Source organism: Barbatula barbatula (assembly GCF_947034865.1).
Source record: "Barbatula barbatula genome assembly, chromosome: 16".
NCBI classification, from domain to species: Eukaryota; Metazoa; Chordata; class Actinopteri; order Cypriniformes; family Nemacheilidae; genus Barbatula; species Barbatula barbatula.
Window position 1 is genome coordinate 8214878 of NC_136779.1, and position 60948 is coordinate 8275825.

Genomic DNA, 60948 nt, shown 5'->3' on the forward strand with positions numbered 1-60948 from the left:
AATTTCTGTAGTGTGCCGTTCTGCTTCATTTTTTGTAATATACTGTAAATGTATACAGTCGTGGAAAGGATTAAGAGAACACTCCAAATATTCATTTAATAAGCATTCTAGATGCAGTATTGCCATTCCAGTCCGTTGAATTTCAATAAAATCAAGCCTCCGGAGTGACAAAGTCATCTAACAGCAATATGAAAGACTGACAGCACGACAAGACCCATGAAAACTGTGAAAGAAATCGAGGTTATCACCAGTGTTGGGTTAATTACTCTGAAAAAGTATGAATTACTAGTTACTAATTACATATCAATAGTGTAATAAGATTAATTATTACAAATGACTCTCCAAAAAGTATTTAATTACTTATTACTATAGTTACTTTCTATATCCTATATCAACCTTGATTAGAATTTATTCAAGGATAGACATGAAATGGCTTATTTAATTCATTCAAATAAATAATAAATGACTACATAAATTATTCTTATAAACTGACCAAAGTATACAAATGTGAGAATAAAGCAAACATACTAAAGTTAGACTTATAATTTTGATATCATTTCCACTATTGAGTATATAACACAGTATTTAGTTCAATTAAATTACAGGAAAATAAGAGTTATCCCTAACTTTACCTTTTCAAGGGAAACGTTATTAAATTACTGTAACTAATTACTTAGTAACTAGTTACACCCAACACTGGTTATCACATTTTCTTAAAAAATAAAAGCAAATAGAAGCAATATTTTTATTTGAACTTTGTGAAAAAGTTAGTTTTTTGAAGAGTGAACAAAAGAACCTAAACACAAATTGTAAATTCTAAAAAACAAGAAAGTGTTTAATTCACAATAAAATAGTCAAAAATAGAATTCTAACAGCAGTAAGACACTGATATGCTAAAGTTTTGTTTAGTGCTACCTGTTTGTGAGCTTGCATGTAGAGACTAGCCTTGTATAAAGATGTGTCGACGTTCATAAATGACGTTTCAATTCTGTGGAAATCTCCAGAGTTTTCTGTGGAATTCTGCGGGTGCAGATAGCACATCAGAGAAATTTTCGTCATTCACCGACTAAATCTCCTTTTTTTACAATTAAATAATTGTAGTTCCAGGCATCTATCTGTCTGGAATTGTTCAAGTCTCCCTCTCTTAAACACGACCGGGGAGAGACAGGATGATCAAATACCAATAGTCATTCTCTTATAGGCAGAAGTTAGGGACAGTTCAGCCAAAATCTAAATTCTCTCATTATTTACTCACTCTTGAGTTGTTCCAAATTTGCATAAATGTCTTTGTTCTGATGAACATAGAGGAAGATTTGGAAGAATGCTTGTTAACAAACAGTTCTTGACTACCATTATAGGAAAAATAACAATGGTAGTCAAACGTTCCTCAGAACTGTTTGCTTTCCTACATTCTTCAAAATATCTATAGTTTGTGTTCAATAGAACAAAGAAACTTAAAAAGCAATATTTCCTACTCTCTAAACAAATGTCAGTGATGAGATGTCATAGTTGTTGCCCAAATATTGCCTAAAGCTTTGTTTCCAAGAAAAAGAGTTGCATTTGTCCCAAAACATGGTTACCGACAAGAGTCTGCTGTAAAGCATGAGGCAATGGAAAATGAATTCTGTCATACCTGGTTGCTAGTTCTTTGTAAACCCCCCTGCAATTTGTTTTGAGCAAACATAAATTATAAATCGTGTAAACTGAGCATATTCATTGGGAATCTTGGCAAATACAATTTTAAAAACCATATCCACTGAGTGATACTGTATACTATAATGATGTCCGTTCACCTTTCTGAACTGAGCTTTGGAATAATAGGTTCAGAAAAATATAAACTAAGAATGAGCCCAGGAATTGTCACGAACGCTTGTGAAGAACTGGGTTGCAACAGAGATTAACAACAGGATCTTTATTGAGATGTACATTTAGAGGCCGTGAAGTGAATAGCTGATCTGTTAGCATGGGTTCCTCTTGACAATCGTGTGAAGAACCCTGCTTGACTTTTAGCCTCTGGCTCGAAGCTGACCCACACACGGTGTGTGATTTAAAAGCTATCTGAACTCTTACCTGCGGAGTCTGCCAGCTGCCAGCATGAGAAGAATTATCGCTGCCAGACATGCTTCATTCCTTAAATAGGCCATTTATAAAAAGTAAAATGTGTGAATACCATGAAAAAGGTCAATCATCTATTGAACATTTTATTTTATTATTTTCATTAAATGATTCCATATGTATTTTTGCGTTTATTGGACAGTCAACAAACAACTGAAGGAAAGGGCAAGAGGAATGAGAAACTTTATTTAAAGTGTCCCGTAACATTTAACATTACCCGCAAGGCTACAGCTCCAACACTTATTAGATGGCGAATGTTAAGGTACTTAACACAAAGACGAAAGCCTGGATCTTTTAAATAACAGTAATGTCCTCTATCATACTGTACTAGCAAAAATGACCTCTTTTGTTACTCTCATACACATGCACTCCCACACTCACGTGGGCTCCACATCACACGTGTTAATCTCACATGATGACCGTACTCACTCTTCTCCATGGCTGGTTGAGCAATATTGGTGGGGCCAGCGGCTTGAACTGTACGCCTGCGAGGCCAGGCCGCCCGCTAAACGAATTAGGGGATGAAACATTGGAGCTCAAGGGGTGTCCTAGTCTACAACAAAGGCACCAACATCAGCATGTGATCTGCCAGAGGCCGGGCAGGGGAGTGAGAGATCACCCGCCCACACTCAAAACTGCTTTACTATTAGAAAACAAACAGTAGGTGGTGAGAGAAAAACCCTGTGTGTGGGTAGGCAGGGTGCTGATGGAGGGCTTAAGAGATTTGGATTTGCTGAGAAGTGATTGTAGTTTCAAACATACTGAAACCAGATTGCAGTACACAAATGTTGATCATCCTTTAGGCTAAACATATTTGTGCGTTCGAAAAGCTGTGATTAAAAATCAGGCTTTTCAATAAAATAGTCTCTTCATTTAAACAGTTATGTAAAACCATTAGAATTTTGTTTTTTTAAAAATGTAAATGAACTTGTTTTCTTTGCAGTATTCAAGATCAAAAAAGTTTATTCTTTGGATAATTTCAATTTTCTGCAAATAAATGCCAAAGAAACCAATATTCAAAGGCAGCAGCTATTTGCAGTAAGTGTAAATATCAATAGATGCACAAAGTTTAAATAGCAGTAGGTTCTGTTTACACTAAGTGAAAATAACAACATTTCTCAGCGATATGCTATTTACACTAACCGAAAATAGCTGTATTTTCTTTGGAAGAAGCTGAAATAGTAGTAAGATGCTTATAAATTATGGCAGATAACGTTATTATTTGCACCTCAGTATTGTTGTGCATTAAACATTATGCAATAATAACAGTGTAAATTATTAAATTTTTAAAATAATTATTAACGTTGATGTCTATCTTCCGTTATCCCTCGGTTTTTCCGGCAAATGATGGTGACGAACAAGGCATTTTTCTTTTTGTTCCAAACGGATGTCTCCTTTTCTACGCAAGAGCTTTCGTCACCATCATTTCTTTCAAGAAGAAAGTAATATTCAGCCAGTCAAACATGTGAAACTTTTTGTTTGCCTGTGAAATAAGAACCCCAGTCTTCAGTCCCAAAGCTGTCATGATTCTCGAGTGGTGAGACAAGGACAGAGGACCCAGGTGCAAACAGCGGTTAACATATATTTAATAAATAATAAAACAAAGATCCACGTGGGGGTAACATAACAAAACAAGGGTACAATAACAAGACAGGACTAAAACTAACTACACTTAAACAAGACTACAATAAACTTTAAACATGAACTACAAATAACTAAACTAACAGGACACATGAACTCACCTCACGAACCACAATAAACCCGCACAAGACACAAGGGCATTAAATAAGGGACCAAATCAAGAGGGAAACAGGTGAAGGGCATTAATTAATAAAGAGGGTAACGAGAGGATGGGAACAAAGACGAGACCAAAGAGAGTGTATGTAAGACAACACTAATTGCCTCTCTCCACATTAAACATGAGGTTCTGTCATGATCCTGCCACTACACTAAGAGAAACATGACATGATGCAGCAGAATCATGACAAAAGCTATACAGTCTTTACACCTTATGCTACTGGAGTCACTATTTCTTGTAATGGCATCGTTCTTATACTTATCTCTATTCCAATCACACATTGGTGGGCGGAGCTGAACATGGAATGTTCTGACATAAAACACTCCTTGGCATTTTTAAGTCTTTGAAACATTCATAGAGGATTTTATGGTGTATGCCATGTCATCTGGAATGCATGTTCAAATTACCCATGACAGCAACATAGTATCGGTCCAGATCTGGCCCACATCGGGTGTGGATACCAGATGTGGGCCGGGTCTGGGCCACCACAATATTGCTGTCTGAGGAAAGACATTATATTTTTTATTAGTACTGTTGGACTCTATAAGACAAACTGATTTAGACATTCTGCTGAGCCAGAGAATTCCTGTCATTATTTGTTTTCAAATGGTGTCACTCAATTGTGTACACTCTATCAGCATTGAGTGTACACAAAAACTGTGAGGGAAACTCATTGACCTTACAGTATGTTGCAGAGGAGCCATGAGCTGTATGAATGGTAAAATCTTAAGCAGACATGAAGATCTATACTAATACATTTTGCACTGCAAATAGCCCAGGGTTTTATAAAATCTCTGAGAAATTCCAAATTTTCCAAACACAAATACATCCGGAGAGAGAGAGAGATCAATGTTCAATCAATAAGAGGATCACCCTGTCCTCTTAGCAACCACAACATAGGAATACATAAATCAGCTGTTGGGTTTAGTAGTGGATCAGATTGTGTTGCATTAATCCCCTGCAGTCCGGTGATCCTGGTAAGAGATCACTAGACCAGAAACAACAAAACCATGAAACCATATAAACATGAAAGCTGTTTTTCCTACCTGAGCTTGTATGAAAACATCCCTTTGCCGTGCATTGGCATAAACAAATACATTTTCTACATTAAGGATTAAAATGGCTTCTTAAATTTTAAAGCAACGCAGACATAACAGTTCTAGACTAATACTGGTTAAGATCAAAGCAATATTCTGTCATTATTTACCCATCGTTGAATTAAGTGAAACCTTTGGCAAAATATTTTGGTGTTTACGTAAGCCAACAACATTTACATTTATTCATTTGGCAGACGCTTTTATCCAAAGCGACTCACAAGTAGTTTTATCACAAAGTAGTTTTATCACACCAACACAAGCACTGTTGGATCAGGGTGTTGTCTACACCCTCCAAAGACCGAACTCGTAGTGCAGTGGGGTCCCCAGTGAACCTTTTGAGTTGCGGTTTAGATTTATGACCCATGCTATATCTGGCCCTGGGACCCAATGGTTGTTGTGTTCTCTGCGATACCTCTCCCCAAGACGCATTCTCATCACAGCACCACTGGCAGGTTTATGAGCCTTTGGAAAATAGTGCTGGCTAGAGAGATCCCCGCCTCCTGACATCAACGGTTAAACTATAACTACACAGTTGCATCCCCCAGTGTGAAGGGACAGTTTTCTGTAGAATTGCATCTAGCCCCGTCAGGTTTTACAGCTTCAGTACAATATTAGATTTAGCAATATAGCTTGCAATGGTTTTGAGAGCTTAATAGACACAGCAGGCATCAATACTCACAAGCATTGCTTGTATCCCTCTCTGCCCTCTCTGTCAACCCTGCATGAAATACATAGCCAGGCACAAAGGCAATTAAAAGGTCCTGTGCAGCTCAGAGGTCACCCATGGTTACAGGCTCTCAGTTGCTGAGGTGACAAATAAGAACGTCTGAGCCATTTGATTGGCTGGCTATTCTACTGAAGGGGCTCCCCTTGCACCTTTGCTGTCTTTGTGATTGAGGCCAGCGCTACATCCCAGGATAGCAGCTTTTGGTGTTGTTTATTTTATAATTCAAAACAAAAGAGCTGCAACAGTATGTTAAGATTCTTTTGTCTTTAGATTTACAGATCTGAGCATGAAATATAGTACAGTTAAACACTGTAGGGAACCCCTCTGTGATGCATGCCAAATGTTTTGAAGCATGCACCTGCCATATTGTGATTCCCTCTAATCCCTTTATAATCTCAAAGGCTTTTTTAGGCTCCTGTCAACAACACAGAGCCAGATTATTTTGGATGTCAGACAGAGGATATGTTTAAACAAAACACACTGTTATTTTTATGTCTGGGATTTTCAAAGTGAAACCCCTTTTGACATGTTTTAATTAAAGGGTTGTTTTCAAAGGACAATTCTTCAATTTGACAGGATATTCTTTATTTTAGATGCCGTCTAAACTACTTTTTGCGATGCCATCTGCAGGACTGAAACACTTTCACGGAAGACTGGAGTGTGTTTCTAAAGATTTGTCTAAAGAAAATGGCCAATGTAACGATGAAGAGGACTAAAAAGATTTATGTGGCCACTCCATTTGTTGATACACACTGTTGGGTTAAATTAACCCAGAAAATGTTTGTTTATGACCCAACAGTGGTTGGAACAACCCAGCATAGGTAAATTTACTACCTAACGGTTGGATTCGTCCCTTTTGACCCATGCTGGGTTGAAAACCATGAGAGACTGGTATAGTCAAACTCAAAAATGACAAAAAAGTTAATATAATAATCTATTCAACTATATATTCCAAGCAATAGCTTTCTGTAAAGACTACATTTCAATTTAGTTACTATTTATTGAATATCAATACTCATCTTTCCTTCACAAATTGGATGGGTTTGGTTTACTCAATGACCTAATAATCCAGTGACAGCAGTTTGGTACTTTTCCCTTTCCCAGTCCTCATTTACTTTAATTATAAGGTAAAGCTTTTTTTGAAGAATGTCATGCAGTTCTGGAATGAGATAAGGGTGGGTACATTTTTTTTATTTGGTGAACAATTATTTTAATAGTCTGGGTGAGGCTGAGAGTGTGAGCAAGGAAATACGCCACAGGCCTGAAGGGACATGAACAATTTAAAATGTTTTGGAACCGCCCTTTATTACATTACTAACCCATTTTTAGTCAGATGCTATGGCTTGGCTTTTTATGTAAATCATCTTACCCTAATTATTTTCGTATACAAATGCGCAAGACTTTAATCCACTTTATTAACCATAAATATTTAGACAAGCATTATTCTGGCCACACCCCACAGACTACAGGCGGTATTCCTGTATTTGTTTGCAGCTGTGGAGGACAGGTTTTCTTCTCAATTAACCCGCTCAGCAGGGCTGCTTTACTCTCATCTTGCATTCTTAAGATAACATTGAGAAACCCAGTTAGGTGAAATGCAATCGTAATCTAGTCTGTCACGATATTTGGCTTTGTCTTGGAGTTCCACCAACGTGATACCCATAGTGAATTGACAGCCAATTGTCATGGATCAGAAACCTTGACAAGCATGTGTTTTCTGAGGTGGAGGCAGGGTGAACACCACAACGATCGACAAAATCTTTAACATTTATCTTGGTATCCGGTTTCAATACAGCTGATGCATATTGGACGCTAATAAATATCTTACAAAATTGGAAATGCAGACACTGTCTCTTTAAATTTAATACATGTTTACTATATAAAATACATTTTTTTTAAAGTAAAGGCAATTATCAGTTTATCATTGCGGTAAATGTATATATAGCCTTCTTGCAGGGCCAGGAGTCACATGGCCTTACCATGTTCAATGATCTCATAAATCAACGCCGTTTCAATCTTCACATTGAATTTCACTAAACCCAGAGTACCAATTAATCCAATCAGAGCAAAGCAGCTGCTTCGCTGGGTAGTTGAGAGCAGAGTAAATAGATTTGAGTCTAGGCACTGGTGGGGGGCTGGGAGATCTTTAAGCCATTTGCTTGTCAAACTCTATCTGAGGACTACACATAAAGACATTAAACACTGCGGGGCTATTTTATCAGTGTGAAAACTATCAGCCCCTATCCATTTTGCTTGACTGTGTTTTTACATAGGAAAACTTTTCTAAACATCTACTTAATGTTGTTTTATGTGTCAACCGCAAATGTGATGTTTTGTTGCTCCGTGTCTAATATCGGGTTCATGATGCATTATGCTAAAACACCATAGTTACATCGAAAACGTTCTTTCAGTATTGATGCATTTCCTGTGGGATGCTCTCCCCGAACACCAATGAGATCGTCATGAGCGGCTGTTCTATTAATAGTTTAACAGGGGTTATTTTCTGTTGTGTCACAGGGAATTGAAACCCTATAATCTATTATAATGGTGGTGGTAGAATAAAATATGATAATATAAAGTCTAGCACAGTTTCTTTAAATAGAGCTAATTACCTATAGCCTTAATCAGTTTTATAGCGCAGCATGTAAAATCGAAGATGTGCTCAATAGTAGTATAGTAGATCCACAGTTTGAAGCTTACGATTCCCATATTAATGAATTAAGTTTTGCTCAGACTGTCCACGCATCCTTTTTTTGTCCAGCATTTATCATTCATTTCAGCAACCGCCCCCCACCCCCCCCCCCCCCCAAAAAAATATGCTTTCTAAAGGATAAATTGTCTAAAAGACATCTATAATTTATTATCAATTCTACAGCATTACAAAAACTATTTACAAGCATTTAAAAACAAAAAGGTTGAAATTAAAACTCAGATCTTACAAATGTGAATAGAGAACCTAAGTAATTCTCCTAAGACTTCAGTTTCACAGCTACTATACTGTGAACATGTTTAATGGCCCATTTATTATACCGGCACTGACGGACAATTTAACGTATGAGAAAATAAATGACTTGCAAAGTCTCTTTCTTGCATAAAGAAACTACGAAAAAGGCAAGGACGCAGGCTTGATTCTTTTGATAATACAGCCTCAATGCTATCACATATTCCTTGATTACAAAGGGTAGCTGCAATTGTTAGGCATGGAAGTAAGCAGTTCAATACTGTGTGACACATACTGTATAGGTCAAATCTGTTTTCTCCCGACCACTGGGCCATCTGGAGCATTTCCTTCATTCAGGGATCCGCTGCAAAATCATACGACAATACAGGATCCACTGAGGAGCTTCACAGTAAAACAACCATGTCCTCCTTTGCTCATCTTTTCTTTTTGCTGTTCTTCAACATTTTCTTTCTTTTGATGATCATTTCGTACAGTTTTTCCAAACCCATTTGTAGCCCCTGCCCATCGACTGCGCTGCATCCCTCTACGTGGTGTAGGGTGGATGAGCTCAGTTCGTGCACAGCCAAAACCTTTGCCACGTCAGAAACACCCAGTGCAACTGGAACGTCCTGTTTATTGGCCAATATCAGCACTGGCACTCCTTGATTCTCTGACGTACGTGTGATCTTGTGTAATTCCACTTTAGCCTCCTCCATACGTTCCACCTCCGTGGAGTCCACAACAAAAACCATGCCGTCCGTGCGCCGTGTGTAGGATTTCCACAGTGGCCGAAGTTTTTCCTGACCACCTACGTCCCACACCTGGAAGGTCATGGCACGGCCGTTGCCGACCGGAACTTTGATCTTCTCAGTGTTAAATCCCTTTGTTGGGATAGTTTCGACAAATTCCTTAAGCTTCAGTCTGTAGAGAAGCGAAGTTTTACCAGCAGAGTCCAGACCAATGACCACAATGTGCAGGGACTGGAAGTTAGGCAGGAACGGAGTGTTGGGGGCAATCTCGGTTAACTGGTTTCCCATGGCAACTTGGTTTCTCACCCTCTTGTAAAGAGCAGCAGATTTGTCTATGTTGCTTTAATTGTTTGGCATTTGCACCTACTTCAAAGGTACTGCAGGCAGACGGAGGTGCTGTATAAATGGAGACACCGTGCTGAACCTAGTGAAAGAATAAAAACAAATGCTGATTATCACCACAGATATGGGAGCTATTTACAACTCTGCAAAGGGTTGTGACGATTCATCCACCAAGTGAGAAAATGTGAGGACGGAAAACAAAGACATTCAAAATCTACATCACACTTTATAAGGTCTTAGCAACTACTATAAAACATATTTACATTGATATATACTTAAAACAGGAAAAGTCTGTATTATATTCGTAATTTATTCAATGATAAATAGACAAGTTCTACCCTGTTTCCATTTGGTATCAAATCACATCTTTACAAAAAATAAAACTGTTTAATTGTAGGTAATATTTTCAGTGTGTAATGTACGTAGTGGCTGCTCTCTATGTCTATTTGATGCACATAATCCTCTTAAAGAGCCTTAACAGAAATAAACTTCTAAATAAGACGACTTTATCTTTGTTATCTTTGTTTTATCTGTTCTTTGAATGCAGACATCAACAATACATTTTTCTTGTAATCTGATTTCTGCAGGGAATCTTTCCTTATACCGAATAAAAAACATTTTAACACACCGCAATGTACTATACAGCCATGAAACATCAATAGCATATAAATCATGAAGGTAAAGTTTAATGCTACATTAAATTGCTAATAGAGACAAAAGTATAAAAACAGAATACTCAGATTAATAAAGTTTAAAACCGTATTAAAGACGGCACGGCGAGCTTGTCGCGCAAATGTATGGGACACCTTGAGATAGAAAACCGCAGTGCTCGGAGTCGATGCTATTTAATCTTTCTGAACATTTTCTTCACTTACCTAAAATGTGTTTATCTCGTCACGGGCAACTTCTCCATTTCTCACAGTAAAAACACCAACGTCCAGTTTATCCAAGCGACTAAAAACAATGATCATTTTCCAGAGTCTATCTCCCCTCCGATTCCAGCGACCCGAGAGAGATGAAAGTGGAGCTGAGTGAGCGCACAAGATCTCGAACGACAATCCCGCATGTGACGTCACCCACACGATACGACCCCGATTCTTTTCTCGCGACTCCCTCTAGCGTTTGATTGTTCAGCAGCTCGCACGCGGTGTCTCCAATGTCGTTTCGTACCGAAACAGCACCGCTCCGTGGCGACCCTGGGGCATCGAAACTGCCATGTTCCTGTACACGTCCAGTATTTTCATTTCCTATTTTAGACACCACTGTGGTCCCCTAAGAACACGGTCATTTATTTTGTGCAGCAATAAATAAAGTCATATTATTATGAACACAAATATAAAAGTTCATTAAAATGCCGGGCATGCAGGCATAATGTAAAGCATATATAAATTGTGTAATGCAATGTAAAATAGATAATACAAATAAAATGTACATATGTAATATATACATTTGATGTATTTAGTATTAATTGGTATTAATAAAATGCATTAATAATAAAAAACGACGAAGTGATGACCTTCTTGAGACCTTCTCTAGCTTCAAACCGAAAGTCAGTTCACAAACATTTTATATATTTTACTATAGAATAGTATACATATTATATATTAATAAGTGATATGACGTAACAGGCACTGCATGTAAAGTGTCTGACGACATTTTGGTGTTTGGATAAATAGTTGCTAGGAAACCATCTATCGGTCTAGGCATCAACACGTCCGAAAGGCAGAGTGCTGTCAGAAGAGGATACGATATTTTTCACAGGACCGCTAACTTGGTAAATGGTTTCTATTGCTTTTGTCAGTTTGAATGCACTTTTGTTGTGAGGTTAGTTGATTCGACTACCGTTTGTTGTTTAATGTTATTCTAGGACATAGTTTGTAATCTATTAGAGGTCTGACGCTGGTCCAAACTCGGGTTGTTCAGGAGTGTGAGCACGTTATAGGACTTAATGTCATTACTCAACTAAACTGTCACCTTATTATCACAAAAGTAATTGTGTAATTGAGGCGATCATACTGATAAATCTTCGTTGTCGTGTAATCTGTCAGCGTTTATGAGCTCGGAAATCACTTCAGTGTTTATTTCTTTCTGAGTGTCGTGACAAAGGAAACATCTCAGCATGTAGTTTTGAATTACGGTAATCAGGAAACAGTGTCACGTTTCTTCACGTTGACTTTGGTCATATAACTCCGTCTCTTTTACAGGTGGTGTACTATGTCAGCAATGCACTGGGAGGCCCGTCGACGTCAGCAAGTGCTGGATCGCAGATTATCTGCTAGACCCAAACAGGTGGGCTTGTTAACACCTGTACAGATATATATATATATATATATATATATATAACAGATGTATTTTTCATTCACATATATATATATAGTGAATCAATTAAGGCATAATCTTTCGTTGTACTGTAGGATGAGATGAAAGGCAAGAGCGTCACGCTCAGTGCATCTGCAGGATCCGAGTCTCTGGGTAATGCTTGCATAAAAGGTCACACATGTTCACTGTAACTTTGTGCACATTGTTGTACGAGACCTTTAGCAAAAACATGTATACAGAAGTAACCGAACATGTATACAGATTATTTGTTTTCCATAGAGGTTGACAAGAAATGCATTTGCAAGTGTCAACCTGCCAACGAGGAAACCTTGGCCAAGAGTAACGTGAGATACTCGGTGAGTACATCCCTCAACATTTCCATTGAAACATGTTTAACCTTTAGTACTGTAGATCAAACATGATTCAAACGATATAGCTGTTGGACCGAAGTCATTTTGTGCTCTTTTGTGTTATTTCACACATCACATTTGAATGAATACTTTATGGCGAATACTATTTTGTCCAACTGCTGTATACTCCAATGCATAATAGTGCAGTGAATAGTTTAAATAGTTTAGAAAGAGGACATCTAAATGAGGTGTGTGTTTCATTTGATCCAGTCCCTGCAGTACTCCCAGCAATGGTGAAGAGGAGGGCAAGACCACTGAGCAACTTCACAAATAAAGAGGGCCGGGTTGCATAAAGCACCTTAAGTTTTTTCTCTAAGAAAGATAGTTAAGGAGTGATTTCCCTTGTCCAAAGACAATAAGAGAATGGTATATTTAAGGGCACACTTAAGGGAAAAACTACACTTAAGGTGGTTTATGTAATGGGTCACTGTGTTTAATCATAAATCAACATAGATCTGTTTTACGCTTTGTAGTCCTAATTAAAATAGTTTGCATTAACAATTCCTTTATCTCAAAAAAATAAAAATTTTAATGTGATTAAAAAGTTTGTATAATGTATACACTAAATCACGAAATTTTCAGAATACATTCATAGTTCCAGTGACATTTACTGTATACAGTATGATCTCATATATTACTGTCAATATAAGTCAACACCCTACTTGAAGGCACAACCGCAGTAAATTGTGGAATAAATTGACAATCCCTGTTAAAGCAGGTAAACTTTTGTTTGATCTTTTTGGCATCTGCATTCATGGATAAACTTGGGCATTGTCTCAAAGCAGAGGGATGGTATGAGGAATGGTTGAATTAACTCCACAGTCAATATATTCATAGGCATCTGTAGACATCTGTTCTGAATGGGACAAGTAGGAGACGTTGATAGTCAATCTGTAGAACAAAAAGGGTTAATGATTATCTGAGAAAAGAATATAAAATTATGATTTTTTTAGGATTCCATTAGAGTTGTGTTTTAAACACCTTAAAATATAATACAGTCAAGTCAAAGTCTATGAGAACACCAAAAACATAAAACAATCTTCCTCTACTGCCAGTAACTGACTGCAATTTACTGTCCACTTCAGAAACAGCTTGTCTGGAATAGGATTCATTAGGTGTCACTATGCAGTAAGAAACATGACATCTTAATTAAAGGAATGTTTACATTTACTATTTAGGTTAAATACATTTCCTTTAAGATTTAACAGCAATCAAAGCTGACAACATCCTAACATTCAATGAGCTAAAGTAATATTAAAGATTGGCTTAGTAGGACTAGGATAATCCAAATATTTTGTTTGTGGGATGTTGCAGCATACTTTCTTGAGAAAAATGTGAATACTTACTGCAAATGCAAGAATAAGGTGTGAATCTGAATGGCATGTGATTTGCAGTAATTGCTGTTAAAGATATGGGAAGATTAATGGCATTACTGAAAGTTTCTATATACATTTAATACAATAAAAAGGGGACATTATGTCTATACTTAAAGTGCTGGGAAACAGAACACAATATTTAATTCACATATAGACACTACATATTGATTTAAGCAATAGCTTTACTTACTTAAGGCCTAGGTCATCAATAACAATGTCTGATACAACTGTGATCTGTGAAAGGTCAAATTAAGTTAAGCAATATTAATTGAGAATATTTTAAAACTAGAAACACAATTCATACAACAATGAGCTTAAATAACATTTACCGTCTTACGTGATCGAGGAGGCACTCCTGTAACATTTATGAACTTAGTCTTGCCAACCACCGTCTCTAAAATCAGTGCTTGCACATTAAGATCGTCTGCTTGAATGCTAACAAAGTTATGATTGGTGATGTTCAGTTTGTTCTAAAAACAGATAATATTAACAGAAGAATGCAAAGTTTAGAAATGTATGCTCCACAAAAAGCAAGTCTTAAAGTGTGATCAATGCTTAAGCACACTTACCGTGACCACCATTTTAACTGCACCTGGAGTGAAATAGACCATAGATGACTGTAATTCCACGGTTGACATGTCCACGCTCCGTGGAAACAGGAAAAAGAGGGTCAGCGAGCAGATCAGGAGGCAAAGTCCCACTGATATGCACACATACAGTTTCCTGTGGGGCATTACACCTAGTCATACACACATCTGACTGTAAAATAAACTGGCAATAGTTTAATTTTACGCTTTATGTGTAACAAAGCCTACTTTATTGATCCTTGTGAGAGAAGACATTGCATCAGCATACTTATCAGAGTGATACTCACGTGTGGTGAGGTTTCAGTCTTTGATCACTGCAAGGAATGACTGCCACGAGTTGATTCTCCTGACCTGGAGATGTCAAAGGTAAAAAAATAAGGATATAAGACGTTGTGTTGAAGATCCAAAGCTGCCAATGAAATATGCTAAAAATAGTTTGTCAGCAGTCAACGAAATTTGCCTCTTGGTATGCGTCCGGTGCCATGGCAGGTAGGGCATCGATCCGACTGTCCATCCCCGTTAACACTGCCATAATCTGGCAATTTAGAAAGCCTCCTTGTATCTCCAAATTTATTCTGGGTCATAATGGTGTTTTCAGAATGACGTTGGGCCTTATGTGACCAAATCCAATAAATCTGTTGTAGTTACAGGATTAAAGAGTAAATCAACATGTATACTTAAATGACAACGCTTGTATTATTCTAGCTAAACATTACTGTGATGAGCCAGTCTCCAAAACATCTGATGCACTGTAAAACTACAATAAAGGACTTATATGTCCCCAAAGAACAGTAAACTCCAAAACAATAAAAATCCAAAGAATTTAGAGCATAATAAAAATCTGAAGTTAAATAATTTGAATGACAAAACTGAACTGCTAAATGTTACTTCTGTATGTACAGTAACCACATGAAAACAAATATATATAAGATTCGTATCGATTCACCGATTGTACAAATATTTTTTAATAAATATAATAACGCGCAGCTAAGGAAAAGAACAGAAAATTGTGGGAGGGGGCCCTTGGAGAAAACTGGCCCCAGGGCACAGTTTGTTAGCCAGACGGGCACGTTGGGTGCTCTGCACTGGACTAATACAGGTAAAATAACCGCTCTTTTAATGTACTTTTATGAAGATTTTTTCATATGATGTGACAATGAGTGGAAGTGACTGTCCTTTAACATACAGCACTAATGAGTCGGGGTTAATAACTATTATGTAATTGTTTTAAATAATGTCTGACAGCAGAATACGTCAATGAGAATGGTTTTACTGGGCTCTCGGATGTATTAAAATACAATATGTGACAGTTCTAACAGTCGTACCAACACGAGTCTGACTCTGAGCACAAACGTGACACGATGACATCTTAAATATGCAGTACATCAAGAATCTATTGTGAATCGAATCGTTAACTATTTGCTGTCCTCAGTTCTTCAAAATGTCTTATTTTGTGTTCAACAGAACAAAAAAAGATCACATTTGTCTATTGGTATTCCAATTCCTACCATGGTATGTCAGTTGCTAACATTTTTCAAAATATCTTTCCTTGTATTTATCAGAACAAATAAATGTATACAGGTTTTGATCAACTCGGGGATGACTAATGACGACAGAATTTTCATTCTTGGGTATAGTATCGCTTTAAATATTTCTTTAGTACCTGTAGTACACCTGCAAAAAGCAAAAACAAAAATTCTAATGGTTTCCATTATGAACCATCAGCTGGCATACCGTTGAAACCATAACAAAATTCCTAATGTTGAACCAGGTTATGATACCAGTAGGATGAAATAGGTGTATCTGTTTTAATGCTTTCCATTCACCATAACATTCTAGTAATACAAGCCAACACATTACCAGTAGACACACACCATTATACGCATTGAAAAACCATTACAATTCCCAATTAACCATTAGTTTAAGACATTATAATTTCCTCGTTACCTCAGATATAGTACATCAGTTGTGGTGTCGACGGTGCAAACTTTAAAATCTGTAAAAATGCACAACAGATAAGGGAATGAACTCCCCAGACAGCATGAGGTGTCACGCGCGTATTTTATGATGTGAATACGAACGCTTTTGCGGACATTTAATTAACGTTAATTTCGTTTTGAGTCACAAGCAAACGGTTTAAAGGACCTAGCACAGTTTAAGAAGACTTTACACAACCATAACATGATGAAATATGACAACCTCACAACAACGCCATGACGATGAATGTTTTAAACCACATGACATGTAAAACAGTATCCTTCATCAAAACATTACCAAATGCGTTCGTGTCGAACGTAAACATGGCGTTCTCGGACCTACCGTGAACTCAGCGAAACATTTTGTCTTGATATTTTGTCTTAATTTTTCCTGTCGACCAGTGTCACTCGTGTTGTCAAAAAACACAGCACGCCACTTTCCTTGAAGACAAAATGAACTTTTCGTGCGCGCAGTCACTTCCCTCTTAGATCCTCAGCTGTGTGGTGTCGCCGCTCTGTGGTCATAGTGGATACTGCTTGATAACCCTCAAAGATCAGTTTTGATCTTGTATTAACTGTTTGGTGGGACGAAAGTTTTTTAATTGTAGGCCTATAGTTAAACATACAAATTTGCGAGCCCCCTTGTTTCTAAGTAATCATACGTAAGGTACAAGTAGGTGCATATGTTTATGTAAATAATATGCTCACGTTGCAACCATACTGGCTTTGGTATTCATTAAATGAAAGTCAAATGTCTTAGATATGTGCCCAGTTCCTGTCTATCTGACTACAGGAAAAACATTTTTAACCACAACTTTCATTGTTTCAGCAGTTCAGATGTGTGTACTTTTGTACTTCTGCTGTGTGTGCCAAACTGCACAAAACCAAGAGATTCATTGTGCTGCATAAGCAAATTCTTCAACACACTTTTTAACTGAAAGCTATCACTTCATTGGCAAACAATACAATCCAACAAATGGTAATATGGAATGTTTTTATTCACGGTGTTGGACACCAAAAGCCATGTTAATAAGCCTTCAGCTTACAGTAATACATTGGTAGCACATGAAAATAACAATATGACCAAAAACCTGTTCCTAGCAAACATTTGAACCAATCAATGACTGGTTTGGTTACGCGTGACTGAAGAAACTCATTGCACACATTCCTATAATGTAGTAGCCCAACCTTAAAGTGACATGAATTAGTGTCATCGAAAATAAGTTATACAAATATAGAGGTCACTGTGACAACAAATCAACACAGGCAATCCTAAAAGTATCCAAACAAACCGAAACCCTCGGGATATAGTCTCAAATAATGCTCTTCTTATCAAGCAGTACAAAAGATACCTGAAGCCTTTCTAAGAAGAGAAGTTTATACATGTTAGTAGGGCACATACACACAGATTGAAGATAGCATAAAGACTGCTAAAAACATATGCGGTTACCCCATTCATAACGCCTTATAAACATTAAACTAAAAGTATACAATCAAGTAATTGCATCATTGCAGCTATTATCAGCAGGCCCTTTTGAAGAGTCCAAACTATTTCTCTAACAAAGAACATCAGAAGCGTTTAACACCAGCCCACTCTTGCACAGAATGCTGCAAAATGATGAAATCATTTACAATTCTTATACTTCATGTTATACTCATTGAGGTCGCCACGGTGCTTCCTAGTGTCTTGAGATGTGCCATTCGCTGTCAGTCAACTGCACCAGCTCGTTGACAACATCGAGCAAATTGTAGTGATGCTTTCTTAGCAACCTCTGATTGAGCAGCTGATTACTGAAGCCCATCTCTTGTAATACCGCCATCAAGGAGGCATCCTCACAGTCTGGGTCAACGGCAGGCCGCTGAAAGAAAAGTTAACTATTGTGAGTATTATCAAAGTTCTTTATGTGCAAAGTTCAATGATGAGGAATACGTAGGAAAATCCAAAATTTACTACACAAATCATTGTACAGGGATTGTGTTTCTGTAGCTATAGTGGTTCGACTCTCAACAAACACAAACTACACTATAATTCACTTTAGATAACTTTTGAATGATGCTCAACATGTAGTTGCCATGAAGTTTCTCTTCATTTGAAAACGCACCTGAGATGTGCTCTGGCCTGTGAAGAGTGCTTTATACGCAGAAGCGGCCACAGAGAGTGCTCCCTTAACCAGACCCTCTGTCAGACCACTGTGATGCACCCTGCGGAAGAACAAAAGCATGTGTCGTAGGGGTTCTGTGGTAACAAAGGGTTTTTACTTGGCCACACTGTTAAATATAAGTTAAAGGGCGTGTCAAAAAGGGTTTTATTCTAACTGCACCTTGACAAAAGTGAAACAATGTCTGCAGAGCCACTTCCTCTGTGGTTGCAGACATACAAGATCATTTTCAACATTATTACTTTAATAATCAAATTGTGTTATATCTGTAATGTTTGAAAGTCCAAAAGGGACTCCTATGGTTTTACCTGAGTTCCTGGGAGCTGCAGGTCTCAAAGGCACTAACAGGGGCCTCTGAATGAGCCGATTTGCAAGCTGAGGTAAAGCAGACACATAATTTAGAAACATCACACAAAATATCACACATGATATGTCACCAGCGTCAAACCCAACACTTGACAAGCATCAAATGAGAGCAAAAATATAACAGTGACCTTCATCTTTTTGTCATAAGGAAATAAAATAAACAAAATACAGTTTTATAGTCAATAAGGAATGTTTATACAGTGCATCCGGGAATTATTCAAAGCGCTTCACTTGTTCTACATTTTGTCATGTTACAGCCTTATTCCAAAACGGATTGAATTCATTATTTTCCTAAAAAATTCTACAAACAATACCCCATAATGACAACGTGAAAGAGGTTTGTTTGAAATCTTTGCAAAAAACGAAAAAAGCACACGTACATAAGTATTCACAACCTTTGCCATGACACAAAAAATTTAGCTCAGGTGCATCCTGTTTCCACTGATCTTCCTTGAACTTGATTGGAGTCCACCTGTGGTAAATTCAGTTGATTGGACATGATTTGGAAAGGCACACACCTGTCTAGATAAGGTCCCACAGTTAACAGTGCATGCCAGAGCACAAACCAAGCCATGAAATCTAAGGAATCGTCTGTTGACCGCCGAGACAGGATTGTATCAACGCACAGATCTGGGGAAGGGTACAGAAAGATTTCTGCAGCATTGTTGAAGATCCCAATGAGCACAGTGGCCTCCATCATCCGTAAGTTTGGAACCATCAGGACTCTTCCTAGAGCTGCCCGCCCGGCCAAACTGAGTGATCGGGGAGAAGGGCTCAAGTCAGGGAGGTGACCAAGAACCCGATGGTCACCCTGACAGAGCTCCAGCATGTCTCTGTGGAGCGAGGAGAACCTTCCAGAAGAACCATCCTTGCAGCACACCGATCAATCAGAAACCAAATACTCTGGTCTGATGAAACAAAAATTGAACTCTTCGGCCTGAATGGCAAGCGTCATGTATGGAGGAAACCAGGCACCGCTCATTACTTGGCCAATACCATCCCTACAGTGAAGCGTGGTGGTGGTGGCAGCATCATGCTGTGGGGAAGTTTTTCAGCGGCAGGAACTGGGAGACTATGGGATATATACGAATGGGAGAAACCGCTCACAAATGGGTGTGACAAGCTTGTAGCATCATACTCGAGGCTTGAGGCTGTAATTGGTGTCAAAGGTGCTTCAACAAAGTATTGAGCAAAGGCTGTGACTACATATGCACATGTGCTTGCTTTATTTTTAATAAATGAGATTTCAAACAAACTTTTTTCACATTGTTATTATGGTGTATTGTTTGTAGAATTGAGGAAAATGAAGTGAATCCATTTTGGAATAAGGCTGTAACATGACAAAATGTGGAAAAAGTGAAGTGCTGTGAATACTTTCCGGATGCACTGTAGGTAGTTTGTATGATTGAGTTTAAAAGACTCTATATGACTGACAACGCACCATCTGAGTCTTCAGGCTTGCATGTGTTCTCTTCAGAGGTCCCTGGTTCAAGATCATGAGATCTTACCGATCTACAAAAGAATCATGAATATATTTAAACAAAGACACTACATTATCAAACACAAAAAATAGCAAGTTCTCTTTTTTACCTATGAGTTCGAAGGGATGGTGACAGGGTTATGGGTGGAGGCACCATCTCTGGAATTAGAGAGGGGGTCTCCAGTATTTCAGAGGTGCAGAGCATCTTATTTAGGCTGTTTTGAAGAGCTGGGGCAGGGGTGGTCTCCTCAATCTCTCCAAAACTTCTCTGGATTTGCTGTGCAGATGGTTCGGTGGTGGGAGGGGCTGCAGGCTGGGACATTGCTGAGCTATACATTGAATCTCCCAGGGGCCTGGAAGTATCGAAGCAGTCAGGCAGGATGACAATGTTGTCCTCTGATGAGGCAGAGGACACCTGGCTGCTCACCTCGTCCCACTCTCCTGCTTCTTCCTCTTTCTCGTGACCGTTTCCATGTGCCTTTTGCTCCACTTCCTCTTCGTTCTCTTCCTGTGCAGCTGGATCAGTGTATATGTTTTCATTTGAGCCAATCAAAGCCTCTGAAAAGACTGTGGTAGTAATCAAATGTTTGAATTAAAATACAATTTGTTTTAGCAAGACTAAGAACAATTGCAAGAGACATGCAGCATGGTGAAACATGAAAAACAAATATGGTGATTTCTACAAATATTGTGCATTACCTGGCATGACTGGTTCCTGTGTTATGATTGGCTTTGGTATAGGGGGTCTGTTTATGACTTGCAAAAGTTTATTGTTCTTCATCAGTAACAATCTATCCTGAGCACGAATAGTGTCACAAACTGTAAAATAAATAGCGACATAATTAAAATATTATAAAGACATATGACAGAACTTTTTAATGCAACAAACGGAAGCTCACGGTTAGTCCTGCTCAGGTTGGGGCGTGCCCTGCGCGAAGGCTTGCGTTCTGGCTCTTCCTCTAGGGTGAGCGAACGAATCACAGTCTCGCAGACAAACTGCGTACCGCTGATGTCTTCATCACCATCCTCATTGGCTGGGATGTCCAGATCATTTTGTCTCTGAGGCTGCGACACTAAAAAAATAGAAGTTCATCAAAACATTATCTATCAGCAAGCTTTACATAGACATAGAACTGTGATTTTACTGCAATATAAAATATTGAGAAATAATATATATGATTATTATATCAACTACTGATTGGTGAATCCTAATTCTAATGACTAGTCCTGATTATGTTTCAAGTCTAACCTTGAGTCTTCTTCCAGCCTGAACGTCCAGCTTTGACTTTGCTGAGTCCCGTCCCGTGCTTTCCCAGCGAGGATTCGCGATGAGTGGGAGGAGATACGCAGGGGGTCATATCTGGAAAAGTTACACAATTGGTTGTAAAACCAGGCTAGTCTAATATTATTCACATGACATTGAATAGACCCTGAGGGTCTGTTACATAATTCGACTGAAATGAGGCCTTACCGACTGGAGTGTTGGCTGGGACTTTCTCCAATTCTTGCACAATATTTATATCCAGCAGCTCAAAGGACAAAAGATCCTAAATAACGAGAATATAGGCATCAGCGAACAAACACATTACACAACAGTAAAGAGGACATATCGTCGTTCCCAGTTATACTCACCTGTGCTGTTAGTAAATCTACAGAGGGGATGTAGTATTCTCTCCTGCAACTGGTAGACACTTGAGCATCACAGTCTCTGGTGCCCGACCAGAACACCCCCTCTTTGCCCATTAAACAGACATCAGCCCTCTAAATAAATATTATGTTGTAACATTCCATTGATTGAAAATAAGGCAACACTTGAATGTCAATATTTGGGAACATTGGCCTCACCAGTGATTTACTGCAGTAGGAGCCAAGTTTCTGCCCTGAGCTTGGCACCACTACAATGCTACACCACACTCTCGGTCCGAACTGCACCCCGCAGTGTGCCAGGCGCCAATGAGAAGTGTAGGTGCCTTCCAGTAGGGGCGCCACAAATGTCACGCTCACCACACCGACCTGCCCCGGCTGCAGAAAGGGCACCGCAACCTCTTTCTGTTCTCTTGATCCCAGGGTCAGGTTCCCCCACATAAACTTTAACTACAAAGAGAAACTCACAATTAGACATGCAAACATTTTTCCTGTTAACAGAACATATTCCGTTTACAAAATGTCTGTTTGCTTTAAGTACCTTGGTATCCGAGGTCCAGCTGATGTTACCAGTGTTCTTCATCTTCCAGTACTTGATGAACTTGGTGCCCGGCTCCAGACAAGTGCCATCTGGTAGATTCTCATCCAGAAACAAGGCAGTCATTGTGGGCACCAAGGTGGAGCAGGAGACCTTGGGACCCCTGGTTTGAGTGCACAGAGGATCGTCAGAACAGCTTTGTTTTAGCGTCTGTCTTTTCCTTGTAGCTCATATCAAAAAAAGGTAAAAAAGGACGTAATACATAAAGGCAGCAGGTGTATTTGAGGTAGTTCCATCCACTTGCCAGCGATAACTCAACTATAACAGACAATGTGATAATCTTGATAATGATTGTTCTGGGCTGGGTAGGTAGGTCACCCAGCCCTCACCCCTCTCAGTGTGGCCCTTACTCTGGACTGGAAGTTTGAGGGTCTGGGCACAGGGTCGAAGCTGGGGCTGGTCCTGGGCCCAGAGGCAGGGCGGGAGCAGGAGCGGGGGCAAGGCCTGAGGTGCCGGTCCCGTTGGAGGCTCCACTCCACAGCAGACCTCTCTTCTCTAGCCTCAGCTTCTTCTTGATCTCCTTCACCTCTGCCTTCAACTGCCTCCTCTCAGCTTTTAGCCGCTGCCTCTCGGCTTTACGCACTGTCCGGTCACCCCGCCTCAGAAACCTGGATGAGACAAAATGAATGCAAATTAAATTGGGAACATATCTGAATACACTAGACTAAAAATAACCACAACAATGCTAGTCTTGTTTTCAGTTTTATATTTTTGGTTTTCACATTAAATTTATATAAAAAATTGCTATTTCAATATACTTCTTTATTTTCTATGTTGCTACATACGTTTAATTTCAGTTTTTAGTTTAGTACCCATTTATTTTTAGTTAATAATTTAAGTGCCTTAACGTAAACGTATTTACATTTTTTGCTGAGGCAACTCTTCGATTTTCATTTAGTTTAAGTTTCTCAAAATGTTCTTGATTTTTTTTTCATTTCAATTAACAAAAATGTTTTAAGAGTTTTAGTTGGCTGTGTTAGTAGAAGATATACAAGTAAGAATTTATTACGAAAAAAAAGTTTCAGCTTGCCTGGGTTCTGGAGTAACTCCACGTTCAGGGACCGACAACGGAGTCCTCGTCCTCTTAAGGTTGTGGCTGGGGTCGTGTTTATGACTACACGGCTCACATAAGATACAAGATGGGCAAACGCTGTATATAAAATGAGAGAACATTTTTATTTCAAACACATTGATATTCTGTGACTCACTGGTTTGTGTGTGTTAATTAAATATCCTTGAGTATTGATGTATAAAAAGTTATTAGCAGATATTGCGAAAGGTGAACCTCTAAAAGCTCAGAACTTTTTTTTACCTGCACTGATATCCTCCACCAGTGGCTGGTCCTTTACAGCTACTGCAGTTTGGAGTTGAGCTGGAGGCCCTTTGTGTGGTGGAACTAGTTGCTTTCTGAGTGCCAGAAGTGCTCGGCTCCTCTGTGGGAGGATCTGGGGCTTTGTGTGTGCAACACTGGCCAGAAAACTCACTACACATCCTGTCCACCACCTCCCGTACAACTTGGTCTTTAAACTGTAAAGTGGATGGAGAACAGTTCTGAAACTACTGGACTACTATCAACAATTTTAAAAGGCTGTCTTCAACTAGGTGTCTACCGTCCTAACTTATCACAAACTGGACAGCAATCAGCTTAAAAGCAACCACTGCTGTCGGTCACTGAGGCACTGCGGTTGGCTAAGGCACAATGCAAAACATCTGTCCTACTTCTGCTAGACTTATCTGACGTCTAAGAAACAGCTTGATACATCAGATCCTGCTAGCAACCCTATCATCGCTAGGGATCACAGGTACCCCTTTCCTCTGATTTAAATCCTACCTCTCTGATAGATCTTTCAGGTTGTCATGGATAGGAGTGTTGTCCACAGCTCACCACATGGTCACAGGGGTCCCTCGGGGATCAGTGCTTAAACCACTCCTTTTCTTCATCTACACAACATCCTTGAGATCTATCAGGTTTAACTCACTGATGTTTGCCTACAGGACGATCGCTGGCTCTGCACTGTCATACTTTCACACCCTATTACACCACATCCAGAACCTTGTGCTCAGTGAATGAATGGCACCCCGCAATACCCTCACAAGGGGACTAAACCACCTTCCCATTTATTCTTTTTCACTACACCTTGCTGGTGAAACGATCTTGCAAAAGCAGCCCGGTAAACCACATCTCTCTCAACATTCAAAAAACAACTTAAAACATATCTTTTCCATGAATACTTGATTTGTAAATATTGACTTCTCTACAAAGAAACAAAAATGAATCCCTTCTCTCTCTCAACAGGTATTTTTCCGGCTTTGTGAAAATTAGTATCTTGGTATAAGCACTTATTGCCTCCTTTTGACAAATCGTTTATTGTTTCCTGTTTTCTTTGCTTTGGTTAAAGTGTCTGCTAAATCTAAAATGTAAACCATATGGAGCAGATTCATGAGAGACATTTTCACAAAACAATGCAAAACACAAGACGTTACCAGTTATTTAAAACAAAGAAAAATGTTATTTTAATTTTTTTATTCTTTAGGTACCATACCCTGTCCATGTAAGATTTGAACCATGTTGGGACAGCTTCCTCTTCCGTTTTCATCCCTTTGTTTTCTTTCACTACTGCCTGTTTAATTACAACAAAAACTTAACATTTTAGTCTAAGAATCTTTGGTCAATACACATTAGGTATTACAATTTTCTCTGTCACATTTGTAAAATTTAAAATGTAAAGTAAATGACTTACAGATTCCCGTTCAGGGGTCACCTGGGTTTCTTTGTCTGCCATCTTGACCCTTGCTCGATACGGAGGAGCTGGTCTGGGATCTATCTTTAGTTCTTTTAGCTCTGGCTTCACAGCACCACCCTCTGCCTGGCCCTTCATCTTATACACATTCATGTGTAGCTGGTTGGCTTGTTTGAATGAACTCTAAATGAGAAAATTAAAGAATGTCACAATATTATTTGACGCCAATGCAATACTATTTACGAATTAAATTTATGATGTACCAAATATTAAATTGAAAAAAGCTGCCTCATACTACTATGGCACGTAAAGCACAATATAAAAAATGCATATTTTCAGACATACCTTTAACGCCTCTGTGTATTCATCTGTGATGTTGACATCAATAATAAAAACAATGTTTATAGTTTAATATGAACATATTGTGACATTCCACTGACAACATAGTTGGTTAGTAAATACTATAATTTTATTATAGTTTAACATTTAATACAAACCTTGACTGTTTATGCACACCTGTGAAGGTAAATTTAAGAGGACAATGTTATTAGAACCTTTTTTTATCAGATTGTAACCATAAATATTAAAGAATTAATCAATGAAACCTGTATAAATATGCTAACTCAAATAAAAAATAAATTAAACTCTTGTTTACCTCCTCATTGTCCTCGTCAAAATATTTCACTTGGAAATGACTCAAGCCGAAGGTAGTTTTAATCTAGATGTTTTAAAGATAACAGCACTGTTAGCCAAACAAACACTATCATAAGCTGCAAATTCCCACAAATGTCTTGAATAACGACATCGACCCTGACAGACTAGATCAACGTAAACATTTAATATTTCCCGGCGTTACTTATTATTTACAACGTGTCATCTGATTTACGACCGTACAGAAAGGTCAAAACCAAATGACACGTTTTGTAATTATTAAGTAAGATAAATGGTATGATCCAATTGATATGTGTTAAGCCATAGCTGCTAACATAGGATCATGTGTTTCGACTTGAAAAGTCGTCCGTTTAAACGTCTCATATCCCCACTTAAAGGTTTGTTTACGTAGGCCTCGGCTACCTCGGCCTTCCAGGAGCAGAAATGTAAACGTCCCCGTGTAAACGCCACCAAGCAAGGCTAATGACTCCTTACCCAGGCCTCTACAGTCTCCCACTGTGCTTTGTTCGTGTCCAAGACGGGAAATTTCTTCACATTGCCCCTAAAGTTCACTTTGACAGTGACGGGGAGGTTCATGGCTGTCAGCCAGAGTCAGATGAACCGTTTGATGCGGGGATGTGATGCTCTAAATGTCCGTGGTATTGTCAATACTGGGAGACTTGTCTTTTGCGTTGTTGTTTACATCGCTGGATTCGCACACGCCCCCAACACATGTGACAGGAAGTACATCATCTTTACGTACGCCTTTACAAAATATTGTCGGAATATTTATTTTCATTCACAAATAGGTTGTTGATTTTAAACTCAATGTCCGCATTATGTATCCCATAATTATGTTGTCTCTTTTGAAATATAAATATGAACGAGTTTTACGTCAAAAAAATATTAAAAGAGAAACGGTGGAATTAGTTACAAATAATTTTTTTATTATTAAAAAACTCGTACTTAATTATTTCATTCAATATTTCAAGTGTTTTATATACATCAAATTCACAATTGTGTGTTTCACCCAAAAAATGTAAACTTACGCATGCGCATTATGTCTTTAGCTGTGCGTACGTCATCTAGAAGCGCGCGCCAGTGCCTTGTGGCTGACAGCAGTTAGTGAGCCACACGCTTAGTTAATGTTTTAGGACAATCTCTCTCTTTTCTCATTTATTGAATTAATACGATGTCGTCGCTTCTTAAGGTGGACAATGAAATCAAAACAAAGGTGAGTTTTCCTCTCTTACTCATATTTAAACAAGAACGATTTAGATGAGCAGCTTGTAAACGTTAGCTGGCTAACAGGTAACGTTAACAAGGGGCAGCCGGCGTGTGAGTCACCTCGCTTACGTTCACACGCATGTTTGCTATTAAAATCTCTCCTTTATAAAACATTAAATTGTGTTATAAAATATCGATTCATTTTGCTTATGAGGTCTCCAGTGGGAAGGCAGGGCTTTCACGTGGCGTAGTGGAGCTAGTGTTCACCGGGGGTGCGTGGATACAGCGTGTTTGTAGCACAGCAGCGTGCCGATGCGGCAGTTAGCAAAAATTGAAATTCATCACAATTCAGAACGGATGATCAGCGAATAAACACAAACATTTATTGATAACTTTATGTTCGCAAGATATAACACTAAGCATAGTTTGATTAACCAGTCGTGTGGACGTGTAAAGTGGCTCTATTACATGCTACATATTGACAACATTCAATTTCCTAAATGCTCGATGTTTGTGTTTTTCCTACAAATTGACTTGTATTGAGGTGACATTTTAAGTTGTGACTAGATTAAACTGGTGTTGTATATTACCTGGCTTTTATAACGTGTTTAGTTTTTGCAACTAATTATAAATATTCCTTGTCTATTTAGGTTGACGCTTTCAGGGAACGAATTACAGCAGAGGTAAATTACAGCACTGACCTAAAACCTTGCGGTATTTGTGTCTATTGTAGTAACAAAACTTATTGTTTCTGTATTTATTTTAGGCAGAAGACCTGGTCGCAAACTTTTTCCCGAAGAAATTGTTAGAGTTGGACCAGTTTTTGAAGGTGTTGAATCTTGGACATTGAAGCTTTAGCCTATTTCCTTTTTATAACTGTACAATACAAAGTACAGTAATTGTTTATTATAAACTTTTTCTCATCACTAGGATCCCACAATTAATATTCGGGAGTTGAAAGAAATTCATTCAGAGATCAATCTGACAGTACCAGACCCAATTCTGCTTACAGACATCCATGATGGACTTGAGGGGGTAAGAAATCACTTTTGAACTATTTTGTGTTGTCCGCTTTAATTTCATCAGGAGTCTTGTTATTAGGATGGCCTTCTCTTAAACTGTATTTTGTAAAAGAATGAGAAAAAAAGGACTTATCTGTATCCTTCAAATATTTCCCTTAATAGCAAAATGCTAAAAAGAGGAAACTTGAAGATGGTGCAAGAGATGACAAAGGTGAGTTCTCTTGAAAACAGTATTAGATTTAGGCAGAATGAATGTCTGAAATATGCTTTAAAACCCTATTTCTAATTTATTTTAATTGTTTTATTTGATTCTGATCTTTTTGCAGTTGGCGGGACCAAGGTCTTTGTCATGCCTGGTGGAATGATGAAAAGCAATGGCAAGCTTGTGGACCTGATTGAAAAGGTCAAGCCTGAAATCAGAACTCTCATTGAAAAGTGCAACGTAGTAAGTTCAGGAAATAATTTTCTCACACACTAATACTGATTTAAACGTGTGTTACTTGAAGGCTGATTTCTCTTAGCCGTTGTTGATCACCAAAACAAGCACACCCCTACCCCATCTTTTGCTTTCGTCAGCGTTCGGCTCGACTTATGTCCATACTGTGCACCTTACTGCTGATTTGCTACACGGTTGTTTTGGGACTCGGCCCGACTTTGTCTAAACAAACGTAGTTTGTAACTCGGACACCCTGCCTTTAAGTAATGTCATATTCTTTGAATTATAGGTCAAGATGTGGGTTCAGTTGTTAATCCCAAGAATAGAGGATGGCAACAATTTTGGCGTCTCAATTCAAGTAGGGTGCCTTTTCTTTTCACTTTCCATTTTTATGTTACATAAGCGCAGTTGTTACCTACCTTACTATGTGATCTCTTGTTATATTGATGACTATTATCTTCATCTTCCATAGGAGGAGACAGTTGCTGAACTAAGAACGGTGGAAGGGGAGGCAGCATCTTTCTTGGACCAGATATCAAGGTACGTCAGTCAGTGTCGATTATAAATGTTGTCAGGCAGGTTCATATTTTAAAATATACATTCAAATTAACATATGTTTTTCCTCAAGATACTACATCACCAGGGCAAAGCTGGTTTCCAAAATAGCAAAATACCCTCATGTGGTAAGTATCTGATTGTAAACTGAGCAAATTAAAAACTTTTTCAAACCTTAGTTTTTTTTTAGATCTCATTAATTTTTTTTTATAGGAGGACTATCGTCGAACTGTGACCGAGATTGACGAAAAGGAATACATCAGTCTCAAGATAATAATGTCAGAATTGAGAAATCAATATGTAAGTATTGCTAAAAAAATAAGCAAATATTTTCCTGTTAAGCCTGTAACCATTTTAATAAAAACAAAATTGTCCTGCAGGTAACATTGCATGACATGATCCTGAAGAACATTGAAAAGATCAAGAGGCCAAGGAGCAGCAATACTGATGCTCTATACTAAGATCACTGTCTCCGTTTGTTCTTATTCCTTTGGAGCTTGCGTTAGCTTTCAGCTGGTTCCAGAGCTGTCCTGTATCCATTATAACCAGGCCTGTTCATATAGGCCTCGTAGAACACGTCAATTAAGATAGAATTGTAAAAAATGGTTACTATTTTAAACCCTTTAAAAGTAAGCCCTTTTTGTTTTGTTTCTAAACGGACAGTGTAAATGTTTTAAGGCAGAGCCTGAACGTGCGTCCCAAGGAAACTGTCTCAAAATTGATTTTCTTTATTAAAGAAACATCTCAACAGTGGGTTTCTTTTTTTTATGTTTTGCAAAGCCAAATTACACATTCTGTTTTGAAGGAATTCAGGACATTTTAAGTATTTCTGAGCATCTTTATGGGTAATTTGATTAATAAGTCATTCACCCGTGATGTTCAGTTTCTTCAGTTGGAAAGAAAAAGCTCTTATCAATGCTGTATTTCACAAGCGGTTGTGTTGTTGTATCTGAAATGTACATGTAGGTTAAAGCGATATGAAAGCAGTTTTTGTGCAAGATTTTATTTCGAGTGTGAGCTGACAGTTATTACAAAGTGGAATACTCATATTTTACATCTGAAATTACAGATTCATTGACGTCTGGAAGCTTTTTATGGTTCTTTTTGTCCAGTTTAAAGAGTGATACATTTTGCTGAATAAACTATTGTTTTTACAATAAATTTAGGGGATGTTCTTCGTTATGATTGTTTTTAATATTCTGTAAAGAATTTGCCTTGCAATGATGCTCTCCGGTAATAAATACACGTAGGTTAAATTTGAAATACTTGTCATGTAATGAATGCAAGCCTTGATATCTTACTAAAACCTGTCTAGCATATTTTTCAAATCTATTATATTCTTATATATAATAGATTTAAAAAAATAGTTGATACGGATAACGGATGCTCAAAACAACCAGTAGAGGGCTCCTTTCATGCAGTTTCAATGTCATTTATGTGCTGTTCTAATACAATCATTGGATCACACATTACCAGACACTAAAAGAATAAGGAAGTTTGAAAGGGGTTAAGATGTGTTTCGCTAATAAGATAACAAAACAAAAACTAATGTTATAAAACTGAAGGCTTTCTTTTATTAGCCTTTTAGTGTACTTTAAGTATGCAATTTGAATTTCCAATATGCATTTTATGCAAGAAAAAAATCTGAGTTATTGATAACCCATTTTAGGTTTTTACATTCTAAAAGTCTATGCATTGACTTTACAGACTACATAAACAGATCTTATTTAATACAAGAACATTTGTAAATGTGATAATTCCATACATTCAAAAAGATTCTTCACCAAGCACAAACCTAGAATGGAAGACAAATGTAGAATATTTCAAAATACAATCTTATCACATCACGCAAAACAAACATTTCTAGCAGGTGTCAGCGTGGGTGGGCTGGTTTCAACACAAAACATTTTGCTCCCAGTACAATCAAATTGGTGTTACTTCATTGGTGTAATTTCGACTTTCTATTTAATGTTTTTTATGTTTTTACATTACTGCAACTGATAAAAATAAGACATTTTAATAAGACAGTGTAATAGCTCAACTCGCCACTGGACAAAATTCTAAACAGTGACTTGTAAAGCAGATTTAATTGTACTTCAAAAATGAAGGTAAACATTTGTAAACTTTAAACAATAGTAAAATTAAAAGTTTGAAAACCAAAAGTCTATTTTTCCGTTTAAGGACTATTTTTGTCCTAATGTAAAAATGTGGAATGATTATAAATGTAAGTACCTCATAGGATATAAGCAGGATGTAAGAATTCCTTTGGGACAATGCCAACAGCACCATCCAGCTCTCCGACCCACCATCCATTAATGTTATATTCCTGGATTAGATAGAAAATAACTGCCGGTCAACAATCATAAAATACGTAATTATTATAAACTAGCCTCGAACATATTTTCTGCTGATTTAGTGGATTGATGGGGAAGGAAATAGTCTTTAAATTCTATCTTTATAAAATTATTTTAAATTCTTTAAGAATTTAAGAATTCCATTTCAAGCCATTCCATTCATAAATGAATTTGTTAATTTACAGCAGTTCATTTGCAGAAAAAGTTATTCTAGACTTTCACAAACTTTACTTTTTTTTAACCACTTTTTCAATTACCGTTCAACATGGTCACCTTTTGTGGATGAAGTTCACACAGATTTAGTTTAACACAAACTACCACTGTTACTAGTAACAACAAATATGTGTCCAAACATGTCTCATCTTTTAACTTTGTACAGGATATTTAATATGTTATAACTGAAACCTTAAAAAGTCAAATGTTTTGCTTTTCAGAAACGAGACTGATACTGTTTTAAAGGTTTTGATTATTGCAGGTAGGCTTTGAACTTAAAAATACAGTACATCTGTAAATGTTTGTAGAGGAACAAAATTAAGGCACATGCAATTTTATATGTGAATGTAATGTAAATCGAGTCTAAATTTAATTGTGAACTTTAATATTGATGTAAACACAAATGTAATTCATAAAATGTTTCAAATTAAATTTGTCTTTTATGTATGTCTATATACTATCCATTGGTGAAGAGCCTCAGATCTGAACTTTAATGAATGATGACAGATTCCATGGTGGTCCAGATTCAACTTGACAGCAGGTTATAAATGTGAAGCTTAGAGAATGTGGAGATGAAGCGATGGTGAGAGACACAAGGTTTAAGTGCTTTAGTATTCCAGAAGCACACATTGTACATTTAGACATGATGAGCATGTCATTCATCTACTGCCTGCTGAGGAGAGTAGGAACTAATTACCATCCTCTATTTAAGCACACCCACAGTGCTGAGAGCCTAATGTAGTCTCAGCCCATGCAGATGAGCTGTTTTAATGATGGGATACAGAATAAATTCCATCTGGACAGTGAGCTGAATGCCGTTGGGGCGTCAACGCCTCTGTAGCATAACACGCATCTGTTAACTTCAACTTTTTTAGACACATACAGCTATAGATATGGAACTAGAACTGAATTTGAGGTGGCAGAAAATCCCTTTTTTTAAAGGGATAGTTCGTCCAAAAAGGAATTCTTAACCTGTATAACTTTATTTCTTCTGTAGAGCACAAAATACGTTTTTTAAAGAATATTTTCTTAACCGAACAACGGCGGTACCCATTAATTTCATTCTAAACCTGTATGATTTTATTTCTTCTCCAGTGCACAAAAGAAGATATTTTGAAAAATTTTGGTAACCTAACAACGGCAGTACCCATTCACTTGCATTGGTTTTGGGTCCATACAATAGAAATGAATGCCGTACTGCTGTTGTTCGGTTACCAACGTTCTTCAAAATATCTTTATCTGTTTTTCATTTTTAGCTGAACTATCCCTTTGAAATATAATGTAGGTGAAAGAAATGCTGTTTATTGGGGGTAGGGATGTGGATTGGCATTGGATCTGTACATTTCTCAGCGTTCCCAAAAAGGCCTTTTTGATTATAATTGATGAAGATTTAATGCTCCTCTAAATCGCAGGTGTGCCCAATACTGATCAGCCCTTTGGCACACACTTCACCTCTCAACCAACACGCCTCCCCGCCCTGCCTAGCCCCCCTCGACACGGTGTAACTATGGGTTCAAACAGAGTACACACGCAGTACAAGAAAGAGAGTCAATACATTCCATCGCAGTCCTTCTCATTTCGATGACTCGTGTCCTTTTCATGCCTGCCTCATTTTTCCTGCCTCTCTGTATTAGCAATCTGTTTTCTGCAATGCGTCTGTCAACTACAGGCATTTGGGAGACATCCAATCTGTGCCTGACTGTGGAGAAGGTTGTTATAGAGATTTACCCAAAAGGACTCTGTACTTTGGACTGAGATAATAGGTGCCTTTTGGGAGGCTGCTGAGCTCTCGCGCCGAATAACGGGGCAGGGTCAGGTGTGCTTTAGTTTGGTCTACATCTCAACTGCTTTTAATAGAGGTTGTACGAGGCGGCGGGCAGCTGTTGTTTGTGGGCTGTGAAAGTGAAGTGCGTCGCTCCGATGGCGCTGACCTCCATATAACCTTCTCAGGAGAAAGGCGGAGTTGGCACAGGGAGCGATCAAGAGTGTGTTGCCATGACAACACCTGCAGTGTGCCACTGTTATCATTTATTAGTGACTCAGGGGGGTGGCTAGCAATGGTATTCAGATGGGCCCATTGCTCTCAAGCGGCCAGGGGACAGATTGACAGCTAATGACGCCTTCAAAAGGAGTGGCTTGACTTGAACAATGTTGTGCGATGTATGACAGGTTGAGTTGTGACTCCCGTCTATATTAAAAATGGCAGCATCCGTGCTAGAATACTGAAAATGGACAACTTTGCCGTATAAATTGTTTCGAATGCGATTTGCTAAAGGCAGTTGGGAATCAAGATACACACACGCATTTGACCGAATGGCTCTCACAATATCATATTTTACAACATGGTTATCATAGCCGACATAATGCGATAACGCCATTACGAAATCTGTTCCTTTTTTTATAACGCTAAAGAACATTTTATTAAGGTTTTTTTGGTCTTTTCTCCTTTTTGGTCAATGAATTAAACTCAAAATACAAGTGTTTGTGAGAGTTTGTAACCATTGTGGCTTTAATCTTTGAACAGGGGCTTATTTACAATATTTTCATGTGTAGAATTAGCACAATATTAATACCTGTGGCTTGTAATATCACAGCTACTGTCAATACTTATATTTTGTGACATTCTGATCACGAACAGTTAAAAAATATATATATATTGACCCAACAATAATAAAATTTTAACTATATTTAACATTTGTATCATTAATTGTATTGCCACCATTTTGTTCAATCTTTAAGCTACTACAGTTGCAGTGATTTCTGCTAAAGTGACGTTTACTGCGTGTAGCGAGTGTTAAAGCAAAATGCAAGATGCTCATGTATTATTAGTTTATTTTCCTCTCTCTCTCTCTCTTTCCTTTTATTCTTCCCTCTATTAATTTTCCCGTAACTCTACGCGTTTCACACAAACGCCTCCTTCCTCGTCGCATTTTAATCATTTCCCTTATTTGCCAACCCTCCCTCAGTGCCTCCCTACGTTCATTTATTCTGTCGTAAGCAGAAACACATTCACACACATACACACTGCGGAGGCAAGAGCCATGGTAATAAGAATGAGACATGAGGCCTCTGCCTCTGGCCACCAGCTGACTAAGGTAGACCTTGGGTGTGATGGAGCACAGGAAGTCTCTCATTGCCCTGCCGCTGAACCCTCTACTCGGGTGCTACATCCCCCCCTCCCTTCAACTCACTCTTGTCTCTCATGCTTCTCTTTTTGGAACGCGCGTCGTCGCCGCTGCATGTAGACACGCTCATCCAGCCATCTCAAAAAACAAACAGCCGTACGTCACGTTGTTTGCTGCTCCTTCCTAAGCAGCCGACACGACAGGTGGCAAACAGGTATTGATCATGCTCTTGAATAAAGATGGCCGCGTGGCTCCATTGAACTCAATCAGTGCGTTTCTTTTGCATTTTCATCTTAGCCGTATCGTGATTTTTGTGGGTTGTAGATTTTTCTCAAATGCACTACACAAATTTCAGCTGGCTTGTTATTTAATATATAGCCATAGTGATGCAGCACAACAGACATGGGAAGGTGTGACAGTGGCCAAAATGTGAAAGACCAAATAATCTGCCAATGTAAAAATACGCTTGGGAATTACTGATGGCACTTAAACCTAATAGCCATTTAAAGTGGATTGTGTATGCTGCTGAGCGCCTGTAATGATGGCTGTTTATGTGGCCTTCCATTTATAATAATTATGCAGAGTGTGGGGAGGGGGGTCGCCGTGCAGTTCTGGACTATTGGCTTAGGCTGAATAATGACCTACTGTAGTTGACCGGGAGATGACCGTTGCCTTCGGCATGACCCCAGAACCCCAGACTCACCCCCTGATGCCTCTGCTGGTAAATAGAATGCTCAATATGTCTATACAGCTCCTCTGCGTCTATTGCCACAAAGAACGCTGGTGCGTAGATGAGTGTGTGAGAACTAGTAAAAAGGAGGGTCTAAAGATCGCCTCTGTCTGTTTCCACTAGATTTTCCTTTTCTTTTATGGCACCTTTTCCTTTTCTTTAGGCATTTTGTAGGAGACTGACCCCCTGGGCAGAAGGCCAACTGGAGCAGCCATTCGTCTGAAGTTTACGAGGTTGTGTCTCAGAAGGCTGGAGATAACAGGCAGTCACACAGTCCTGTCTGTGAGAACTGATCTCTCGTATGAATATTCATATTTTTATGTCTATATATACAGTATATAACTTGTATTATCTGATACATGAATGTATCTGAATTTGGCGTGTTTGTATGCTTTTCAGAAACAATCACTCATATGCTATCCACATCTAAAAACAATTTGAGTATCAGAGTATAATTCTTGTATCGTAAAATATTCCTGTTTGGCATAGAATTTGCATTAAAAAACACTAGATGGGACCCCCATCTTAAAGAACATCACAGCCTACAGCCAGAAGGTGGCAGTGGTGTCTACAGACGCAGTTGACTCTTCGTTAGACTGACACCCCAGATTCCAGCCCCTGTTGGTGAAAGTGTTAAACACACCCCATGAAAATGCCAAAAATGAATGAAAGGGATGTCAGTGGGCCTGCATGTTAAAAGGGTCCTGGAGAAGTTTGCCTCACATCTTTAGAGTCATAAATCTCATCGCTTCTCATTCCTGGATTTTAAGGGAATTCCACTGGGAATCCTGGCATGTGTTGTGTCTGACCTTTGGGAGTCATGTACTTTGAATCTAGGGGCATAAATTAAGATTCAGGAATGCACAAGGATGGCATGGTTGAGGGAAACAGAACGGTTTAGAAAGAATCTCTGTGGGCCCCCTCTGCAACACAAGGAGAGAGTGAAAACAGCGTGCCACACAAACAAACTACAACATGAGAATTTCACAATCTGCTCCAGAAACAAATGAAAGTATTGCGTAAAATTAGTGATTAGAGCAATGAGAAAAACATTTGAGAGTACGTTGCCGTTGCTGTTTCTTCAGCGCTGAGGATTGAGCAGGCAGTACGGACATGCCTATTTCATGTTTGTGTGTTCTAAACTGAGGAGCCATGGGGCAAAAACATAGACGGAATGACCGGATCTGAGGAAACCAGAAAATGTGTGTCTCGCGCAAATTAAAGATTACAATATGGATGAATTAGTTGGCATTGCATTTTAGTACCTAACTTCAATTTGCACGATTTTACTTTAGCATAACAAAATAAATAAAATTATGGTTTATATAGCCTAATATATAAAAATATAATTCTGTGTAAAAAAAGGAAAGACCATTTTAATATTATTTTCAGTTTTTCTGAATTTAGTATTTATAGTTAGGTTAGGTAAAACAAATGTGTTTCATTCTGTGAACTAACAATATTTCTCCCACATTTCAAATAAAAATATCGTTTCTATTTCTATTTATTTCCATACAATAAAAACTGAAGAAACAGGTCAGAATAACAGAAAAGATGCTCTGTATTTTTCACACCTCAAATACTGCAAAGAAAACAAGTTCATGTTCACTTTTAATAAATACAAACACTAATAATTGTATTAGGGAAAAGTAAAAAAATAAAATTTCTTTATGTGATAACCTTGATTTTTATCACACTTTTTAAGTGTCTTTCACATTGCTGTTGGCTGACTTTGTCACTCATGAGGTTTGATTTTGTTGAAATTCAGAGACGCTGGACTGAAATACAACCAGAAATGCTGCTTAAATGAAAATATGGAATGGTCTATACATTTTTCCTCCTCAATAGATATGAATACATGCGTAGTGCATTGTGTTAATAAACAGATTAGCTGTTTATTCACGGTAAGTGGTGGATCAATAAAGGCCAACGCAAGACCTTTTATAATCTGTATGCTATGCTTACACCAACACTGTGACAGGCCTGTCAACCTCTTTGATTTGTGACTTCACAGCGGTCAATCATAGCACTGCCTCAAAAACCTGTTGGTTAGCGGAATTGATTTAGCACTTTTCACGTCTTTATCACCTTGTAATTATGCTTGGTGTTGACACAAATATACTCGGGCCTCCCCTCTACGCCTCTGTGCAGCCAAATTTATGCACTCTAGTTTTATGACCACTGCTTTATGAGTGGGTCCGCCAGAGTTAGACTTGAGTTCTAGCCAACGGCCTATATTTCATTCGGTGAGGTCAATGTTCCTGGGAAGCCCCCGTAAAACAAGTACTGCAGCGCGCCTAACATCACGTGAGGACGAGCATCTGAAGTCCATGAGATGAGAGCGATACAACGCTGCTGCAATTTCAGAATTACTGCTATCAATAAAAGCTATTTCAATTACATGTCAGTCACAGAGGGATTAAAAGTAACTGCTGATAAATCTACTGCTCTGAAAAAAAGAGAATGATGAGAAAGGGTGGATAGATACGCTCCTTGTTTGCACACATTAGAATTATGGCTAATGATAAAAAATGTGCACAACATTATGCGAGAATCAGATGTAAAACCCCTTGAATTTTCAGAAGATCTTACCTTATTCAATTTAGATTCAAGGGTTCATTAACTGTCATATCTGTACATTCCACTGGTTGATCAAGCGCTAAATAATGGTAGTTTTTTCTTTACACTTTATCTGAAATAACATTGAGCTTAGTGAGGAGCAAAATTAAAACCCATTGATTTTTTCAGTGGGGTATTTTTAAGAAACAGCCACACTATGTGTTGCTGCAAACGTCCTATTTGTAAAACACAAATACATATAGATTACAGTGAACGCATCAAATAAAGTGCCTTGCATGGCTGAACACTCAATTTTCCACGACACAACTACAGTAATGAATCAACAGCCTATTATTGAGAATGTGCCCGTGTGACCACAGCATCGCAAGCGGTCTAAAGACAGATACAGTGTGTTTTCCATTATGTCAATATGAAATACTACAAAACGGGCTCGATTTGTTTTCAGCAAACCTCGCCGCTATCTGTAAGGACAATCTGTACAAATGCAACCGCTTAGAACAAATGTGTTGCTGAAATGCTATTCATTTTTAAAATGGTATGATCGTCATACGATGATCAACAGAAATTAAGAAGGCCAAAGCCCTGAAGCATTAGGCAATGTTTGTAATACGTTTTAATAAGAAAGTACTGACTGAGCGGAGACCGTCCCAGCTTTGTCATTTAGAATACAGTAAATGAATAGTTGCCATGAGAAAGTCAGTAAGTATTGACCGATATGACTCATCATATGACCAGCTGCGTATTATTCATCATTACTGAGAGAATGGGGAGAAAGAGATAGATAGAGAGAGAGAAAAGACAAGATATGCTTTTCAACTAACAAATCAGGCAATAGATCTATCTGACCTTGCGTGAGTGTGTATTTACACAAGTGTGTGTTAAGATGTTAAGAAAGATGGGTGAAAACACAGACCTTGCTGAGGATGTAGATGAGATCTCCTCTTTGGAAGGCCAACTCATCTGGTCCCTCCGCTTCACAATCCCACAGACCTTGGTAATAGTTTGCATAATCGGAACCTCCTTTATTAAAAACACAGATGTGACAAATGTTTTTATTTTAAGCACATTGCAGATTCGTACATATAAAAAGAACATACTCACCAATTTTGTCACAACCTTCGTCGACAAGGTCTAAATTTTCATCATCTATAAAAAAAATAGTCAGTACAGATCAACCAAGCATGTAAATGCATCTTTTGGCACCAGTCTAAATCAGCACATAAACCACCCATTTCTTCTGTATAATAATGCAATGTTTTCCTACATTTGACTGCTCTGCTTTACAGTAAGCTTTTTTGAAACTCTGTTAAATGGATATTAAACAATATCAGCAGTGTTGGAAGAACAACTAACTCTGGTTTGATGTATAGGGGAGGTGTCAGGCTGGGTTAGATGGCTAGTGTGTTTCAGGCAGACAGGCATTGATTCTGGGCGTGGCACCTCTAGGTCTATGAGGTGACAGTGATAGCCTAGCTTTCTGTCTCCCACATCCATCCTCACGCTGTCAGCCTGCCGATAAAACCAACGTCCAGCAACCCTATACTTCCCACTGCTCAGGCGTACCCTGAGCTTCCAGGAACAGCATGGGGGGAAAACCTGTAAACCTAAAGTTGCAGATCCTGCAAGTGCAATATATGTGACTTTAAAATATGTTTAAATCAGACCTTAAGGAAGCTATGAACATTAACATCGTCGAAGTAAGCTAGCGCGTCCAGTTGCAGTAGGAAATATGAAATGTGAACGTTGAAAATTTTGGCTGGTCCCACAATACAGTCCTATCTGTAATATTGTAAAAAATTAATTTAGCAAACATTTAACTAAACATTTTAATAAATAATCAGAAAAGATTTATAAACTAGTAAATTTGTATTAGCACCTATTGTACTATTGCTCGTTGTATGACATATTGCTTATTACTTCCCGAACTCTTTGTAAGTCGCTTTGGATAAAAGCGTCTGCGAAATCTGCAAATACATAAATATTGGTAATACTTGACCTTTTAATGACTAAAACTAATAATGTATTTATATAATAGTAATACTAACAATAAAAGTCATCCATAAAATAAATTTACAATAATACAAATTTAATTATAAATTATAATAATAAATAATGCAAATATACTGAAATCTAAAATAAAGTTGCAACACACAAACTCTTTTACAATAACTATAAAACTAATAAATGGTTGATTTTAGTTTATTCATAATACATTAAATACATACATGCATTTTTTAGACTTACGGTATTATCTTATATTTAAATATAAACATAGTTTATAATTATATGTGCATTATATATTAGCAATATTTTGACTTGAATTAACAATAAACAACAGTAGTGTTTATAATTTCATATATATAATTTTAATTAATATTAATAAATACTCTAACAATGTGATAGATAATAGTTTGTTCACGTTAACTAATGCATTACTTTATGTTAACTTATTAATGTGTAACCCCTTATTTGCTTGAGTGATGATTAATACATGTCATAAGTTCTACTGAATTTTCATTAAACACTTCTGAATTGATTTGTTTGATGAGATTATTGAAAATATGAGCGCCCTTAATTCAGCACTTTAAGACAATATGTCATAGCAGTAAGAACTGCTCAGCACTTTTCTAAACTGAAAATCCGAGAAGATGAGAAAGAGATGAATGATGGGTGGAAAAGTGAGAGAGGTGGTCACTCGATCTGCCATCTGTGGCCAGCTCAGCTGCCCAGCACACATGGCAAAGTAAGGTGAAAATGACAGCAACCCAGAGTGATGTATTTCTCCTAAGAGGTCTCATTAGGTCCCTCTGAGGGTCCTGCTATCACTTTAGGTGACCAGATCTTGATGTATATGCTCTTATTGACGGCGTTCAACAATGCAGACCTGATGGTAACAACATCAGCTTTTCTCAGCTTAAAATCCTATTATGAACAGCGATCTGCTTGTGCACAAGCCAACAAAATAGTTGGGTAGGTCATTTTCATCTATTTTATTTTAAGTGACCAGTCTGTATAGCTGATATAATTGTATAACGCTGTATTTTCTTTTCTTTACCTGGAAGAACCTCATAAATATCTTCTTCCTCCTCGTCATCATCCTCTTGGATTCCTGCTCGGTTCTCCCATTCTTCACGGGAGCTCTGGGGTGGTTGTCTCTTACTTGGAGTTGGCACTGATGCTGGTGCCAGCCCAGAACGTGATGGTGGTGGTGTGGTGGCTCGTTCAATGTCATCATACGTTTCTTCCTCTTCTTCCACTTCTTCCTCATCATCCTCAACAGGGATGAAATTAGAGCTCAGATCTTGGAAAGAAGCCATAAAACATAAGCACCTTTAATAGAATAATAATGAGAGCATGAAATCAAGGAGGACGGCAAACGTCAAACACATTTTTGTTAAAATTATATTGTAAGCGTAACAATTTAAGAGACATTTTGAGTTGAAAAATATACAATAATTGTGCGTGTGTGTTTTGGACTGGGTATAATCCATGCTATCCCAGCATTCGTTATGGTTCCAAAGACCAAAAAGGTACAAAAGAGATCAAATAAGTCTCTGACCTGTGACCCAAAAATAATGCTTAAAACCTTAATTCTTTCATGCATTATTTTACGACAAGCTTCCTAGGGAATTTAAAACAAAGACTTATTTTCAAAAGGTTTTTTGTAAATGCTATGCACTGTAGTGACCTCTATTCCTGAAATGGTTCACATTCATCACAACATAATTTTTTTTTAAAGGGATAATTCACCCAGAAATGAAAATAATGTCATGAATTATTCACTCTCTAGTTGTTCCAAACCTGTGTCAAATTCTTTGTTTGGTTGAACACAGAGAAAGATATTTGGACAAATGCTTGTAACAAACAGTTCTTGGACCCCATTGACTACCATAGTCAAAATAACAATGGCAGTCTAAAGTGCCCCAGGACTGTTTGCTGTCTTACATTCTTCGAAATATCTTCTTTCGTGTTCGACAGTAATTTTTCCTTCTATAGTCAAGGTGGTCAAAAGAACTGTGATGAACATTCTTCCAAATATCTTTGTGTTCATCAATTTAGTAAAAATAAATTTTTATGGGTGAACTCTCCCGTGAATATCTTAATTTATAATATCTATCATTGTTTTAATATTTCTATTAATGATCAGATTTTGAATCCTACATTTTTAAACCGTACCAGACTGTTCAGAAAGACATGCATTTGCTATGAAATCTGAAAAAGAAAGGTGTTAAAGTGTTGACAAAGGAGCGTTCAAGTTAACATTTATTACAGCGCTAATACCGAATGATTTTCATGCCATTTGGCTGTATCTACACGTGCGAAGGGGGATGGGGAGGGAGAAAAGTATCTCAGGAGTGTCTATTACTTCCCGCAAATCAGACGGCCGCATCGAGCCCATTTTAGAGTGGCGAGGGTGCCTCAGATCTGTCTCAGATGAAGTGAGGGCCTGATTGCAGGTGACTGAGCTCTGTAACACAGGCTATCGTATCCTCACTGCCTGGATGCCAAGCAGGACCAGATCGATGCCCGTAAAGGATGACCGTGCAAATCCCAATCAATTTCCAGTAAAGAGCGCTGCGCTACGGGGAAGAGGAGGCTGTCTGAGCCACGTTGGACTCAGGAGCTCTGTGACGTGCTTGATGAGGAGGTCTACAAACTATCTTATTGGTTGAGCCGTAAAGAAAGTTATTTGTATGCCGTTTTTTTTATAAAACTGCCCTTTTCACCTTAGGACGATCATTGTAGCGCTCAACTTAAGTCAGATGCATTCAGCATAATATGTTCAAATGCGTTCCATATCTCCCATACCTTTAAGAACAAAATTGATCTGGTCCACCCATTCCCGGGCCTCACGGGGACTGCTGGCAGTGAACTGCAGAGAAAAGCCATCGTTTCTGAGTTGGGGGCTGTTCTTAGTAAAGATTTATCAGTGTAATGACAGAAAGATGACTGAACAAAGGTTGAGCTACGTGAGTGTGTGTGTGTCGAACCTGGAAAGAACGTCTTCCAGGAGCACTCAACTCAAAGCACGAATTTTTCCTGGAGTCCTTGCGTAAACTCGGGACAAGCTCAGCACTGTAGCCGTTGATATTAAAAGAACCCTTCTGCTGCTTGTCTTAAATAAGAAGAAAAAATATAAAGTCTGTCCGTACTTTTGTTATGATGTTGAATTAAAAGAGACACAAAAAAAACGTGATATACCTTTCTCAGTCCCGAAGTAATAAAATATGGTGTTGTTCAAAACACACCAGCGCTTCTGCCATTCCATGCTGAAGAAACTATGATCTAAAAAAACATTTGAAAACATTTGTGATGCCATGCTCTTATGTTATTTGTTGATACTGGAATTGGAGATTTATAAGATTCTTACCGCGCCTTTTCTTCTCCAGGTAACCTTGCTTTAGGATGTTGGTAAGGTCCTGTGCAGCCACCAATGGGATTTCTTCAAAAACTATCATATTGAAATCAAAGGGAAATAAATGTTAGTCAATATGGAGGCAGTGGATTGTACACTAGCACAGTACAATCCAATACATTATCCCATGGTTAATTTTGATATTGAGTATTGTAAATAATAATTTAGATATCTGATTTTCCAGGTTGCATACCAGTAGTTCAAGCTAAAATAGCAAATACAATGCTATACTGTAAATTGATTAGATCAAATGCTGTATACTCAGCAGGGACACATTGCTTAACTGCAGATTTTCAAGAACACAGATCAATACACATACTGTAGTGCAGACTAGATCAGTCATGTGTTAAAACACATCAGGACAACGTAAAAAATATGCCATTGCTATTTAAAGGCATAGTTCACCCAAAAATAAACATTTGGTAAATACTAAAATAATTTCTTTACCCTCATGACATTCAAAACCAGTATAAAACTCCCTTGCTCAACACAAAGACAATTTTGAGAAATGTCTCAGTGGTTTTGTCTCCATGCGGGGAAATGGTGTTTGTTTACCAACCTTCTTCAAAATATGTTATTTTGTGTTCTGCAAAAAAAGAAAGTCATACAGGTTTGGAATGACATGAGAATGAGTAAATGATATCAGAATATATTTTTTTGGGGTAAATATCCCCTTAATATACTATAAAATACACAGATGGTTTATTGCGAAAATTAATGTGCATACCGAATATTTACAACCGAATAATAAAGATTGTGTAACATCTGTGTTCTGAAATGATGACAAAGTACACGGCTTGCTGCACCATGCCACAGCCACACACACACCATTTTGAACATGTTTTCTAGGGCACGTGAGACTGGCACGGTAGGTCAACGGTTCTTCAGACAGAGACACAAATCTTCAACCTTTTGATCCAGCTTTCATCAGCGTCAAAACTCAGAGATAAATAAGACGGCAGGTGGGTCTCTGGGCACGACACCAAACTTATTTAAAACCCATTTAGACACGAGCAGATGCTTCCCGCCACCCCACTGATGACAGCATAAACTCTGTGGTATCTTTTCTATTTGAATTAAAGCTGCCATCGAATGCATATTAAACAGACAAAGTCCTGCAGTCAACTACGCAACCGTCCGAAAAGCTGAAAGCTGTGTTTAACTTCAACTTTGTCATTTTAAAAGATCACAGTAACTCGAACGACGAGGTAACAGCTTGGAGAATCTAATGTCCCTATAAATAAGACTCGTCTCATGAAAGTTCGTCACTACAACCGCTCTTGTATGTGACATCACCACATAGCACCGCGACCGGCCATGTTAGACGTCCAGTTTACCAGACAGATGACCATCTCAGGAGATGCCCTGTGACCCTCAAATGCATTCACACACACCCGTACATCAGCCACAGACAAACACACGTAAGCCGTTTCCATACACACGACCACAACTCAGCCGTCATAAATACAACAGAACTACACACTGTTTGTCAAGTGTAAGTTGATGTATCATCTAAAACAGGAGGCCTCGGTCCAACCACTTCTCTCTTCATTTTTCTCCTCCTTCGCTCTCGACCCGACACCTTTTACTCCCCTCATCCATCCACATCCCCCTCTCTTCATTTATCTAAAAGGTCAAGCCCTGGTAAAAGTTCAGAAGAAACAGAATAAACACAAGAAATGTGAGAATGGTGTACAATTAACAGTCTCTCTAATCTTCACACACCTACTGACAACCTTCTTCCACTGAGCCCTTTCTGTCTGACCCCATGGTGTGGTCACTTAAGCATTGACAAAACCAACGGTGAATGAATAATACACCTTCAGTCATTCTTCACCTGCGGTTGAGTTTCTTAGGAAACAGAACAGTGGGTGTGTGTCTAGACAGTCCCTGTATTTATAATTCTTCCACAGGGTAGCAGTGTAACCAAACATTTCACCTATGGAAAAAAACGGCATGGTTATGTATTCTGAATCCCAACCTTCTCGGAGGAAACGGAAGATTCTAATTGGGCGTACGCACACAGCAGACAACTTCAGGGATGTCTTCTAAACCAATCAGATGGGTTTTTTAAGTCGCTGGACACAAAAAGCTGCCAAACCGTCACACCGTGTCTACACCGGACACCACCGGCACAATGTGACACGACAAAAGACATTAGAAAAGCATTAGCAACCATTAAAATTTTACATTTGTCCACACTGGAAGCGGCGTAACGCAACGCCCCTGTCGCGTCCCTTGTAGACACGGTGTAAGGAAAGGAGCGAGACCGTGTTTCTAGATTTTGAAATATTGCAGGTTTGCCCTAACTTCTATATTTTGTTCCTTTTGTCATGTTATGCGTCACATTGTATAATTTATATTTAAATATCATCCAAGCCACACATACGCAAGTACCTCTGCAGAACTACAGTATTATGTTATCATAAAAAGGAATTTCATTTTGGCTATAAATTACATTTTAATTATTCAAAACAGTGAGGTTTCTTAACTCTAACCAGCCTTGCATTCTCCCTCCTCAATTAACACCGGACCAATCATTTCCATTTAAATGCACTGTAGATGTTTATGAATATTTCAGAATGTTACATCACCGCCGTGCTCAGAGGCTCTGTGCCGTCAGGCCTTTCCCAACTTTCATTTATTTTGTTATCCCATATTGTTTGTGATTTCATTTGTTTGAAAATACATCTGTGCCAACATCAATAATTACAGAGTATTAAGAGAAGAGCAGAAACGTACACATAAAGGGAGCATGGGAAAGCATGCTTTAATCAAAATGGAGAACTTTTACACCCGCTTGATGTCCGTTTCCAAGCTTAATTTTGCTCACTTTGTTGGTAACTCTAAACGAGGAGGAGATGTGGGAACAGGAGAAAAGAGAGCGACACAAAGCTAATGACTTTCCTCCAGGCGCTCTCCGCGGCTGCTGGGCGCTCTGTGGTGATGCATGGCATGGCGGCTGCGATGTGGCAGGGCAAGATTGGTGGAGTGAGGCATTGAGCATGCCACGCGGGGGAACGTTCATCAGTGCCACGGAATACGAAATGCGAGGACTGATGCCATGAGAGGAGCTCGACGGGATACCAGAGAACCATGAGATGACTGGTCCAGACACCTCCCCCCCACCTCCTCCTTCCACAGCATGGAGGTAGGCACAGCTCCAGGTCACATTGCTCCTATCACTCCGCAACACACTGCCTGCAGCTGCCAATGGGTTTCTGTGTTTACTCCTAACGGACTCATTACGCAGAGAATTTCTCTGTAACAATGATATAAAAAACTAATTTGATGGCAAGAGCAGCGGGTCTTAAATGAGTGGCGAAAAAACCCACCTCATATACAATTTTTATTAATTACAGGTCCTCGTAAGCTCATATCAGTATTTCATATCTGATTATGAAAGAGCGGGCTTTGGGCGGATTTAACGTCAGCACCAACGTGGCTAATATTGCGCTCACAGGTGACGTTATGAGCGCAGTAGTTGATCCAGCTATAAAAATATGATTGATTTTATAATGACCCGAGGAAGTTAATGTACGCCACCGTCAAATAGCATCACAGCTTGGCAACGAGTCAATGACAGGCCACAGTCAGCGCTGATTGGTGCAAAGGTATAGGTTTGCCAACAACATAAATGGGTGAAAAATGTAGATTAGACATATTTCACTTGGCCCCAGAAAATCTAGCGCAGGAATTTGTGCAGGAAGACACATGCGAATAACCAAATGCACAAATCCTTTGTAGGGGAGAGCATTTATAATAAAACTGTATATAAAATATACATTTATAATTAAATGTAATATCAGTAATTAAAAGCACAATGCATCTAGCAGTGGCCATATCAGGTGTGTTCAAATTCAAATTCATAATTCAATTTTTGTTTTTTCAGCTTCAGTAACAAACGGCATAATAATAACTTTTAGTTTTCAGTTTGAGCAACTTAAAGTTTGAGTAAACTTGTCTTATGTACTTTTCTTTAATAATATTTATTTATTTCCTTTATCTCGCAAAAATCTCAGTTCCATCATAACACAATAAATATAATAGATATATAATAAAATTCAATTCAATCAACTAAAATCAATAATTAAGTTACAAAAAAAGTATTCCTTATGACTGTAACAGCCAATTCTAGGTCTATTGAAATATTGGTTCTTATGAATATAAAGAATGCACATAGAGCATTCATGTGTCATAAAAGTTCAAATGTGGATCAACTGTAGATTTTAAATTATTGATATATTTCATGTTTTTCTCCTTTTAAAAAGTCTTCTTAAATGCATTTTTCATTTCGTTTCCATGCAATGCACTTAGTCTTAGATAGTCTTATGACATTATGATGTCCTTCATTTTAAAATACGTTTAATACCTTACTACTATTCCTCTGAAACCTCTTATCTCCATGTTCCGTGATCTTTATTTTTTACATGAATCATGATTATTAGTCACCCTTCAAGTTTCTCACCGGGTTTTGCAAATATTTAACCAATAAAAAGTACTAAAAAGTGCTTGTCGACAATACAGTATGAAATACAGTGTTTTTTTCATGTCCTGGTAAAACTGTGAATTTGGACATATACAAGGTTTCTCAAGGACATCAACGAAATGTTAACATGCTTAATAGACCTCCCCATAGATACCCCCATAGAATCACTGCTAATATGTCAAAAATATCTGTATAATTATCTCGGCCCCCGACATTCCTACAAGGATTTTTGAGAACTCATTGCTGCATTACAGGCTTGACTTTGCCATTTCCGATAGCGATCATTGACGCAGTATGATGATTTACTGTATAGATATACAATCTAAGAAAATCTGTAAAAATCTTCCGTATATAAAACACTAAACGGGGCAAAAAAAATCGATGGTAACATCGGCAGCCACTCCAATGTCTTTCAGTAGCAAAACTGCTGCATGCAGTGGATGCAAGGGTTCTGCGGCTGACCTCGCCGTGAACCTCGGAGATGAGGTGAAACAGAAGGCACGAGGGTCCCTGGGGGGCCGAGGGGAGAGGCAGGGGAGGAATGTTGATCAGGGAGAGATGGAGAGAGTGGGATTACGGTGCTCTCCTGTACAGCACTTGATTAGAAAAAAGGAGCACTCAGAGCATCCTTAACCCCGCCCCCACACACACACCATGCCCACCAATATACAAACTGCACACAGAGAACAGCAAATTGAGACATTTTTCCTCATTAAAGGCAAAAGCAGTGGCCTTTGTGCAATGCCTGAGCATAGCAAACATTAGGAGGGTGAGAAAAGGAGTAAAAACAATAGGGAAGAAGAGAGCAAGACAGAAAGAGAGAAAAAGATCCCTTGGTGAAGGGCTAGATTGAACATCACCTATCTAAATAGCTCTTAACAAGAACTGATTCGATTTGAATGAAAAGGATCTGTTATTCACAACGTGAGACCTGATATCATGCAGCCCCTGAACCGTTTTACCGTATTACTTATTATTTACAAGAGTCCAGGACGGACCCTCAGTCAGCCCCTGCAATTGTGGGCTTCACACATTATATGGGAAACCATTTAGCATGCTTTAGTGCCACAACATTGTTCCTCTACTTACAACCCGCACCATACAAGAAGACAATTTATAGCCCAGCTATGAGTAGGGAAAGCACAGGGGGCCCTCCGCAGAGAGGCCGGAGCCTATAAATTTACCCCCATACATTATTACATCCATTCAAAAGTTTAACTGCAAATACTATAATCCTGAGATGGGAGAGAGAGGTGGACCGAGGTGCACATGACTGGAGAAGATATGTTTCAAAAACAGTGTCATCACACAGTTCTCTAATGAAAAATGAGTTCAGAGGGATGTGGAAATGCATTTAAAGCTGAGAGCTGGCATAAGAAAGCTTGGAATTCAGGTAAATGTTGCTGGTGGTTATAGACATAGCAAGGCAAAATTAATCATCCGAATATAAATTCCTATTTCAAATTGTGTATTTCAGCAAGAACTATGCTAAATAAAATTAGTAAATAGCTACAAAATATAAAGTTTTGAAAAGACAAGAAGTGAAAAAGCCACTACAACTGTGACTAGATTTAAGGATTTTTACAGCATTCCTTTTGTTTTAAATTAAATGTTTTATTACAATGTCTTTCTACCTAAATTTAAAATGTATTCTTATTATTTATTATATTTATTTATACCTATTTCTAGTTTATGTGGCATAATGCATTTTTCAAGGGTGAATCCTTGAAGACGTTTGCTTTTCTTTATGTATTATGATCTTTATTGTTTAAATATATAGCCTTGCATTATTGTTGTTTTTTATTAAACCTATAAAATAATAATTAACACGTAAGAGGAATGTTACAACTGAGACGTTACTTTATAACAGATGTAAAAATAGGCATATACCGCAGCTATTAATGGACTTAATTGATCTAAACTCAAATAAATGTGATCCAAATCTGCATTTAAAATTAAATAAGAGAAATATTTAAAAATACATGTTTTTATTTTCTGCGTGTTTTTTTATTTATCTAGAATGTGACATGTGAAATATGCCAGCAGACACGTGTCTACCGTCGGAAGACGTAAATCTTGATTCGTGATATTGAGCATCTATCACATAAGGAATGCAGCGCGGGTCGTAAAGTTTGACGTGTTTGTTAACGTTCCACAAGTGTGCCAAACAAGTATTTATGACTTTCTGATAAACTCCAGAAAAACTATTGTTTATTTAACAAAGCGTGTAAAAAAATCAGATTTGAATATTAGCAAAATGTGAATTTAAATTAAGGTAGGTGTCCTTCAGGATAAACATAAAAAAATAAGTACTATAGATAAGTATTTACCTTTCAAAAAAGAAATTGGAAAAAGGCTTCTACAATCCCACCAGGGGGCGTCGTGTTAAAAGAAGGTGAATGGTGTTCTCTGAGGAAAACTGAACTTCAAAAGCATTAGGAACACTTTTAATAAAAATAAAAATTCGAATTGAATGTGAAATCAAATTAACAAAATGACACCATAATAAATATAATAGTAATATGACATTTATCACTAATAAAAGAAAGGCGTGTAGGAAAAGGGACTGAGAAATTAAAGTCTCACTTTTTATTCATTAGAACAGACTTTAGCCGTTAACCTGCACATTCCGTCACGTTTTACTGTCATTTAATTCGATTCAGAAACATTGAATTTACGGAATAAAGTGAAAAATATTCATTTGTAAACAAAGTTGATATACAGACAAGTCAAAATATTCTCCTTAATAACTGGAAAAAGAGAAATCGTTTGAAATAATGACGCTGGAGAAATGACTTTCAGGAATAAAGCGTCATGATTGTTATGAGTTACGCCTAGAGTTTATACTAATATTAATTTAACGCAAATAACCATGAAGAACAATGTGAATTAAAAAAATCTAATAACTTTTATATTTTATAAACGTTTATTTCTGACAATTCAAATGCCGTTTTTTTTAAATGGAATTATTTATGTTAAATGTAAATCATACATTTAATTGTAATTAATTCTATATTGTTCTATTAATCAACTTTCGTGTCCACAGCAAAAATGTTTTAACAAATTCACCGTCGCTCTACCAATGGGGGTTATGGGTTAAATGAACTGTTTTAATGGTACAGGCCTGTCAACATATACACAATACTATTACATAATCAAAACATTTATTCATGACCTTTGAAATGCTTTCTAAATAAAGAATGCGCCTGTTGCATAGGGGCAGCCCACACACTAGCTGCGCGAGACGTGAAGAAACTGCGTGTGTCCTTGAGCAAATAAATAGAAAGATCAAAGGCTTCACTATTAAATGGCGAAATTGCAAAAGCCAGCAGTTTCACATCTGTATTCTTCATCCAGCCATATATGAACAGCGCTGTCATTTTTAAATAAAGCATGCGTTTTATTTGAATAAGTTATTACATATTACAAAGGCAGCGATTTTCCATCTTAAGCGTCTCAATAAAAACTTAGTCAAGCAAGGTAAGTTTTCTTGAAGTGTTTTTATTGGCTGAGAACGTCCTGGGACTGCAGCCAGGCATTGTTGTAATAATCACTCCACAAAAAATTCACATCCTGTGATGACATCAGAAAGTTTTTTTAATCTTCCAAATCAAAGCCCTTACATCATTGTGATACATTTTCGGTTCAGTTGTTACCTTTGGTATTATCACAAAATGCAAAAAATGTAGGCCAGAGTATAAACCTCACAGACTCAGAATGCACTCCACACTCTAATTCAGAACCAAGTCAAAGCCCTTTTATGATTATTATTACATGTTTTAACACTCAGTGGAAAACATATGGCAAATATCACGTTTGACATAGTATTTTCCATTTTGAGACAGATAAATGATACCCACACAGACTGACAAATCAGATTGTGGAAAGACATTAAATGGAAAGAAAATCTCTGGCAGCCTCTTCTGCTCCTTTTAAAGATATGAAAATACTCTAAAGCTACTCAAAGAACCTCAAAAAGAAATCTCAATTGGATTACATTAAACAAAGTACAATAAACATTCTAAATCAGCCTATGTTAATTTTTTAGGGAGGAAACAATTGCCATGAAAAATGACGAACATTAAAATTGCAACAGACTGGGCAAATCTGCATTTAGCTAAAACTAAAAACAGACATCCGAACACTACTCCCTCTCTGTGGGTGTACCGACTAACACACCTACACACACTTTCATTTGTTTCCCAATGAAAGCATCAGGCCACCTGGGCCTTGCATCGAAACTTCATCAATCTCCAGAAATGGAATCCAGTGGAGAGAAAAATCAAATTCTCATTTGCAAGATGGGTAAGGGGGAGAGGAGAGAGCGAGAGAGAGAGAGAGGGAGAGAGCGAGAGAGAACTGGAGGTACCTGGAAAGGCTAACCTCTAGCTGAACCCACAGCATTGAATCGTTCTGCCATTTGTCTGCGATACTGACAAGCTGCAAAGAAGATTAGACACTCAAGGTTGTGACTTCCTATTCTGCCTATGCCATACAATGCAAGTCATGAAGGACTTCCTCTCCTCACCCACTGGAACTTTACTAGACATATACATATTTAATTGAACAATGCAGAAAATACAACATAGCAGAAAATAAATAAGGAATATTGCAACATACGCGATGTTGACTCATCACTGCACAACGATATGACATTAACAGTTGAAAATCTCATCCGAATTGTCAGTTCACTGGGCAGGAGGGAAAGTGAGAGGGTGTTTGGGTGAAGCAGTGAAATTACAAAAAGAGAGCGAGCGAGAGAGAGAGAGAGAGAGAGTGCAAATTTGAGCATCTGCAGCAGCATCACATTCTTCTGAGATTCAAGTGAACTTTTGAACTCTTATGGTTGAAGCAGTGATGCACTAAGGATGCTCGGGTCTCATAATGTGTCTATTTCAATTAATTAATGCAGAGGGAAACACGGCACTGAGACTGGGAAAACGGCAATGCAGAGGATGAGGGGAAAAGATGGTGTCATCTTTGCCAAAATCATTTAACATGCCCTGTGAAGCCTGCCAATGCCTCATGCTTTACTCATATTAACGGCACACAAGCATGTAGCCATATTAATTGCAGCTGGAGGAAGTTAAGGGAGGATTACCAGAGCGGATGTGCAGATAGATTGATCTGATTTATTTATTTTCATTTTTATATTTTTATTTTATTTTATTAGAAAATTATAATCCTATCCCCGGCAGAGGAACTTTGCTTGAACTGTGATGTTGCTACGGCAACAGAGGTCGACAAATGTAGACACTCTTTTCCTAGACGGAGTTCAGACAGGTCACGAAGTGACCAGAACAAGACCCGGGGTCAAAAGTTTACTGTAGGGAGGAAGAAACACTCAAAGAAGTGGGCACTCAGAGGAATGGGCTGCATCCTTATGTTTAGTTGAGAGGCTACATGGATGAGTACCAGCTGACACAAGCTCCAGCAATGAGGTCAAATAAGACCTCATCTATGCTTTTACAGTACATCTGCATGCATCTATGCATTCTTTTACAAGCATCAGGTCTAGAAAAATGCGTAAAAAGGACAAAATTAAACCAAATGAGACTGCAGAAGCTCTGTTGAAATAATCCCTGACAGCAATTGCGTTTATGATGATGTTCATGACGCGATAGATTTGCATATTAGGCTGGTCACTTTAGTTTGTGAGTGGTGCTTAACAAGGCTTAAATGTCTTTTTCATTGATGCAAGCTTTTTTTGGACTCTCTGGAGATTAATTACACAAATCAATTTCCTAACCAACTCAGCCATTCGTTTAAAGCCTGTAGCATCTTGAAAAAATCAAATTTACATCTTGATGATCTAATTTGCGATAAAGGCGCAACTTAACTCAGAATCCTCGCCTTGTCTGTGATTGGCTTCCTCGGCCCTGGTTGCAGAGACGTGGTGGGGTAAGATAACAGGAACGAGAGTAGCTTTTGTTTCTGGACATAAATCAAGTCACTGAACACAAAGGGCCTGGAGCATGTGCAGCCTTTGATAGTCCATACATAGATACAGCGTCTTGAACATACAAGTAATCAGATGCAAACCGTACACTTCTTCTGCTGTATTTGTTATTACTGTAATTGTGGACTGTGGATATTTTGGTTTGAATCTATAATAACTAAAGTGCAAAATGATACTTTTAGAATATTGTTTGTGTAGTTATTGACCCATGCATAAACATGCACTGCTCTTCAAAGCAACAAGAAGGTTTTTTCCCTATTTTCTGCATTTCCTAAACTTGACCTGGCAAAATATCCACCCCACCGTGAAGCTCCTCCTGCCCTCAGCTTCCCATCTTCGGCTGCAGGGTTGCTGTCATCCAGACAAGGCTGCAGGCACCGTGGGGTCAACCGTGCGGTCTGCGGGTGAAACTCAGTTCACATTACCATACAGACAGGGGCCCTGACAATAGAGCGCCCATCTGTTCCTGTCAGCTATAACAAATCTGATGTCAAACCTCCCTCTGGAGACGAAGAGGCAGCCCTGGCTAAATGAAATAACACTGACTCCTCCCACAGACGAGTCAACTGCTCCCCCGTCCTCCACCCAGGTTAGAGCGAGCAGACACAGTCAATTTCCCTTCCTCACGCAAGCATATGACATCACAGTGCAAAACACAGAGCAGGAATTGAATGCCTATACTGAACTATATTTACCCTTTGGAACGATGGGGTAAATTTGAAAATATCAGCATGCAAGGACACCAGCTCGTTCATATTACATATGCATTGGCGTTTTTTCATTCACTTGAGATTAAAAAAAACTTTGAAACGCTCCCAGCATGCAGCGTCTTTATTGAATAAAGAGCAAATGAGAAAATCTGAATTCTGAATTGCTGAAAATGGAGCACATTGAGACTTTAATCTTCATGAACATACGCATTTTTCACATTCTAATTTCATATGCTCTGAAATGGTCTCCCGTTGAAATTTCAAATGCCCTCACATAGGGTTTGATGTGCGATTCCCGATCGGTGAACTGAAAGTGAACCCTGAACTGCACTTGCCCTTGATGGTCAATTATCTTTATTGAAAGGGCGACATGATGCGAATCTTCTTCGAGTTACTCCTCTTAGACTTACATGCCTTTTTCCGGCAAAGACCCGAATCAAAAGGAACACACGCAGGTCTGACCCCTTTTGTTCTTAAACTGCAAACATATCAAATAAATGGAATGATGGAGGATTTATTTGTACCAGGTTGGTGAGCAATACAATTATTTATTTTTACCAAGTTGCACTCGTAATAAAAACAATAAAAATGTACTTTTTCAACAATACCTCACATCAACTTTTTATTCATTATGCAGCGATTTTTGTACCCCCTTTTAGTATTTTTCTGTTTGATGTGAATGTTAAAACAAGACTTTACCAATGAACTAAAAATATGTATCATCAGTATCATCTTGGGGCTGATAACAAGAGATCAGTGCTAATGAATTGAAAGTAATTCATTTATTAATTCACTTTTTTTACTTTTTCTACAAAGCTTCAGGCTTTTGATCCTTCTGATAAAACTGTCAGTTGTATGATGACTGATAAAAGAGACGATTGATAAAATAGCCCTCAGGTAGAGAGTTGAGTTGCAAGAGCAGCTGGACAAGCGGCAGATGATCTGTCACAAACCTGGCCTGAAGCCACCGCAAACTGCCCACGTTCGTAAAAAACAATCAGCACAGTAGACCAGAATGCAAACACAACAAACCGATTTCAGACTGGCCATTTTCAATCTGCTGTACATCCAATTTCAAATTTTCTCTCGCTCAATCTCTCTCTCTTTTGCACGCTCCTTTTAAACTTTGAATTTCATATCAGGGGTGTCCAAACTCTAATACACATATTGTTCAGAAGAACAAGAGGGATAAAATTTATGAGCAACACTAACACATAGGCAAACAGTGCAAACATACCACAACCCCGAAAACCCCTCATAACTCAACACCAGCTCCATAAACACTTCTGAAGCTCAGACATCCAGATCTCCTGCCACTGGAGGGAGCTCTTCATCCCCTTTCCATGGAGGTAAAAGACCACCCTCTCATTCCCCTTGACACACTACTCACTGCCAGCAGCATGGTTGTGGGAATCCACTAGAGGGTGATCTGTTACCAAACACATCCACCGGGGGATTTCATCATTACTATAGGAACCATCATATTCCTTATAACAGATAGATAGCACTCCACAATGTGCTAAAAAGCTTTAGAAAAGTTTCCTATAAATCTTATACTCCTTAATGTAAATATTCACATGGTACTCACACTCTGGAGCGACTTCGTCTTGGTAGTCAGAGGCCACCGACACATCGTCTGAGGGGGCAGAACGACCCAGACTGTTGCTCCGGTTGTCATCTGAACTATCCTCCTGACTGGTTTCAACTGGGGTAAAAACAAAAAAGAAAGAGCTTCATATAAGTAGAAATATTGTTAAAACAGATGACATATGAATAACAGGCGTGGGAGGAAAATCTAATCGTTTTTGTGAAACCAGCCTGTTTTCTAAAGAACTTTTGTTCTGGGAAAGACAGAACGAGAGCGGAAATGTGGGTGATACACTTATCTGCACAGCACAGAGTGATGCAATTAATAGGAAAAATGGAACAACTTACATCTGTGGGGAAATTCTTGTGGATGTCTGCAAAGCAAGAGAGGATTAATAAAACATTTTGAGAGAAGAACATGCTTTTGATTTAGAATTCTAAGAATTGAAAAGAAACCTACTACAGTAACAACCTAGCAATTCTCAGATTTGTAAAAATCCAATATCATATCATAATTATATTTAGACATGATTAAAGATCATCTGAGTTGTATTGTTCCACACAGGTACAAAATGTAAATATCAGTGACATTAAATATCCCTAATGTCACATTTAAACACATTGTTCCTCCATCTTTGTGAATGAATGTTTCAGATACATCATAAATGCAGTACAATAAATTGTTTACAGAGCCATAGTAGATCTAGTGGTTGGATATCTATATCACATGCATGCAGCTGTGCACTGCAGTCTTTGCAAAAATTGCAATGGCAGATCAAAGTCATGTAACCCGGTGCTGAAAACAAGCATGCATGCACTCCTTGCAAACACCTTGTTTTAGCTCAGCAGACCACAAAACCACTCTAGTGGGTAGCTGTAATACTTAACAATAGAAGAACAATTCACTTCCTTTCTGTTTAACTGATGTATTTTTTTTTTCATCATCACTGGGAGCAAGAACCTCATGTACAGCATTTGCTTCTAAACAAAATGTACACTTTGTTTATTGGTTAATGCAAACAGGATCGTGTTAGATCCTTATGTCAACTTCAAGCGTGTGGTCACATGAATTAAACGTACTGCGATTCTTTCACCTTTTCTGGATGACATAAAAGTTTCGCAGGAGAATTTCCCTGGCTTCATGAGCAGCGGTACTGAGTTCCTCGTCCTGAAGTATGTCAAAGACAAACAGTTCACAGTCTAAAAAAACAGATGTTACAATTTGGTTAACGGAAAATACAAACATAAAAAATGAGCAAACAATAATTATGAATAAAACATTCTCAACTCCTAATTGTTCCAGAACTCAAAAAGCTTTATTGTTAAAACTTTTCTCGTGTATTCCAGGTGTGATAAGATAAAAATTGACCATTATCCCATGTCGTACTGTTTAATCAAAGCAGCCCATGTGTTTTAAAATATGCAAATAATTACAAAAAGAGTGTTCTTTTTATGCAAATTACATAGAGAACAGAATGTGTGAGTCATCCTGTCTGTGTGTACCAGCAAAGCTACCAATCTTGTGATTGGCATCATTCATAACGGGCCGTTTTGTACAAATGTTTTTTCTCTGGGGTAATCACAGCATAGCAGGATAATGACAGAGACAATGAAGTCCATGAAATCATAATATAAGACTTAAACCACGAGCTCAAATGTGACATTTTCAAATGGAACTCAGGTTAAACAGTAATGTATATACCGTTGATTTTATATTGCAGGAGCATTTATTGTAGTGCATGTGTTGTTAAGTTGTGTTGTAAATGTTGAAACATATAAATAATAGAAAAATTCCCTCAATAAAATAAATTAACCAAATTATTCATATACCACACCGATGAACGATTATTTTAATACGGTTTGCTACGCTAGTTTAACTATGCTATTTATGGTAAATCCATAGTAATGCAATTTGTCGAATCTGTCAAAAAACAAGGTTGCTACACTTGCACTGTAATAAACGTAATTAAGTTAACAATGTTAACAATATTATGCTATTTTATAAATCAGAATGAACTTAACGTAAAATACCTTTTAATAGTTGTCTGAAGTCGTCAACTACCGTTCCCATCATGTAGGTCTGCTCTTCGACTCCAACAGATGTCAACGTTAATGAAATATTGGCTACTGATGTCAACGGCTGGAACTCAAAGATTTTTCTGCATGAATCTGGTTGTCACTTGTCATCATCAAAAGGAGTTCGCGTTCTGAAAGAAAAACAGTTTGAGACGACACGAGGAAGTTCACGGAAGGCATAAAGGAAGTGCACAGCACATTGTCATGTCATGTAAATGAAACAAGCATGTGGCCTAACAACATCCAATAATGTGACACGCATTGTAACATTTTTTTTAAATTACTTTAGTTTACTACTGTTTATTTTAATATTGTGAGGCCATCCACATCATGGACTATTGAATACAACGTGTTGAATCTGTTTTGATGCCTTCAGGCCAACAGACCAAACTCCAGAAACGTCACACCGCAATAAAGGAGACTCTCTTTTATGACCATCGATAACATCACTGTAGCTTCGCCGGTCTAATGTGTAAGTAGCACCCACAACATGATCTCCACTTTGAAAGACTCAAGAATATGAGGTTGAGATAGGCCAGCGATACCCCGAGTCACGTGATTTCACTTTGGCTTTACAGTGCTAGATATTACCGATATGGTATGACGATGTTTACGTCGTACAGTTATGAACCAGCACTAGGTTGTCATAGCAAACTGTCATAGGCTACAATTCTCTGTGAGGTCTCTGCGATTCATTTGTATCATTTCGCAAAAACATTTCACGATTGTCGGGCCTTTGATACAATGTGAATGACTGAAGGTTTGAGTCACACTTAATCTGCTGTTGTTGAAGTTATTACAATAGTAACTACATTTAATCAGACCAAGAACTGTTTGTTTTGATTGTACAAATTGATTATGAAATTCTAAAGCGCTGTCACTAATCTGTTCACATTAGGATATATTTTAACTTGAAGATTATACATGGCCAACATAAACTATGCATTGGACTCCAAATCCAGTAGAGTGTAATATTAGGTTTTTACTTTTTGTGAAGAAATTGTGAAAGTAGATCCATAGGCCTATATTATTTTTAATGTAATTTTGGTAATACAAATTGTAATAAATGTGTTTTAAATAATAAAATCATTGTTCAATTTTGTTAGTGGTGATTGGTGAACATTCAATGCTAGGGTGATGTCATCTTGTCAGGGGTTTCCATTGTATTGTTATGTTGTTTCTACAGCGTTCTGGGTGATTTGTAGTGCATTTCTGTGGGGTTCTAGGAGGTTGCTAGGGTGTAGCTAAGAGGATACATTCGCAAGCACCACTATCAGTATTTATTTGATTACCAAGACAAGGGAGGATGTTTTTTATTATGTATATATATATTTTGGCCTTAATAAATTTATTTATTCATTTTTCAATTCATTCATTGAAATGTTTTGACTACTAAAACCCAAACTTGTATACTCCATGTGACCATATGCATGATATTTATTTAGTTCCAAGTACTTTATTTGTGTGTTTTCTTGTTTTTTCTTGTTGTTTTTCACACTTCGTAAACTTAATAGATAACATATAAACCTTACTAGGATACAAATTTTCAATGTGGTGGAAACGATACCAAAATATCACAACAAAATATTTAAATAGGCCTACTGGAATAGATTAGTTTCATGTTTAGATTTTTACATTTTGATATTTACAGTTTCAAATGAATTCTTGGACAATAGGTAAAGCATGTAAATGGGACAACAGATGAATAAGCGTTACTAAATAAATAAATATCAATTATAAGGTCTATTATGCCCAATAATTACCAAAAACAAAATGCTAAATAAATGTATATTTTAATAACAAATCCCAGGAAATAAAAACAATTGCAATAGAGATATTTATGGAGATATTTATATTTATAGACATTATTAATGTGTTATTTTACAGGCATGCCAAATAGGACTATGTACTGTGACACTCTTCAGTCAACCCATTGCGAAACATGTAACTTAATGTTATAGGCGTTCTGATATTTATCTGATTGTGGGTTAGATGTAAGGTGTTTTCCGCAGGTACAGGGTGGAGGAAGATCTTGAAAGAAAAACATCTGAATGTAAAGGGGGAGTAGAATTCCAAGGAGAGGACATGACCGAATGACCCCTGCGTCACTGTCCCTGCAGCTATTGGCCCCTTGTGAAGGTACATAGAGCAATGAGCGTGGCCCTCGACTCCAGCATGAGCTCTGCCTCCTGCCTGCTGGGCACAGCCATATGAAAGGATCTTGCCTTTGTAATCCGCCCAGGATTACACCTCCCAACAATGCACAGCTGAAAGGGCGACAAAGACCCAGTATCAAACACCGGCCCGGGCTGATGAGAGGAACCTGCTATGATCTCCTACCACCAACACTGCCATCAGCACCTCTCATCTCCCCAAGAGAGCTCCTTTAGCAT

General features: G+C 38.1%; 5 protein-coding genes across 7 annotated transcripts; 1 reads left to right on the forward strand and 4 right to left on the reverse strand.

The window, feature by feature from the left end:
- Positions 1-8569: 8569 nt before the first annotated feature.
- On the reverse strand, positions 8570-10843 carry arl4d (ADP-ribosylation factor-like 4D). Its single transcript, XM_079476223.1, has 2 exons — positions 10645-10843; positions 8570-9851 (listed from the first exon to the last, which is right to left on the reverse strand). Exon 2 carries the CDS (start codon positions 9713-9715, stop codon positions 9113-9115), a length of 603 nt encoding a protein of 200 aa, XP_079332349.1. The 5' UTR covers positions 9716-9851; positions 10645-10843; the 3' UTR covers positions 8570-9112.
- Positions 10844-12295: 1452 nt separating this feature from the next.
- tmem106a (transmembrane protein 106A) lies at positions 12296-16984 on the reverse strand. 2 transcript variants are annotated; one of them, XM_079476220.1, is made up of 9 exons: positions 16781-16984; positions 16409-16457; positions 14922-15096; positions 14749-14812; positions 14444-14597; positions 14204-14344; positions 14065-14108; positions 13845-13898; positions 12768-13389 (listed from the first exon to the last, which is right to left on the reverse strand). In XM_079476220.1, exons 3-9 carry the CDS (start codon positions 15043-15045, stop codon positions 13275-13277), a joined length of 696 nt encoding a protein of 231 aa, XP_079332346.1. In that variant the 5' UTR covers positions 15046-15096; positions 16409-16457; positions 16781-16984; the 3' UTR covers positions 12768-13274. The 2 variants fall into 2 exon arrangements, with proteins under 2 accessions (XP_079332345.1, XP_079332346.1); XM_079476219.1 differs by lacking the exon at positions 16409-16457 and having other exon boundaries at positions 12296-13389; positions 16781-16983.
- Positions 16985-17417: 433 nt separating this feature from the next.
- Positions 17418-26802, reverse strand: nbr1a (NBR1 autophagy cargo receptor a). 2 transcript variants are annotated; one of them, XM_079476770.1, is made up of 21 exons: positions 26572-26785; positions 26081-26143; positions 25923-25941; positions 25771-25793; positions 25426-25608; positions 25228-25305; positions 23997-24211; positions 23715-23834; positions 23035-23292; positions 22628-22787; positions 22288-22536; positions 22075-22203; positions 21914-21989; positions 21692-21802; positions 21342-21515; positions 21142-21261; positions 20553-21009; positions 20404-20474; positions 18905-18971; positions 18540-18639; positions 17418-18296 (listed from the first exon to the last, which is right to left on the reverse strand). In XM_079476770.1, the coding sequence occupies exons 1-21, from the start codon at positions 26671-26673 to the stop codon at positions 18117-18119; spliced, it is 2955 nt and encodes a 984-aa protein (XP_079332896.1). In that variant the 5' UTR covers positions 26674-26785; the 3' UTR covers positions 17418-18116. The 2 variants fall into 2 exon arrangements, with proteins under 2 accessions (XP_079332896.1, XP_079332897.1); XM_079476771.1 differs by lacking the exon at positions 25923-25941 and having other exon boundaries at positions 26071-26143; positions 26572-26802.
- Positions 26803-27148: 346 nt separating this feature from the next.
- Positions 27149-30626, forward strand: psme3 (proteasome activator subunit 3). Its single transcript, XM_079476187.1, has 11 exons — positions 27149-27310; positions 27954-27986; positions 28070-28132; positions 28234-28338; positions 28488-28536; positions 28652-28770; positions 29051-29119; positions 29234-29301; positions 29390-29444; positions 29530-29616; positions 29697-30626. The coding sequence occupies exons 1-11, from the start codon at positions 27269-27271 to the stop codon at positions 29775-29777; spliced, it is 771 nt and encodes a 256-aa protein (XP_079332313.1). The 5' UTR covers positions 27149-27268; the 3' UTR covers positions 29778-30626.
- On the reverse strand, positions 30309-58735 carry skap1 (src kinase associated phosphoprotein 1). Its single transcript, XM_079476181.1, has 13 exons — positions 58511-58735; positions 57574-57679; positions 56828-56853; positions 56481-56597; positions 43690-43770; positions 43521-43604; positions 43310-43434; positions 43128-43191; positions 41374-41619; positions 39420-39464; positions 39232-39338; positions 31549-31642; positions 30309-31111 (listed from the first exon to the last, which is right to left on the reverse strand). The coding sequence occupies exons 1-12, from the start codon at positions 58551-58553 to the stop codon at positions 31550-31552; spliced, it is 1137 nt and encodes a 378-aa protein (XP_079332307.1). The 5' UTR covers positions 58554-58735; the 3' UTR covers positions 30309-31111; position 31549.
- Positions 58736-60948: the final 2213 nt, after the last annotated feature.

Bases quoted from the DNA above. Each gene is read 5' to 3' on its own strand.
- psme3 (XM_079476187.1), top strand. From the start codon at position 27,269: ATGTCGTCGCTTCTTAAGGTGGACAATGAAATCAAAACAAAG. The intron at 28,133-28,233 runs GTGTTGAATCTT...TCTCATCACTAG, and splicing joins AGTTGGACCAGTTTTTGAAG to GATCCCACAATTAATATTCG. The intron at 28,339-28,487 runs GTAAGAAATCAC...TTCCCTTAATAG, and splicing joins TCCATGATGGACTTGAGGGG to CAAAATGCTAAAAAGAGGAA.
- nbr1a (XM_079476770.1), bottom strand. From the start codon at position 26,673: ATGAACCTCCCCGTCACTGTCAAAGTGAACTTTAGGGGCAATGTGAAG. The intron at 25,306-25,425 runs GTAAGTCATTTA...GTAATTAAACAG, and splicing joins TGACCCCTGAACGGGAATCT to GCAGTAGTGAAAGAAAACAA. The intron at 24,212-25,227 runs GTATGGTACCTA...TCCACTTTACAG, and splicing joins TCAAATCTTACATGGACAGG to TTTAAAGACCAAGTTGTACG.
- skap1 (XM_079476181.1), bottom strand. From the start codon at position 58,553: ATGATGGGAACGGTAGTTGACGACTTCAGACAACTATTAAAAG. The intron at 57,680-58,510 runs GTATTTTACGTT...CTGTTTTTTTAG, and splicing joins CTTCAGACAACTATTAAAAG to ACTGTGAACTGTTTGTCTTT. The intron at 39,465-41,373 runs GTAAAGAAAAGA...TTTTTTTTATAG, and splicing joins TATTTATGAGGTTCTTCCAG to ATGATGAAAATTTAGACCTT.
- tmem106a (XM_079476219.1), bottom strand. From the start codon at position 15,045: ATGACCCAGAATAAATTTGGAGATACAAGGAGGCTTTCTAAATTGCCA. The intron at 14,345-14,443 runs GTAAGTGTGCTT...ATCTGTTTTTAG, and splicing joins CAGTTAAAATGGTGGTCACG to AACAAACTGAACATCACCAA. The intron at 13,390-13,844 runs GTAAGTATTCAC...TTTGTTCTACAG, and splicing joins ACCTTATTCTTGCATTTGCA to ATTGACTATCAACGTCTCCT.
- arl4d (XM_079476223.1), bottom strand. From the start codon at position 9,715: ATGGGAAACCAGTTAACCGAGATTGCCCCCAACACTCCGTTCCTGCCT.